The sequence below is a fragment of the Chenopodium quinoa genome, unplaced genomic scaffold, assembly GCF_001683475.1.
Source record: "Chenopodium quinoa cultivar QQ74 unplaced genomic scaffold, ASM168347v1, whole genome shotgun sequence".
NCBI lineage: Eukaryota > Viridiplantae > Streptophyta > Magnoliopsida > Caryophyllales > Amaranthaceae > Chenopodium > Chenopodium quinoa.
In genome coordinates, this window is record NW_018743942.1 from 535,582 (window position 1) to 607,670 (window position 72,089).

The following is a 72,089-nucleotide window of genomic DNA, read 5'->3' on the forward strand; positions in this document are numbered from 1 at the left end:
CAGGAAATAAAGTATACCTCTATGACCCTCCGAAAGCCGGATAGAGCAACGTTCCCCGTGAAGGACCGATGTCGACACGATTCCCGCGACGCTCGGATGAAATCAGCATAGGCCAAGCTGGCCCAGTCGTAAGTCCCGATCCGGTGTAGATCACGGACAACAGGAAGGTAGTAAAGCAGCGCCCTACTACCCTTGTTAGGAGAGAACGTCTCTGACAGCAAGAGAAGTGCAAAGATGCGCACCCGCTGCTCTCGGGTAGTCGCACCATCATCAAAAGCCGCTGCTAGAGTCGAGCGGCGAATTCCCCTAGCACTGTACTGAGTCGACTCTACCTCAACTCGAGCCCGAACAGCAATCGGACCCAACAGCTCACCGACCTCGGGAGAAAAGACACTGATCTCGCTGTCAAATGGCAACGCCGCAAAGCTAAACTCCAGTCCCGTAATGAGACTGAAGTCGGTCGGAGTGACAATCATCTCACCCCAAGGGAAGTGGAAAGTGTTGGTGGTGTCACAAAAGAACTCCACCAGAGCACGGACTACATGGTGACCCCCGCTAGAGGGCAATCATGGCCTCTGAGGTCTCAAACAGTGCAGTCAGTCCGCAAGACTCCCATAGAAGTCTCGTCTCGTCGTCTTTGGCGATGTACATCTTGTACAGGTCGCCCAAATCGACGCAACCAGAACCGTGACAACGTGTCCTCCCAACTGTGACGCCCCGTCTCAGCCTCTCAGAGATATGATGGACGAAAGAGAAGTACAAGGTCCGCTCATCCCACTCAGGGAGTCGGCCGAGCGAAGTGGACGGATCAGCGTCATTCTCTACAGGCTCATGCTCCCGTCGAACGTCTCGGGACCGTGAACTAGAGCCTCGCTGTCTAACCATTCTACATTGTGAAGAATCATTATAAATTAAAGTTCTATGGTACCTAAGGTTCGCCTAGCCGCATGATACAATGTTCGCAAAAAAAAACACAGAGTACATAGTACTAAAACAGAGCACAAATTCAAATTGAGCCTATACGACATTTTTCAAGCAATCAAACAATTTCTTGCAATACTATAGTAATTATTGTGACAAATTGGACAAAAATTGCTAGCAAAAACATTAAGAACAAGCCACATTATCTTCCCGACCTTAAGAGGTTCAACAATGGTGATTTGTTCGTTTCTTCACCAAATTGAGTCAAACAAGTCTCAAATTACTCCTAAGGAAATATATAAACATAATCAAGCAATTTTATGGCATAAAATTTGATAAACAAAGAGAATTTAGCAATTCTAATTTCGAATTTTCAAGAAATTCGTGAACAAATGCATGCGAAATTCATTAAAACCGGAGTGAGTTTGAAGGAAACTTACATAGATCGGGAAAATGGGATGGAATAAGCTTTGATTTGCAACAAATTTGAGTAAATTTGGTTGAGAAATGAGCAAGAACGAGTGAATTGAAGTTCTGAGTGAATTCTCGAGTAAGAAACGAGTAGCAGCAGTGGAAATGAAGAAGAGAAGGGTATTTAAGGAAAACCCGAATCTAGCGCAAGCGTCAGACCTTGGCGTCAGCCAAATAAGCGGCGCTAGCGTTATTTCGGCGGCGTCAGATTTCTCATCCACTCAGTACGGTTGTTCCAACCTTGTGCAATATGTTTTGGGTTCCTTGGTACGCCACTTAACTCCTCTAAGAAATTTGACACGATTTTTAGTAATCGGCTTGATTACAATTACATAAAGTGATCGACTTGATGAAAGATCGTCTCACTTAGCTTAAAGAGCCTAAGCATTGGCTCATCACAAAAGGCACCGACATACTGGTTCATTCAGAAAGGCACCGACATACTGGTTCATTCCGCAAAAGGCACCGACATACAGGTTTAAAAACAGCAGAAGCGCCGACGTACAGGCATAGCGGAAACAAAGTTCAAGCGAGCTTTTAAAGATCGACAAGCGTAGGTCTTCGGTAATTTCCTTTGGAATATTATTGCAACAAATGAGGATAGCTTCAAGCGAGGATATCTTCGGCAGCGTTCCCTAGCTTGCAGAGAGTTGTCACAAACAACTAGAGGTCGTTTCAAGCGAAGCAATCTTTGATGGGGTTCTCTAGCTTGCAGGAGTCTATCATGGCGGAGTTGGAGGCAGTTTCAAACGTAGCAGTCTTCATGCGGCATTCTCTAGCTTGTAGGAGGTCGTCAAAAATACAAAAAATACAGAAATACAAGAATACAGTAGCAAATCGGTTACCTTCATAGACGTGGTGCTCGACGGTGCAAGATACGGGTTTCTTAAATCTTTTATCTGTTTAACTAACGCTAGTTTGCAGGTATCGGCGTTACAAGAATGATTTAGGATCGCAGAACGTTCTGAATCATTCTCCGTCCCTATCGATACTTTGACTTTTGTTTTCGAAACTTGCGTTTCTCCAAACTCAGTCAAAGTGGGGGCTTCTGTAGACACCCATTTGTGTCTCCCCAAAACCAAACCCGGTGATGAGTACCTTTCACGTCGAATCGTAATCGAATGAAGTGAAAGTGTGGAAAGTCTAGTGTTGCGGATAGTTTTAATTTCTTTTCTTTTCTCTCTGTTTTTGAAAACCTATTTTAAGAAAACAGCCAATCCACTTTGGTTGGTCCATGATATGGGTCCAATAGTAGTGTAGTTGTATAGGGCTTGAAAAGGGCTTTCCAACGATATATTATAAGCCCAATTCCGATGAATAATGAGGAAGTTATGGCCAAATTACTAAACTGGGCCTGGTTTGAGCCTTATATGCGGTCCAATGATCTAGAGGAGGGCCTAATATGGATTTATCATTCCTAATGCAATTAGGAATGGTTTTAGTTTTCTAGATTCTTCTAGAAGTTTCTTTTCATTCCTAATTCAATTAGCATTGATAAATTGACTTTTGTTGACTTTTTAGAGTTTTAATCAGAATAAAAGAATGTTTTTGAGGAAAATACGATTTTATCCTCCTGTACGGTTAATTTCTATCTGATTTTAGAAAACGCGTCAAAAATTTAATCAGCGCCAAACGCCAGTCATTAGCGCCTGACACTAATGTCAGTGTCTGGCGCTAACCTTGTTTTTGCGCGTCAGAACTCTGTTTCGATTTTCTATCTTTTTTGGCTCATTTTCTCTATAAATAGCTTTCTAAAAACTCCGTTTTGATTCACCAACTCTCATCAAGAAATTCTTGATATATTCTCTCTCTCTCTCTTTCCTAAACTAGCCTTTTCTCAAATACAAAATTCCGCATTCACAAGACCTAGACACCTAGCCAAATTCGAAGTTACCTTCGCCCTAGACGTGAAAGGTTTAAATTTCTGAGGGTTTGGTCCCAAATCTCTCTTTCAATTATTTAATTTAATTGTTTTAATTATTATTTTCCATGAAGTTACTAAAGTGTGTATTTTGTTATTAGAAAGAGGTACGAGGCATCCAAGTAAGTGCTTAGAATGTTTTCCTTAACTTGATGTTTAGGGTGACAACAATAAATTCCTAGTATCATGTCTAGGGTAACTTTAATATCAAGTATGATTAAAAGTATGATGCCTTTTATGTTCTTCCTAATATTTATGGTTGTTAGTATCATGTTAGGGCAAGCTTTGATTTTTATTGTTTAGTGACATGCTAGCGTTTGTTATTAATCTTGTTAGAATCATGCCTAGGATCTTGCTATTCTCATGCTTTAACATGACTGTTTTAATTATATTTTTATAATGATGATTATTATTATGATTGTAATTATTATTATTAATTATTATGTTGCTTGATTATTTATTTTTATTGCTTGATCACGCCTTTTATGCATATTTAAAGGGAATTGGAAATTGTAATCACGCTTAATAAGATAATTAATAATCTTGTGAGGGTTAATTTGATTATAATTCAAGTGATCGCCAATAATAGTTTTATTTGTGCATTATATTCAACCAACATAGATAAACAGGTTCGGGGTTAATTTTATTGATTGCATGTTAGTCAGAAAGCGCACATGAATACGATCAGAATAAGTAGAGGCCTATTATTAGGGCAAGTTCAATCTCTTTTAGGTTAAATTTGTACCATCATCTCCGAACTACCATTCATGTTTCCAGACCTATTGGAGTTAACGATCTCTTGGATCGCTAAGGGGTGTAACCTTCACCTCGTGGACGATTTACAAGTTCCTAAAACTTGTTGGCGACTCTTTTGCTCTATCTTCTTTCCCTTTGGACGCCACCCTACTTTAGTGTATGATCACAGTGGGGTTCATGCTAGGGATAATGCTTGAAATATTCCATACACATCTCCTTAACAAACCATCGACCCCTCTCTTCAATAAAATGGGATCATCCCAAATGTATCTCTTGGCCTCATGCTTGAGTTTTCGACGTTGTTGTGAAGTGAAATCCGGTGGTACGGCACTACAAGCCAAGTAATTCACAATATCCGCATACCATGGCTCCGAATTTACTTCAAGGACATATAGCACATCATCTCTAAGAGAATCCTCTATTAGCAAACCATCATCTTCAAACCTTGCACCGCCCAACCTTGAAAGATGATCCGCCACCACATTCTCGGCTCCCTTCTTATCTTTCATCTCATAATCAAAGACTTGGAGGACTAAAACCCATCTGAACAACCTCGGTTTAGCTTCCTTTTTCCTATCAAATATTTGAGAGCTGAGTGGTCGGTATACACAATTGTCCTAGAACCAATGAGGTAGGTTCTAAACTTCTCAAATGAGTGAATAACCGCTAGGAACTCCTTCTCGGTAGTTGTGTAGTTTCGTTAGGCATCATTGAGAGTTTTAGAAAAATAATTTATGACATGAAGTTTACCATCCTTTCGTTGTCCAAGAACTGATCCAATGGCCTCGTCACTTGCATCGCACATGAGCTCAAATGGAAGAGACCAATTCGGGCCTTGGACAATAAGAGCGGTGCAAAGGGCTTCTTTCAACCTACAAAAAGACTCTTGACAAACATCATCAAACAAAAACTCCTTATCTTGTTGCAATAAGGATGTGAGAGGCTTAGCAATCATTGAAAAATCTTTTGTAAAGCGACGATAGAACCCGGCATGGCCAAGAAAGGATCTCACTTCTCTCACGTTGGTGGGGGGAGGAAGTTTTTCAATGACCTCTACCTTGGCTCTATCTACCTCAATGCCGGCATGGGAAATTTTGTGCCCAAGAACAATCCCACTTTCCACCATAAAGTGGCACTTTTCCCAATTCAACACGAGGTTAGCCCTCTCACATCTTTCTAAGCAACGAGATAAATTAGATAGAAAATCTTCATAGGTGGCTCCTCCAACGGAGAAGTCATCCATGAAGACCTCTATCTCATCCTCAATCATATCACTAAAAAATGGACATCATGCAATGTTGGAATGTTGCGGGGGCATTACAAAGCCCGAAAGGCATCCTACAATATGCATAAGTACCGTAGGGTCAAGAGAAAGTTGTCTTTTCTTGATCCTTGGGGTCAATCAGGATTTGGAAAAATCCCGAGTAACCATCGAGGAAACAATAGAAGGAATGCTTTGTAAGCCTTTCCAACATTTGATCAATGAACGGTAGTGGAAAATGATCTTTGCATGTACTTGTGTTAAGTTGGCGATAGTCAATACACATGCGCCAACCGGTAACAAGCCTAGTAGGCACTAGTTGATCATGATCATTTTTACTACCGTCATGCCTCCTTTCTTAGGCACAACTTGCACGGGAGATACCCAATCACTATGAGCAATTGGGTAAATAATTCCCGCATCAAGAAGCTTAGCCACTTCCTTTCGCACAACCTCTTGCATGGAAGGGTTAAGCTTTCTTTGCCTTTGTCTAACGGGTTTGGCATCTCCCTCTAGATCAATTTTGTGCATACATAAAGATGGACTTATACCTTTTATATCATCAATGTTATAACCCAAAGATTTCTTGTATTTTCTCAAAACATTGATCAAGAGGGAGGTTTGCTCCTCCGTTAGGTTAGAATTGACAATTACGGGGAAAGACTCATCGGGCCCAAGAAATGCATACCTCAAGCCCAAAGGTAGAGGTTTCAAGTCTACCTTGGTTCTCCCTTAACATTGGGGCTCTCTTCTCTTTCTTCAACTTGAAAGAGGTCATGAATGTAAGGAGCCTCTTCTTCCATGCTCGCATCCTTGCACTCCTTCTTGCTTTCCTCAAGCAAATCCTCATAGAATTGTATGTCTTCTTTGTGAGTACCTATCTTTGATTCATTCAACAACACACTTTTGAGAGGATCATTAGTAGCATGCAAGTGGGAGCGAGAAAATTCATTAAGCACGGTATCATGAACATCTACTCTAAAGCATTCACCACTTGAGGAGGGTTGTTGCATGACATTATTTAAATCAAACTCAATGGAATCATTGTCAATGTTCAAGGATATCTTACCCTCCTTCACATCGATGATAGCTCTAGAAGTAGCTAGAAATGGTCTACCCAAAATTATAGGAATCCTCTCATCCTCATCCATCTCCAGCACATAGAAATCCACGGTGAATGTGAACTTTCCTACCCTAAGGGGAATGTCCTCAACCTTGCCCATGGAGAACTTGACGGAATGGTCCGCTAGTTGGAGAATAATGTTAGTGGGGGATAAGGTTCCTACACTAAGCTTTTGGTAGACGGAATAGGGCATGAGACTCACACTTGCTCCTAAATCACACAAGGATTTATCAAATTCAATGCCATTGATAGAACAAGGGATGGAAAAGTAACCCGAATATTTTAATTTGGTAGGAAGTTTGTTGGAAAGAATTGCACTACAATTGGCGGTCAAACTCACCGTTTCACACTCCCTTCTCCCGCTGAAAAGATCTTTCAAGAATTTGGAATAGTGGGGCATTTTCTTCATAGCATCAACAAAAGGGACGGAAATATGCAAATTCTTAATGACTTCCAAAAACTTCCCAAATTGGGCATCGAGTTTAGCTCTCACAAATCGTTGTGGAAAGGGTAGTTTCTCCTCTCTAGGTTGGCGATTTAGGGGCAAGGAGGTGGCTTCTTTTTCCTTTGGCACCTCAATATTTTTTCCCTTTTCAAAACTCAATGGCTCATTGGTTTTTTCACCCTCATTCTCTAACTCCACCTCTTCTTGGGGTTCTTCCTCAACTAAAGGGTCACTCCCTACTACCTTCCCACTCCTAGTTGTCACGGCATACAAAGGTTTTGGGTTGAATCCTTGACTTGGAATGTGAGAAGAAGAAGAAGAAGAAGAAGAAGAAGAAGAAGAAGAAGAAGAAGAAGAAGAAAAAAAAAAAAAAAAAAAAGAAGAAGAAGAAGAAGAAGAAGAAGAAGAAGAAGAAGAAGAAGAAGAAGAAGAAGAAGAAGAAGAAGAAGAAGAAGAAGAAGAAGAAGAAGAAGAAGAAGAAGAGAAGAAAGAAGAAGAAGAAAGAAAAGAAGAAGAAGAAGAAAAAGAAAAAGAAGAAGAAGAAGAAGAAGAAGAGGGGGATGAATTAGATGCAAGTTGAGCAATTTGGGTCTCAAGAATTTTCATGTGAGCATTGGTGCGTTTTTGGGCCTCTTCATGTTTCTTTTGATCCTCCTCACGCATTTTCAATAGAGCATCTAATTTAGCCATCTCGAGATCATTTGGAGGGGCTTCAAGTTGAAGAGGTTGTTGAGGTAGAGGAAGTTGGGTTTGATGGAAACCCGGAGGCCTATTAGTTTGGGCATAGTTAGAAACATATTGACCCCTATTGCCTCCGGTGCCTTGGTTAGGAACATTACTTTGTTGATTATTTCCCATGTTACCTTGATCACCAAAATTTTGATTTTGATGGTCATGGTATCGAGAATTAGGTTGTTGGTTTTGATTACCATACCCCCTTTGGTTAGAGTAGCCTCTTCCATTGAAATTGGAAGGGCCTCCCCCACCATGTTATTGATTATCATAACCACCACCACTTTGGTTCCAACCACGATTTCCACCTTGATTCCAATTCCCCATTTGATTGGAGTTTGGCCTCAAGTTCCCTACATTCCCCATTCTAGGAGCAAAATTCATACCTTTGACATTTTCCATATTATCATCATGTTCATGGGAAAGGGGTTGAACTTCACAAGAATATACACAATGGGAGGTATCATGATCATATGTTTCACAATTAGAACAAAACATGCATCCTTGGGGCATTGTATTGTAAGAAGAGGAGGAGGAAGTATCCATACCATTGCCTCCCTTGGTTGAAGGGGAGGTATTACCATGAGGATTGGACCTTTCTTTCATCAATTCATCCATTTGCTTGGTCATTTTGGAGATTTAGGTAGAGAGGTTGTTGACTGCGTTGGCTTGCTCCAATGCATAAACACCCTTACTAGAAGTAGCATCCCATTCTCCTTCATACCAATCATCATAGTGCTTTGCGGCCTCCTCTATAATACACTCCACTTCATCCTCTCCTTTGTTCATGATTGGACCGCCAGGCGCGGCGTCTAGGCTTGTTCTTCCTTGAGGTGTGAGACCTCCATAGAGTGTGAATGAGTTGATACTTGGGTATCCCATGGTGTGGGAATTGACGTTGAAGCTCTTTTTATCGTTCCCATGCCGCACTTAGAGACTCACCACTCTTTTGGCGAAAACCTTGATTCAAAGACCAAGCCTCGGCAGTCTTCCTATGGTTATAAAACCTCCTCAAGAAAGCCGTAGTCACTTGGTCCCATGTTGTGAGAGAATTAGGGGTCACCTCCTTCTCTAGCCATTCTAGACCTCTCCCAATTAGTGAAAATGGAAACATCTTGAGGCGAATATATTCTTGAGTCACTCCATTGGCCTTTATTGTGTCACAATATTTCTCAAACTATTTTAAGTGCTCATGAGGACTCTCAAACTTTCCACCTGAGAATTATTTCCTCTCAATCAATGCAATCAAATTAGGCTTGATCTTGAAATTGTTGGCTTGAGTAGTAGGAGTTAAGATCCCACTTTGCGCTCTAGAGGCTTCGGGGGCCCCAAGACGACTCAAAGGTGTATTCTCTCCCATTTTAGGACCTTCTTCACTCTCGAACTTATAGGTTGAGAAAGGGTTGATTTCCGGACTCGATGATAAGTTAGGGCTATCTAATTCTTCATTTGAGGGTGAAGAGGGTGGAGTATCTTCTAATTCTCTTACTTCTCTCGTCGGGGTGTGAGAATTTCTACTCCTTGCTCTTGCTTCTTTCCTAAGTAAGGACAACGACCTCTCTAGCTCTGGATCGATGGGAATCAAAGATCTTGAGCGGGTTCATCCTCTGTTCATACAACAAAGCTAAGAAGAACGTAAGCACTGACAAGTAACAAAAGTAGCAAACACTAACAAATAAAAGATGAGATAGCCTCAAACAAGCAATGAAATAGCAATGGAAGCCGTCTCCCCGGCAACGACGCCAATTTGATAGAGGAATAATTGCGTCGTTAGACAACTACACCTAAATCAAATATAATTTTTAACACTCGAATTATCCTAATACAAGTATATGGCAAGAAGAGGAGTCGAACCACAGGGAGAAGCACATAAACACCGCATTCATCACTAGACTTTAAGCTATCTCGGGACAAAGGATAGGAATGACTAAGAGATTAAACTAAAGATAAAATGAGTTAAAATCAATATAACTAAACACCAAGGGAGATGGGTAGATGTAGATGCCTCTTGATCATGCAATAACATAAAAGCAAATCAATAGTGAACTAAACATGAATGAATATCGATATAAGGTTCAATCTAACCGCCCTCCGGGGTTAATCGGTTTCTCCTAACATAGCCTCTATGTTTCCACACTAAAACCATATATTGGGAGGTGCAATCAAAGAACAATCGATAGTAATGAATCTTAACTAAGTCAACTTCCGTTCCTTGTTAGAAAAGATTCACCTTTAATCAACTAACAATGCGCACTTGCAAGAAGATCAAAGAATATCAAGCATGAAAAGATTTTAATCACAATTAACTTAATCCCAATATTACAAGCATGAACAATTAGCAACTACACCATCCTCACACCCTTGGCTAAGTGACTACTCACAAATCATGTTGAAAACAATATCAATCACCAAATCAATAAGCATCAACATGATTAATAAGCAAAGAGGGAAAATCAAAGTAAACAAGCAAAATTAAATGCAAAAGTAAAGAGAAAGAGTAAGAGATTGCTCATTAATTGAAGTTGAAGATCTACAAAAGATTAAACAAGCTTCTTCTTTAAAATCCAAGTTCATCAATGAAGAAATCCACACTTTCTCTCTCTACCAAATGAAGACTAATAGTGTTTCTCACTCTAGATTAAGCTAAAAATTGTGCAGAAAATTAAAACTAAGTTAATCTAATTAATTCAAAACGTTCTAAAATGGGACTTATATAGTCTGTACAGAACCAGCTGAATTAGAGGAGTGGTCTGACCAAACACTGGGAAGGTTCGGCCGGACTACAGGGTAAGTTCGGTCGAACCATGGGTAGGTTCGGTCGAACCTCCCTGATCCTGGTCTGGTCGAACTTCTGAGGTTCGACCACTCCTGCAAAATTTCCAAATTGCTTCTTGACTCTGCCTCGACGTTCGGCCGGACCACTGAGCAGGTTCGGCCACACCCTGGTTCGTCCACACCTTCAGGAGGTTCGGCCGAACCTCTTCTGAATCTTGCTTCCTTCAGCTTTCCTTGAGCTTAGCTTCCTCCTCATGAAAACCCCGATGGTTCCTACAAAGCATAAGCAAGGAAATCAAAGTAAAGAGTAGGAAAAAGGGTCAAAATCTAGGAAAGAAGATGCATAAAGGGAAAGGGAACTAAGTGCAAAGAAAAGGATGCAAACAAGCCGCAAATGTGGGAAAATGACCATCAAAATGAACCTTAATCGTGGCATTAATGCCATTCATCACTCTCTAAACAAACAAACAAAAAGTTTTTGAATTTTTCATTATGTTCATACTTATTTTGACCAAGTATTACTCCATCCATTTCAAATTGTTTTTCTTACATATGATCTTTTGTACGTAGTAAGACAAAATTAGCTAAATTAAGTGAGTGGATCAATATGAAACAGAGGGAATATTATTTACATATTAATGTAATTTTAATTGTATAAAATATTAAAGGATTAGTCACCACCGATCAAAATGTAGCAAAGGGCTCTTTCCCCAAATAATGTTGCTTTTTTATCTAATTCCCAAAATACAACTACTTTTTAAAAATTTCCCACTGTACCGTCCACGTCACCAGTTTAGTGTGACTTTTTTTATTTACGATTTTATTGCAAAACCGGTTTTCACTTTGAAACCGCTACTTGAAGTAGTGGTTTATACTTGGTATAAATTTGAAGCGAAACAAGTTTCCTTTCTTCGCTCTAAATCTCTAAAGCCAACCAACCTTCTAGAGTTCTAGTATGTCAAGGAGAGCACCTCAATCACCATGGCAGGAGTAATCCGCCGCCGACTAACCTCCACCATCGACCCGCTCCTGCGACAATTCTGCTACTGTTTTAATTTATCCTAATTTTGTTGGGGAACGGTTTGTTAGTTGCTCTAACATTTTTTTTTCAATTTAATTATTAAAATTGTCAAATAGTTATCAGAATTGTAAGTTTGATGAATGAAATTAGAATTGGGAGAACTTTTGTGAGAGATGAATTTGGAAATAAATGGAGTTTGATTGAGAAGTGATGTTTTGAGGGATGGTTTTCATTGAGAAAATTGTATGTGAGTTTAGTGTGATACTTACTACAATTTCAATTTTAGGTTGGAATGTTAAATTATATACTACGTATTTTAATTGGATTCATGCATATGTCAAAGAAGATTTACTATGGAAAAAGAAGAAAGATGGGGTTGAGAAATGCAGGTGCTGAAGATGCTCAAAGCCTTTAACTTGGATTTTTTTTTTTTAATAGTTCAGATGAAAACCGCCACTTCAAGCAGCGGTTTTCACTTGAACCGTAATAAAAAATAAAAAAATAAAATAAAAATAAAAAACAAATTTTGTATATTTGCTGAAGTGAACAGTATAATGGAAAATTTTTAAAAAAGTGGTTGTATTTTAGGAATTAGATTAAAAAATAAAGCAACATTATTTTGAGAAAAGACTCTATTAAAAATGAAAGGAGCTATATACAAGGTCGTATAGAACCCTAATTTTTTAGGTAGTAACTTTTTTTACCCTCAGGGTTTTTTCGGTTATTGGACCTTCATTGGGACTTGTCCAAATTATAAAGTATTTGTATTAATGTACAAGGTAAGGTCATAAACGCTAAGGAAAAATTGCCAAAGCCATGAAATGACAATAAAATCATCACAAAAATTATTTTATTGGATAATTTAACAAGTGATAAATACACAAACAAAATTTCATTCTAAACGTCCTTCCTATCTAAATTTAACGGTGAAATCATCTCATCTGTAATCACTCAACTAACCAAAACTTTAACCCGTTGGGTTAGCTAGCAAGTTAATTGTCATTTCCTATTTTAACTTGCGCCCTGTGATTAGATCTACATCAGAACACCTTCGGCATTGTTAAGCGCTTTCTTAATAAGCTTGAACTTTTTAGCAGCAGTTTTATTTGTGCTTACAACATACTCTATGATAAATAACTCCAGACCATTTCAGAGTTCTTCCAGCTCAAGAGTAATGGTGAATCGTGTAAAAACATTCCACACAACATTATCTGGGTACTCGAAAAGTGCCTCAAAGAGCATTCGGAAATGCATTATCCTCTTTGCAGTAAGCTAAGTGGCATCAATCAGATCAACGACTTTCAAAACGGCAAGGGAAAGAGTGAAGCTTACAAACATTTCAGCCTCAAATTTAGCTAGGTGCATTGATCTTATCAAAGGCATGGACTCCAGCTCTTTCAAATGGTCCCAAAGGCAATACTGCATAATATTAGGAAAAAAAAAGTTAAGAGATACTTGTGTTCTTTGTTTCACACATCTTTTTATTTATTGTTAAAAGTCTGGACCATTAGAGGAGAGAGGCATAGATGACAATAAAATAAAAGGGAAATTCTCACTGATGAACTCCAATTTATTAAATTTACAAGTGGTGAACGTTCTTAAAATTAATTATCATTGGTGAACCTTAATTAGAATGACTAAATCATTGGTAACCTTAATCACCATTTATTGTGTTAACCAAATTTATGCTTATATTATTGTGTTATCCAAATTTATGCTTATATTATTGTGTTGGGATATTCATATTGAAGCAAAATGACAGAGAAAATTATTGAACAAAAGCAGAGGGTGTTGAATCATTAATCACAGGACAAATTCATTGTCATAAACTTAAACCAAATTTATTGTTGAAAAAGAATCAAAAAACAGATTTGGCAACCTTAAATGGCATACATTGTTTGATTTACTAATTTGATCACTCAAAAAATCGCCATTCATTACAATTCATCTCTGACATGCATAATCTAACAAGGTTGTGATTGAAACTTCTTTTTTTGCCCTGGTTCTTGGTGACTGTCATACTGGTTGTGATGGAGATGCTAGTGTAGCAGGGTCTGGTTGGCTTTGACTTATCACTTTCTTTGGCTTTGAGGCTTGTTTAGGGGCTTGTTTAGGGGCTGGCTTTGGGGCTGGCTTTGGGGCAGGCTGTGGGGCAAGCTGTGGTGCTTGCTTTGGGGCTGCTCCAGATTTGGCTTTCTCTTTCTTAGTTAGACCACCTTGATAGGTTTGGGAATTGAGTCCAAATTGTTGGAATTTCCTGCATTTGACAGTCTTAGACCTTTTCCCCTTATCTTGCTCACCTTCTTCTCTCCTTCTATTCCTAGCAGGCCTCCCTATCCCTCTCTTCATTTGTGGTGGGCCAATCTCTTCATCTGTGCTGTCAGGCTATTGCTCTGGATCTGGTATCACTTTGATGTTGTGTGCACAAGTGAGCTTGTACCTTTGGACTGAGTACCACTCACTAATGTAGTTCCTAGGTCATCATGTGAGTACATAATTGCCCTCATAGCATGTTTGCAAGGCAATCCATATAATTGACATGCATTACACAGAACAGATCTGCCATCTAACACTTCAAACAATCCATCACCAAATTATAGGCACTTACAAGACCTAGACTCAAGCCTTATAACTTGGATTCTTCTCATTATGTTTGGGCAGAAATCATCTCCCCAAGTTTCACAAGCTTCCCTTCTAGTAGCCATTCTTACCATAGTTAACCTTCTTATACCTACATTCAAGGTTAGACATACAGTTAGCATTGTACTTCTATTTTCCAAAATCACAACCCACACATAAGAGCTTGAGTAATATTGTTACCTTTAAGCAAGGTCAATACTAGTCTGCATCTATCTACTCCTAAAGTAGAATTGAAACTTTCAACAAAGTTGAATTTGTTGATATCATTCTTGATGGCTGGATTGAAAGCATGGTTTGTCCAAGTTGACTGTGGGCCAACTTCTGCAAGCCACACCAATGCCAAAGGATTGGCCTTTTGTAAAGCTTTCATAGCTTTCTTGAAAGTGAATGGGTTGTATGCCCCAGCAGCTTTCTAGAATATCTGGAACATTAGCAAGCTAGGGAATTAGCCCTTGAAATTTTTGACTAGATGCTTGCAGCAGTATCTCCTACCCACCTTTAGCCAAATTTGAGACAAGGCTGGATCAATACCCTAAACACATAAATTTAGCAAATTTGTTAGTATGATAATCACAAAGAAAAGCATTCAAAATGAAGAATTGATGTCACCTTTTGTCTGTCAGAATGTATGCACCATCCATCTCCCCTTTCAAAATCCTGTAGAGCATTCTTCAAATGCCAAAGGAAGAATTTCCATCTATCAACATTCTCTACACCCACAATTGCCCATGCAATTGGAAATATCTCATTATTTCCATCCATGGCTACTACAGAAAGCAACACACCACCATAATTTCCCTTAAGGTGGGCCCCATCTACTCCAATCAAGTTTCTGCATCCTGCTTTCAACCCATCTAATGCAGCTTGGAAAGCAATGAAAATGTTATTAAACTGTAGAGGCCTCTCAGGTTCAGGTCTAGTCCAAACAACATGAGCAACAGAGTTTGGGTTGGTTTCTCTTATAACATCACAATACAGTGGCAAGTGTTTGTATGACTCATCATGATCACCATGTATTTCTTCTAAAGCTTTGGACCTAACTCTATATAATGTGCTCTGTGCCATGTCAACCCCAAATCTCTTCCACAACAACTCATTTAGGGACTTGACTGGGACATCATTGTTAGCCCTAATATCATCCATCAACACTCTTCTAGCCCACCTCACATTCACCATTATTGGATTCCTCATCTCAAGTCCTTGGCATGTATGTTCTGCATTACTAATCTTCTTGATTGCCCATGTAAAGATGTCTGGAATAATTGATGCATGCAGCCTCCAATTACAGTGTATGTCTGAGCATCTTGCAGCATATCTTTTGGTGCTAGCATAATCAATAACAATAGAAAACCCACACTGTATACATTAATCCCTAACAATATCTCTGAGGTGTTGTTTGTCAACAAAGAGCTACCATTCCTTCAAAACTATCTTACCAAACCCCTCATCCTTGTATACTTCCCCATTGTTATATATCTTACTCAAATAATTATCCTGCTCATCCTCACACTCAAATTCTGCTTCCTCAAAAGGATCAAAGGAATCCTTAACCTTAGGCCCATATTCATCCTTTGATTGGTCATCCTATTCAATTAAACTCTCACTATCCTCATCTTCACCACCATCTTCAAAATGCTCATCTGAACTGTACCCATCATCATCATGTGCCTCATACAGTTTCAAAGTTGTATCAACAGTGTCTTCACCCAAACTCACTTCAGGTCTGACATTCTCACTGCCACCCCTAGCTATTCCCTCATCCAACTGATGCACAGTGTTGACAGCACTCTCACCACCATTAGTACTACTACTAATCACAATACCCTTTGGCACTAGTTCTAGGCACCCTCCTTTGAAAATAAGTTGACACCCTTGATGACTTAGAATATTCATTCACCCCTGAGTTGTTACTAACATAAAATACTCCTACATTTTGCAAAGGAGGTGAAATGAGTTGGGAAGATGGGTTAGGTTGTGTATCTTGTATGATAAAGTCTTCAGGGGCTATGTATTGAGGATCTAGTTCTTGGGATGCAATAGGTTGCTCAGTTTGTTCAACTTCCCAAGGGGTTGGGGAAATATTGAACCAATCCTCTAATGAACTCCCTCCCCCTCTTCCCCTCCCTCTCCCTCTCACACTGCCCCTCCCTCTCACAGTATTCCTTCCCCTCCCTCTCCCCCTTCCCCTCCCTCTATATCTACCTACATCAACACCCTCCTCTTCCAATCTCTGCTCCCTTTCAACCCATGTTTCATCAGGATCATAAGTAAGCACTTTAGGTTGAACCTGATTATGTTGCTTGCCCAATTCACTCAAATGATTATCAAATTCTTCATTACTTACAACTTCTGCTTCTACCACCTCTCTGTTCTTTCTCTTCATAGGTGTTAGTTTCTTTTGAGGTTCAATTAATAAAGTCTTGGGAACATCAGGTGGTACCACTTGCTCCTTACCAACCTCAGATGCATCAATTTGATGCTTTCCCTTAACTAAAGACCTAGCAGCTGCTACAACTTTAGTGTCTTTTAACCCATCCCCAACCCACATGTATATCTCTTTTTTTTTCTGGCAAGTTTGCAAACATTTTCATAAAATCATTGTCATTTTCAAGTTTCACATGCTTCATCTTGTACACATAATAGAATGTGGGGTTTTGAGGAGTTTCAGCTTTGTTTTCCTTTTCCTTTTCCAATAATCTACAATTAGGTCTATTAGATTAACTTTATAAACATCCTAAACCAAAATAATCACATCAATTCCCCTATATTGAAACCTTAAGCCTATATTATCACCCATTCAGCATCAATCACAAAGACAAACCACAACACTTGTATAAGAGTCATACATGATAACAATCAAATCAAACAACAACTTTGACAACAATTGCATACAATTCACACATCTAAACCAAGGAAAAAACATACTTCACTTTAAACAACATCGATTTCTCAATACCCAAGCACAATAAACAAGCATAGAGTCATCATCCATTCGAAACAAAAAAAAGGGGGCATACTACAAATGAAAGCATAAAAATGCATACCTCACTTCGATTGACGCTCTATTTGATTAATGTGCAGCAAAGATTGCACTTTTAATCCACTATGATGCCTAACAATCCAGATTATTGCCCTACACTAGCGCAATTGTGTCGCACTTGATTTTCCCCAATTACCTTCATATTGCCCTAAAATTTGCTCCAATATTATCTCTCACCTCTAAATAATTAAGCTCTAAAGCGAATTTTGTAACCCTAGAATTTTTTAAAGGGATTAATTCGCAACCTTTGTCTGTAATTGATCTCAGAATTAAACTAGGAAGAAGATGAAATATGGAAGACGATGGGTTTATTACCTGATTAGACATACTTGGTTGAGGTAAGTAAATGAGGGCAGATTAGGAATTCCAGGTTTTTTTTTTATAAAAAAAACGTTTATAAGTGTTCACCATGGTTAAATAATCAGAGTATATGGTGATTAAGGTCACCAATGATTTAGTCATTCTAATTAAAGTTTACCAATGATAATTAATTTTAAGAACGTTCACCACTTGTAAATTTAATAAATTGGAGTTCACCAGTGAGAATTTCCCAAAATAAAATAAATAGAAGATTTCCAAACAGGGAAATGAATAAATAAACAAACAAAAAAAGGCGGATTATGGGAGGCAATGCACTAAAAAATAAATGAATGAATAAATAAACAAATATGGCCAATTATGGGAAGTGATGCACGATTTTTAGTTTTAAAAAGCGCAAGGCACACCAAGGCGCAAATAGTCTTTGCAGCCTAGGCGCAAGGCGAAGGCGCGCGCCTTTTGTATGCAAGGCGCATGTATTTATATATTTATTTCAAATTATTTTTTACTTTGATAGTACTTAATACCAATTGAAAAGATTCATAATAACTTAAGTAACGATATATTGAGAGCTAAGGTAGTCTGAATTTGAAAATATGTCCATCATTCTTCAATTTATAACTTAAATCTTTGTTATTTTCCTTGAGGATCAAAGGCGCGCCTTACCAAAGGCACTTTGAGGCGCACGAGGCACGCGCCTTCCGTAGGTGACTGAGCCTCACCTAGAATAATCCCATTTCCCAGAGACTAGGAGTGAGGCGCGCCTAGGCGCACTTTTTAAAACCAAGTGCACGAAAAAAAAACGGAGTGCGTATCCATTGGACACCCAAGTCTTATACCAGTAGATTTCACCATAAACTAGCACCGCAATTTGAAACAAATTACTTCTTTTATTCACGTTCAAGCTTTATGGTGTCCTCTACAAACTGTTCGCCAAACAAAAAATTAAAGCAACAGAATTTTTTCATAAATAAAGGTAAAATTAGTTCTTCCAAACGGGTCATGTCATATTGTGTTCCTGTCGATATTATACAGATTCGCTTATCTTTATTAATCTATGCAAGAAATTAGATAATTTAGTACAATATAAACTTATTAGTATTCATATTAGAAATTAAACTCTTGTCAATAACATGTTGACGTGAATTTGTCAAATTGTGATTAATCTATGGACTTTTTGGCTTTAGCAAGGCACATGTGGGAGCCAGAAATGGGAGGGAAAACTTTTTGAAGATAATTGGACAGATGGGGATCAAACCCTATAATGATATGTAAGATATACTAATGTTTGTACTGCCTTATTCACTCTCTTTACTAGCTGTGAACCCATCTGCCAAAGCTTATAGATGGCATATAAGACATATATTCCAAGAAAAAGGTTTAAATTCAAACCTGAAGAGTAAACTCGTGGTTTTTGTAACACCCCCAAATCTCCCTCTATGGAAATACTAGTATAATACGTATAATTATACCATAGAGATAGACTTAGGCGTATTACCGCCGCGTGATTACGCAAGGCTACTCAACTTACTAAAAATAACAATACTTTGCAGCGGAAACTCAAATACTCTTCTTTATTAATAATAACCATAATAGTAACCAATTTTATGAGTACTCAAAATAGATACAAGACCAAATTCCTAATTTAGTGAAAATCAATCCCGGGACTCCAATGCATCATTTATTGACTCCAACCTGAAAATAAGCAACAACTTTTAGCATTACGGTAAACAGGGCGAACAAAACAAATAAGAAGTACAGGTTAGCAAAATATGCAAGTACGGTAAGTGCAAGATAATTAATTTCAATTTATTCGCAAACATGCTTTAAAACCAATTTCCAATAAATAATCCAATAATTCCAAACTCATGGTTTAAAACCAATTCTCAATAATTCCAATATCAAAAAATCAATAAAACCAATTCCAATTATTTAAAAACCAATTCCTCATATTAAAACCAATTCCTCTCCCAAGTGTGCACACCCCCCAAGCTAGTCTCCTTATGTTACAAGACTATTCTTGAGGAAAGACCCGGTCATGCAAAGTCCAAGGCCTTATCAATAAACCAAATCCGCATAGTGGGATTACAACCATGCTTATAAAGCATAAATAATATTAAATCCATGATTCAATAAATCCTCTTTTAAATCCAATAATTCAACCTTTAATAATAATAATTCAAACTTCTTTAAATAAATTCAACATGCTTATAAAATCAATCCTTTTTAAACATGAATAATAAATTAATTAATCAAAACATGTTATAAAAATCAATACTCCAATTTAATTATTAAAACCAATCCTTTAAACATACTTTTAATTCATAAACCATAATTCAATTCAATTTAATTCAATTCATCATAAAATCATTCAAACATGTTATTCAAATCGATCACTTTCAAGGTATCTAACCACCTAACGTACCTTGATCTTCACTTAGCCAACAACACTTCAAAAGAACTCTCAACTAGCTTGATCAAAAATACCCTACAAATAAATATAACCTTAATCAATATAAGGTTAACAAATAATCACAAGTAATTAAATTAAACCCTCCCAACTATATGTACATGAACCTCTTAAATTAATTCAACATGAACATTATTAAAATCTGATTTTATATAATTAAGACTACTCATAATAATTTCATATTAATCTCCCATAATAATAATAATAATAATAATAATAATAATAATAATAATAATAATAATTTAATAATAACAATAATAATAATTTAATAATAACAATAATTTAATAAAAGAAAAGGAGAAGAAAAGAATTGGATTTGCGTAGGAAATAATAGGCAGAACTTTCAGAGGCTATAACTCCTTCGATATAGCTCTTAATTGAGTTATTCTTGATCCTAACCTCAAGGATTTTTCAAGAGAAACAACTTTTTGTGAAACGTAACTACCCCAAAAAGTGATCAGGAGTGTCCGAAAATTGGCTTCAAAGATGAACGGGATGATTTGTGTAAAATTGAGGAGAAGAAAAGAAGAGAATTGGTGTGAAGAATGTGAGAGGTATGAAGGGGTATTTATAGGCTAGTATGAGAATGAATTATGGTAGGAATATGTAGGAAGAATTATGGTAATTAGGGTTTAAGAGATTACTTGGAGAAGTGAGCAAAGATTTAAGGAAAGTTTTGATATTTGAAGGGATTGTGTATAATTGAATATGGAAGGTATGTATGTCATGAAAAGTATTAAGGAAATTGGGATTTCTTGAGGAATAATTAAGAAGAATGGCAAGAAAATATAATAATTGGATATAAAAATATGGAGAATTAGAATTATGGAAAATAGGAGATTTTAGGGAGATAATTAAAAATACAAATTACCAAAATATTTTCCCAAAATCTTTATGGGATGGCCGAAATTATTGAGCTTTCCTAAGCTCATATTTTCGGCCTCCCTATTTAGTATTTAGGAATATATTTTGCTAGTTTAAAGGAATAAAAATAATTTTGTAAATAATATTTATTGTAATAAATAATTAAATAATAAATACCAAATATTCACCAAATAATTTAACTAAATAAAAATCAGATTTTCACATAGAAAAATCCGAAATTATTAGCTAATTAATTGGGATTTTTGGACTTATTAAAATAATAATAAAATATAGCTTTTGCCTTAATTAAAATATCTGAAATATAAATAATCCGGTTTTTAAAATAGGATAAATGGATAATAAATCTTATCCAAAATAATGATTAGTTTTCAAAATACTTTTGGCGCCAAAATTCAAATATCATTTTGGCTCCAAGATTTAAATAGTAAGTTGAATTACTAAAATACCCTTTTTAGAAAATAATAATTAATTAGGAAAATACGTATGAAAATACGGGGTATTACAGTCTAGCCCCCCAAAATAAGTTTCGACCCGAAACTTAGCCAAAAGAAACGAAAATCATTTTGAAATTATTGGTTCATGCACATCCTAACTTGACTCAAGACTCCAACTAAACTTAAATAAGACTCGAAATCACTAAAAATGACTCGAAAAGTAGACGCGCGAAACTCTATCGCCCTCTACCCCCCTTAAAAGGAGTAACGCCCCCGTAACTCGACCACTAACCTTAGGCAAACAGTTCTGGATAACGTTTCCTCATATCAGCCTCAGCTTCCCATGTAGCCTCTTCAGTTTTCTGATTTGACCACAATACTTTCACAATGCTCACATCTTTGTTCCTTGTGCTCCTGACCTTAGAGTCAAGAATCTTTACTGGTCTTTCCTCATAAGTCAAATTCTCATTCATCTCAATGGTTTCTGGTTGTAACACATGTGTCACATCAGGAATATACTTTCGGATTTGGCTCACATGGAACACATTGTGAACCCTTTCAAGCTCGTTAGGCAAATCCAACTTATAAGCCACTTTTCCCACTTTCTGAATGATCTCATAAGGCCCTATGTATTTTGCAGGCAGGAGCAAGAAATACTCTCATCATCATGTCATTACCATCACCATTTTTATAACATCAAAATCACAATCAAGTTTAATCACAAAATCAATAAGGTTAAGAGATCTAGACAAAAATAATGCACAAGCCCTTAATTCCTTCTCCAAAGCTACCCCCTCGACCCCCTTCTCTCTCCCAAGCTATATTTACAGAAGTGCATGGGGATGGAGGGGAGAAAACCAACATTTGACACGCTTAACAGGAGGATAAAAGTAAGATAGGCAGGGTCAAAAGCTATTCAATCATCCTAAATGTTTCCTCTTCGAGTCTCTTATTTACCGTCTTTCCCTCACAGATGTGAGACCAACCATCAAGAACTGGCTTACCCGGAAGGCCCCACTTCTCAAAAGTTTAGGTTGAAGTTTGGTAAGGTCATAAGCATACTCACAAGTCACAACCCCCTGTCTCCTATAGTTATAGGTCTCGGAAGTGGTCCTTTGATCTCAAGACGGGCAACATTGGGACCCTCCTAATATGAATTGCAAGGGGTGCTGCCATCACCACCCTAACCTTTAGTCATTAATTAATTAAGCAAAGTCATTTATTCATTATTTAATTTATTTAAACTCAAACACAAGCCTAACAAACGATTAGAGTAAATAGGCACAAACAAGAGATGCACAAGTAGTCAAGTAAGCACAATATGATGCAATGAGTTTGCAACCTAACCATGGCTCTATCTCTCTAAAGTTCAAGGATAAGGGTTGGTCAAATAGGGTCCATGTTAATGAGTCTGAATGCACCGTGCAGATTCCTTACCTTTGGAAGGGTTGGCACGTGAGGATGAGACCCCCCCCCCCAAGTTAAACTTTCTTCCACGGTTTGGTGAATTCACAAACTCGGATATACCCTTCGTTGCCATGAGTGTTCGATTGGGTAGATGGAGCGTGAATTCCCATAGGGTTATGGCCATATGAAGAACACATATAGGTTCAAAAAAGTGAAAAAAACTCAATCAAGTAGTACAATCAAGCAAACAGTATTAGAACTGGTCGAAACAATAAGGTAGATTTCTGGCTCGGTATTAAAAGAACGTAGCGCGAGACAACAGAGTCAGTCGTGAGACGATGAATCTGTCGCCACACGACATTGTTGTTGCACATCGATAGAGCCATCGCACTGTGACAGACTCTGTTTTCTCAGCGCCGGTTCCTACATGCCTCAGCAGCTTTCTATTCATTGAATTTTCTAGTTTTTCGTAGCGTTATTTTGATCCTAGATGTGAAAGATATTTCCCAAATTTCCTAAGTCCTATGTTTTTGACGCATTACGGATGGTCTATCCAATGCGGACCTTTTTTATGCTTATGCCAAAAATGTCAATTAAAATTACGCACATGAATACTAAGAACGTTTCGAGTCTCATCCACTCAATCTAAATTATTGCCAAAATAAATTTTAGGAATTAAAATATAAATTCTCCCCAGTGGAGTCGCCAAAGACTGTAGGGAATATTTCAAGCATTTCACACTTGATCCCCACTGTGATCATGCACTTAAGTATGGTGGAGTCTAAAGGGAAGGAAGCTAGAGAAAAAAAGTCTCCAACAAGTTTTAGGAACTTGTAAACCATTCACAGGGGAAGGTTACACCCCTTCATGATCCATGAGATCGCTAATTCCATAGTGGTTTGAAACCATGACAGGATATTCGGAGATGAAGGTACAAATCAACCTAAAAGATATTGAACTTGCCCTAAAAATAGGACTATACTTTATTCTTCTCATATTATGTGCACTTTCTGACTAACATACAATCAATATATTAATCCTAAACCTATTTAATCTATGTTGGTTGAATATAAATGCACAAACAAATCTATTATTGGCGATCACTTGAATTATAATCATATTAGCCTAAATAAGATTATTAATTATCTTATTAAGCGTGATTAATTACAAGTACAAATTCCCTTTATTTCTGAAAAAGAGGGTGTGATCAAGCAATAACAATAATAATATATCAAGCAACAATAACAATCATCATCATAATATTCTCAATCTCAAAGCATAATAATATTAGCAAGATCCTAGGCATGATACTAACAAGATTAATAACAAACCCTAGAATGTCACTAAACAATGAAGATCAAAGCTCTATCCCTAACATGATATTAGAAAGAATAGGAAGCAACCTAAACATGATACTAGAAATCAATAAAAGCATCCTAACATTATACTAGGAATTAAAATAATATAAACATGCCTTCTGTAGAAATGGAGCAATTGAAACAACTTACTTGGTTGCCTTGTATCTCTTTCTAATAACAAAATACACACGTTAGTAACCTCAAGGAAAATATTAAATCAAACAACTAATTTAAATAATTGAAATAGGGATTTGGGACCAAACCCTCAGAAATTATCAACCTTTCACGTCTAGGGCGAATGAAATTTCGAGCTTGGCTAGGTGTGTCTAAGTCTCGTGAATGAGGAATATTGTATTCTGTAAATGGTGTAGAAGAGCTTAATAAAAGGGATAAAGAAAAGCTATTATCTTGAGAGAGAAGAGAATAGAATGTTGTTGATAATTGTGAATGATTATAAATAGGGAAATATGACCTAATTTATAGAGAAAATAGCCCAAAAACGATCAGAAAAAGATTGAATCCCATTAGGAGTAAAACTGCCTCTGTCGTAGGACGATAGAGTTCAGCGCGATGCGACAGGCTTGTCGTTCAGTGCCGGTTTTGTCATTCCGCGCTACTTCACATGCTTGCTAAAAACTTGTACGGAATCCTTAATCTAATTAAATTCAACTAATGACGTCTGTACTTATCTTTGAAAACCAGATTTTAATCTCTTTAAAACACTTGTTTTATTCCGAATAGAATTCTTTATTGTCATAAAAAATATAATTAGTATTCCTAATCTCATTAGAACACAAAACAACCTTCTAGACTATTCTTGAAGATTAAAATCAATCCTAATAACTTTAGGAATATTAATTAATGGGCCCTCCGCTAGATCATTGAGCCATAAAACCATTTCAGGCCCAACTTAGTATTTTGGCCATAACTTCCTCATTATTCATCGGAATTGGGCTTATAATATATTGTCGAAAAGCTCTTTTCGAGCCTAATCCAAATACACTATTATTGGACCTTTATTATGGACCAAACTAAATTGTACTGGACATTTTCCATAAACAAAGTACATTTTTAAAAACAGAAAGAAAAGAAAGAAAAATATTTTATTTATAAACAACCACATCACAAGACTTTCCACACTTTCACTTAGTTTGATATTTAAGTGACGCGAAAGGTACTCATCACTAGGTTTGGTTTTTATGGAGACACAATTAGGTGTCTACACATAGCTACACTCTTATTTTCCGAAATCCAATTAGAGATAAGCTGCCCATGAGCATCATGGCATAGGTAAAAGGGAACGAGGAGGCGAGCCCCCCCATCTTCCGCATATCTTGCTCATCCGACATGGCATGAATCACCGAACTTGCACTCAGGAATAGATCATGGAACAAATAGGGTGGGTAGGCCCAACCACCACACTACACGTATAGACGCGAACCCCCCTCGTTACCGTACGTGCGAAGTGACATTGATTCACAAGAAGCTCAGCAAACTCTTGAAATAGCAGAAGCTAACTTGAGGAAAGCGGAAGGAAAGACACAAGTAATTGAAGCAAATTTAGCTTTGAGACGAGCTAGGACACGAGTAGAGGCTAGCAATCCGATTTCTTCGTAACCAGTCGGTGCGTGCGTCCAAATAATCATAATCAGAAGAAGTTCTGTTTGTACACTCTTTCGATATATAGAATCTAAATATATAGAAGATTCTCTTTTTCTTTTTATTTTGTTGATTCATGTTGGATTTAACATGAGTATATTAGGCCTACTCAGTGTTGGGCCCAATAAGCTCTCCTGCTACAACAAACACTTCCACAAAACCATCATCATTAACTGACTCTAAGAGCCCCCTTATATCCACAATGTTATCTATTTTCCTCTAACCTGTGCTAAGTTTTACCCTTTTCCCTATACCAAAGGCTATAAGACATAGGCAGAAGCATGGCATACTTCATATGACCATGGACAGCAACCTCCCTTATCAAATTAACATCCAACTTAGACACCTTCACCACCCCCCCCCCCCTACACAGACACACCACACAAGCAACTGCCTATTTTTGCTGACTCTTTTGGGGACAAACCCTCCCCCCACTATAAGATAAAGATCAATTGTGTCACCACTGTTGTTTTCCATTATCTACCAACTAGTAAGCCAGTAAAAAAGAGTTGTTATTTCGGATGATATACTACAAGAGGGGGGGTGAATTGTAGTATGTTCCTAGTGCCTACTTTTCACGGAATATAAAACTGATTGTTGTTAGGACTTAGACAATGCAAAGCGGATTTTACGAGGAAACCATCCAGGGCCCAACTGGAAGTAAAACCTTGAACCTACCTTAGGGATTCAAACACACAAACTTTACTATAATAGGGCAAACACCAAGTTACAACCTATTAGACACGGACCTTTATTTCACAAGTTCCTCACTGGACTTGCTACTTGATAGGACCCTATCCTACCCAATCTAAGTACCACACTTATATTCACTCGTACCACCAAAGTACTACACGTACTGCTGTAGGCGTCGTTCGAAGTGCGCCTACGTTAAAAGCATGTGGTGAATATGCTTGGCACTCATAGGAAGTGGGAATTGACATAATACGATTAGGGACAAGGAAAGTAGGGAGTCGCCAACAAGTTTTTAAGGAACTTGTAAACCAATCACTGATCATAAAAGGCAACCACGAATAAAGGGACAACGAAGGCAACAACGATTGACCCGTGAAGGTTACACCCCATTCATAATCCATGAGATTACTAACTCCATATGGTTCGGAACCACGAAAGGAGGATCGGGGATGATGGTACGAAATGAGTCATGGAGTCACATTCGCCCGTATTGGCTTCTACTCAATTCTTATAGTGAAAAATGATTTCTGCGATCTCAAAGGCATACAAACAGAGATTCAATTCGCTCCAAACTATTATTAAGCTAAATTGGTTTAATATTAATGCAACACATAATTCTAAAATATTGTGATCACTTGATTAAACAACAAGATTAAAAAGGAACCTAAACCGGTTGTCCAAATTATCTTATTATTAGGCGTGATTTTCAATTACATATTCCCTTTAACATGCAATATGGTGATCAAAATAATAATAGAATAACATCAATATTGAAAGCAATTTAACAATTATAGTGTTAGTCAAATCAAATATAAAATAACCTAATCATGATGCGAGCAATATTAAATAAAATAAGAGTAATGAATTTAATTAATTACTTACATTCAGCACGTTCCTTTAAATTGCTACATCATGAATAAACTGTTAGTAACTTCAATAAAAATAATAAAGTAAATGAAAATTAAATTAAATAAAAAGTAGAGTTGATTTGGTCCAAACCCTCAGTTATTTGTACCTTTCACGCCTTGGTTTAAGGACGGAACCTCGGGTTAAGTATAGACTCCTTGGAGTGCTTAGAGGAATTATTATGGAAGAATAAGGAGGCTAGAAATTAGGTTAAAGAGGGAGAAGAGAATGATTTTTGGTGTAAGGTGAGAGAGAATGATTATTGGTGCCCCGAACTGCAGAAAGGGGGGTCCTATTTATAGGGAAAATGAGCAGAGGGAACACGCGGAACCCTAAAAAGATAAAAACCCTAAAAAATAGTATAGTGTCACGGAAAAGAGCACCGTGACATGGTGACAGGCACCGTCAGACGGGGGAAGATCCTGTGACACAGGGAAAAACTGAGTGACGCGGGAAATAATTAGGTTACGGGAAGTGAAAACGCGTTTAGGGATTACGCGGAGAAAACACGGAGCAATCCCGTGGCACGGGATGTGCACCGTGATACGGGAATAAATGTCGTGACACGGCATTGTCCACCGTGGCACAGTGCAATATGCCGTGTCACGGTGTAAAAAGTACGCTGAAATTACACGGAATATCCCCGTGTCACGGAATGGGCACCGTGACACGGGAAATTGCACCATGACACGGTGCAAAATCCCGTGACACGAGAGAAAATTGTGTTGGAATTACAAAAATGGGCACCGTGTCACAGAAATAAGCCCCGTGACACGTCAGCTTTTGCCGCGTCGCGGCATTTTTGCTATTGCGCGGTAATTTCAGTTTTTTACCCATTTTTAAAATAATCATAACTTTTGATGCGTAACTCGGAATAAGGCATATAATATATCATTGGAAAGCTTATCAAGTCTACTTTCCAACCCAATTGGAATCAAGTCAAAATGATATTATATTTTAAGATATGGCCGTTTTAGTGGAAGGGTGTCGGTTTTAGGCCGAGTTTAGTGTTTTGCTCATATCTTTTTCGTTATAGCTCGGAATTGGGCTTATGATATATGGTTGGAAATCGTATTTAAAGTCCTATCCAAAAAAATAATAATTGGATCAAAATTTTGTATCCATAAAATCAGTTTCTCTCAGTTTTGCGATGTGGACACGAAAAGTGGAAAATAGGTTATGGTTTAGGGAAATGAGCTAGAAATTGGATTGGTTCATGAAATATATTGGATAGAACATGGATTTAAGCACTCCAAAGATTAATACTCAACTCGGCCAATAATGGAGGTGAAAGGTGTTCATTGACGGGTTTGGTTTTGGGGAGACATTTTTAGGTGTCTACAACTGCCAAAGTACAACTACTTGTACCACCTAAGTACAAAACTCACAGCTTCACCTAGAAGCCAACACATTGCACTCTTACAATTATAATGAGAATCTTCACGAACTCTCACGCCCTAATACATAAAACACTCAAAACCCTTTTTCCATTTTACAAGATCTCAAAGAATAACTCTAAATACATATCAATGAATAAAGAGATAAAACTAATATGTTGGACACTTCAAGATCTGTCTGGAACTTACTGGACGAACTGAAACCAAACCTGACTGGAACTTCGACCTAGAGGTTTGACTTAGCTTCATGCTGAAGGATGAAACCATTAAGCACGACCACTGCACTTCGTCAACCTTGACTTTGAATGAATACATATGAGTATATTTATAGTACACCCAAATCATTCTTTTCGTAAAATATAAGTTTTATTAAAAGACAGAAATAAAAGATATTTTCCAAAAATAAGTTTTCCAAAAATATATCTTTTGTTAAGAATATATTCTATCAATAATAATAAGATATATTTACCATAAAATCAGATTTTATCTAAATCTTATATTTTCCAAATATACTTATATATCTTTTAACAAAAGATATACTTACCATATCTTTTTACAAAAGATATACTTGCCATATATTTTATAAAAGATATACTTACCATATCTTATTACAGAAGATATATTTACCATATCTTTTAACAAAAGATATACTTGCCATAAAATTAGATTTTATTTAAAACTTATTTTACTGAAAATACTTTCCAAAAATAACTTATCTTTTTCCAAAAGGGATTTATTAGAAAATAAATATTTTTATTCTGTAAAATCAAATCCCTAAAAGATATGCACGTATTAGGTAAATATTTATATCATTAAATTTGACCTGCAACCTTTAACGACGTGCAGACCTAAGTTCCGATTAGGTTTTGGAACTCTGACAGTCTCTGAGTTCCTGACAAGTCAGTAACTCTAATTTCATTGACTATCATGAGTTCACCTTGGTTCTTTAGACTTGTTCCAGACTGACTTTTATGTCCAACATACTTACATGAATCCTATAGCGATATACTTCAATTTCTTCTTCTTCATGTTGTTTCTTTGAAACTCTTGTTCTAGAATCTTGTAGTATTGAAGTATTCTAGATCTCGGGGCAAGATTCTGTTAGGGAACTTAGATAGTTCTTGTTAGAGAACTAAGTTCCTGTTAGGGAACTCTTCATGTACTTGTTAGGGAACATGGAACTCTTCATGTACCTGTTAGGGAACATGGAACTCTTCATGTACCTGTTAGGGAACATGCTCTGGCTTTCGTGGGAAAGCCTGCCGAAAGTTCCTTCTGGATCTTGTTAGAGAATACCTTCATGTTCCTTCGTGGTTTGGTTCTCATGGGAGAACCTGCTTTAGGTTAATTTATTCTCTCTTGTTTCTCTTGAAGTCTTCTATGTTCCAACCATTGACTTCACCTAAGTCAGTTCCTGTCTTCACATAAACACTTAAGAGAAACATTAGATTGAAGTTTATTTGTCATAAACAAACTTCAAGTGAGAGAACTAACTAAACTTAAAGCTTATGTAAATACTCCTACACATATACAACTCATGTATGCATAGTGTACTTACCTCATGAAGCTAACTTATGCAAACACCTATTTACATAGTTACCATCATGGTTCCTTAGCCATCATCATGCTTATCAACCATAACACTCATCATTGTTCTTGTTCTTCTATTGCTTATCATATATTGCTTAAGTTCCTTATATACTTGTCATTGCTCAGGTTCCTTGTATCATGTTCCAAGTATAACTTGTTCTTTTTATGCATAACTTAACAAACACGTTAGATAGATAATCATCATTAGTTTACAATCATCAAAACCTTATTACTCAACAAGAGTACAAGTTAATATACAATTAACGATTACAATAGCATCTTAAACTTATCAAACTGAGCTTATTATTTCTCCAATTTGACAGCACCCCACACAAGTTCAAATATTGTTAAATAACAACCAAAAAAACAACATATTAAGCAGCTAGTTATAATTTAAAATGCAGCAAAATCAACAAGTCCAACACACAATACACTAACAACGTAATCAGCTAGTTAAGTTAATTAGTAAAAAAACTGCAAACCCTAATTCGCACAGTCAAATTTTCAAGTTTTTGAGGTTTATGCCCTATTTTCAAAATTGCCCCAAACTCCAACATCAATTTGCAAGTTTGCCATCAATTACACCCCAAAAGGCATTAAAAGGATTTAAAAAATACCTAATTAGGAATCTTCCACCAATATTTATCAGTATCACGCCAACTTTTAACTTTTTCTTCGAGGAAGATGGATGACGCAAATGGCTGACTTGTTGTTTTCGTACAACTTTGAATGCTCTCCTCTCAAATTCACTCCTCAACCACACAATTTAGATTAGATTTGATTATTATTGAAGATTTTTTGAGTAGATGAAAATATTCAATTGAATTGAATGCAGAAGGTGGGTGAGTAATCAATGAAGGAAGTAAAAGCGTAAATACAAGGTTGAAATTTGGAGGTAAAACATAAAAGTGGGCCCCGCGAACATTTTCTATGACGGAAATCATTGTCTGGTGGTAATTTCAAAATTTTAATTTTTTAAATAGTGCTAACATAAATGTTTTTTTTTTTGTAGTGTTTAAAAACCATTTTTTGGCGTTTTTGTGGTGTTAAAATTCAAATTTTCCTATTTTTATTTAAGTGTTTTTGCTCCAACCAGAATTGACACTTTAGATTTTATTATATATTTATTGATTTTTTTATAATAATAACACTATAATTAAATAACTACACATATAGAATTTTTTATTTTTTTAAAAAAAATTGTCACAAAAAATAAGTCAATTAAATTTATATAAACATTTCACGGATCAAATTAAGTATGCTATAAAAAATTGTGCCGGTCAAAACATGCCAATAAAATAGGGACATACGGGATATATTGTATTTAAGTACATTGCATGGGTTATAAATAACATAAATCTCATTCTTATATAAAACCTTATTATAATCATTAAATTTGCGGGGTGTTTTTTTTCAAATGTTTAATTAAATGATCAATAAGTTTTGATATCACTATAATATAAAATTCAAGTTAATTTTTTTGAAAAGAAATTCAAGGATTTGTTTCAATTAAAAACATTGGTTTTTCTTGTTTTATAAATTTATTGTTAAATTAACATTGTAGTTCATAATTAGATTAAGTAAAAACCGTGCATTACACATAATTTTAACTAGTTGAAATATTAAAACTTAACATATTTAGATTCTCATAGATTATAGGCAGTATTTCCTCAAAACAAAAATAAATAAATAAATAAAAAGATAATATCATCAATAATATAATAATATCACCTTGGAAGTGACTTTTTTTGTCTTGTCAATATCAGCACTTTACTTTTGTATAAATCAAAAAATTGTGTTGAATCTTCCAAGACTCAATTTATTCATTACATATTAAAAAGAAAATATCCTCACTTTTATTATTCGTTAATAAATTCAATATAAACCAAACGTAAAATTTACATTGGAGCATAATACAATGTACAATCTTTGTTTTATATTATTTGCAACGATTAGACATTTTTCTCATATTTTATGTCAAGTCATTGCAAATAATATAAAGCTAGCGGAAGTAATAAATAATAATAAATAAAAAAAAGGGATTCATAAAGAAATGGGTGTGAAAGGAAAAACATGAGATCAAATAAGAAAGAAATTGAGAATGATGACATGATCTTTTATTTGGCTAGTGAATTAAATTTGATTTTTTTTTCTTTGACAAGAATTTGAATGTTTTTAGTTGAGCTTTGTTAAACAACAACATTGTCTATCCATACAGTGTCCCCATTAGGGCATCTAGGACATTTACTGTTGCAATCTTCTTGTATACATTGTTTCATTGCTACGCAAATATGTGGGCATGTTTGTTCATCCCCGCTCGTTATTGTATGGATCAATGGTGAAACTTCTCTACCAATGCCACCTGTTTAAATAAATATAACATAATCATTATCATCAATTGCTAAAGGCAATAATAATATAAGATGCTAGTTAAAAAAGAAATGATTAAGAATTATTAACTATTAAATAAAAAGGAAAAATTGTCAAAAATCGCCTTTTAAAACACCTTTTTTTGTGATAAGATACCGTACCTTATAAAAATTTTCTTGTGAAAGCACACTTAAAACCATATTTTTTTTTTTGCAAGGTAACACCTTAGGCTGGTTTCAGGGCGTTGACCCTATTTTCCGACATTGACTCTCATGTGAGGGTCACGTGCTCAACCGAACCCCTCCTTCCACAAAACCACCAAAATCAAGCTTAGCCAACCCCGGCCGCCAACAACACCACCTAGCCGCCACTATAACCACCACTCAGTTGCCGACACCACCACCGATCAACCTAGCCACCATCACCGTCCACCCAAATCACTTAAAAACTCGTCCGCAAAAACCCTCACCTACCTCCAATACCACCCATGTCCCACCCAGATCCACCTGGAAAAAGCATACCCTCCACCAAAAATCAATAGAGAAGAGAGAAGAAGGTAAGTTATAGTTTCTCCCCCTTCTTTCCCCAATTAAGAACCCTAGACCTAAGGTAAATTAAAAAATCCAACAAAATTAACAACAATGAATCAATTTTTTTAACTTTAACATCTTACCTACTTCAAAATTAGATTAATCGAGGTTGTTCTTTTCCACAATTTGATCAAAAAAATGGAGTTTTCACATTCAATTGACAAAATTCGAGGGTAGCTATGAAGAATAGAAGAGTGAGAAAGTCTAATTGGAGGGAAAAAAGGGGAAAAAGAAAGAAAAAGGGGGTGGGTTTAGAGTGAATTGGGTAGGCGGTGATGGTAGCTAGGTTGGTGGGGGTGGTGTCGACGGAGGTTGAGAGGTGGTGTTAGTGGCGGCTAGATAGTGGTGTTGGCGACTGGGTTGGCTAGCAGGCTATGATTTTGGTGGTTTTGAGGAGGGAAGTGTTGAGCACATGACCCTTACGTGAGGGTCAATGCCTAAAACCGGATTTTGGTTTTATTTCACAAATATATATATATATATATATATATATATATATATATATATATATATATATATATATTTGTGAAAGCTAAATCCGGTTTTAGGTGTGTTTTCATAATAAAATTTTTATAAGATGTTTTTTCACAAAAAAGGTGTTATAAAAGCTGATTTCTTAGAATTTTTCCAATAAATAATAATACTAATTGACTAGTGATTTTGTTATTAAATTGAAACTTATACGAAGTATAAATTTATAACGTGAAATTAGAATTTATATGCAGCCTGAAGGTGTCAATTATAGTGTTCGGGTCGGGTTCGATGAGGTCAAGTCAAATTTAATTTTAACACCACTAGATTATAGTGTTCGGGTCGGGTTCGATGAGGTCAAGTCAAATTTGATCGGGTCGTTCAGATTAGGTTTTGACACCACTAGATTTAACAATATAGATAGCCTGTAATGATCATTTTAATGACACAAAAGATGGTCTGATTGTTTGTCCAGTTGTCCTACATTCTTCAATAAATTTCAAATTGAAAATGCATTTTGGAGCATTACAAATATTGACACCATTAACCACAGTAAAACAAATTATGTAAGAAAACTAAAATTATGAAAATGAATTTTAAAGCATGACAAATATTGAAACCATAGTAAAATAAAAAAGATTGACAATTAAACTCACCATAGGGCATACACACCAAAACTATCACCAAAAACAAGGTAATAGAAGCTAACTTTCCGATCATCAATATTGGCAAATTAAAGTTCGTCAGTTAAGCAAAATTAAATCACGATTTGATTAATTAAGAGGTTGGCGAAATTGTTAGGACGCTTTTTTTAAAAAAATAAATTGAATTGTTAAGAATTTAGGTCCTTATATAATTTACAATTGACTAATTTAGCAATGCATATCTGTCATGATTTTGTTTTCTATTTATTATAGACATCTCTCAAGAAGAATACAGAGTATTAATCAAATCATCTCAGATATTTTAGGACTAAATCAGGTTTTATATCAAAATATTTAATATTTCCATGAAATGACAATAAAATCATCACATAAATTATTTTATTGGATAATTTAACAAGTGATAAATACACAAACAAAATTTCATTCTAAACGTCCTTCCTATCTAAATTTAACGGTGAAATCATCTCATCTGTAATCACTCAACTAACCAAAACTTTAACCCGTTGGGTTAGCTAGCAAGTTAACTGTCATTTCCTATTTTAATTTGCGGCCTGTGATTAGATCTACATCAGAACACCTTCGGAGTTGTTAAGCGCTTTCTTAATAAGCTTGAACTTTTTAGCAGCGGTTTTATTTGTGCTTACAACATACTCTCTGATAAATAACTCCAGACCATTTCGGAGTTCTTCCAACTCAGGTGTAATGGTGACCCGTGTAAAAACATTCCACACAACATTATCTCGGTACTCGAAAAGTGCCTCAAAGAGCATCCGGAAATGCATTATCCTCTTTGCAGTAAGCTGGGTGGCATCAATCAGATCAACGACTTTCAAAACGGCAAGGGAAAGAGTGAAGCTTGCAAACATTTCAGCCTCAAATTTAGCTAGGTGCATTGATCTCATCAAAGGCATGGACTCCAGCTCTTTCAAATGGTCCCAAAGGCAATACTGCATAATATTAGGAAAAATAAAAGTTAAGAGATACTTGTGTTCTTTGTTTCACACATCTTTTTATTTATTGTTAAAAGTCTGGACAATTAGAGGAGAGAGGCATATATGAAAATAAAATAAATAGAAGATTTCCAAACAGGGAAGTGAATAAATAAACAAACAAAAATAAGCAGATTATGGGAGGCAATGCACTAAAAAATAAATGAATGAATAAATAAACAAATAAGGCCAATTATGGGAAGTGATGCACGAAAAAAAAAAAAAAAAAAAAAAGGAGTGCGTATCCATTGGACACCTAAGTCTTATACCAGTAGCTTTCACCATAAACTTGCACCACAAATTTGAAATAAATTACTTCTTTTATTCACATTCAAGCTTTATGGTGTCCTCTACAAACTGTTCGCCAAACAAACAATTAAAGCAACAGAATTTTTTCATAAATAAAGGTAAAATTAGGACTGCCAAACGGGTCATGTCATATTGTGTTCCTGTCAATATTATACGGATTCGCTTATCTTTATTAGTCCATGCAAGAAATTAGATAATTTAGTACAATATAAACTAATTAGTATTCATATTAGAAATTAAATTCTTGTCAATAACATGTTGCCGTGAATCTGTCAAATTGTGATTAATCTATGGACTTTTTGGCTTTACCAAGGCACATGTGGGAGCCAGAAATGGGAGGGAAAACTTTTTGAAGATAACTGGACAGATGGGAATCAAACCCTATAATGATATGTAAGATATGTCACCAGTCTCTTATACTAATGTTGGCACTGCCCTATTCACCCTCTTTACTAGCTGTGAACCCATCTGCCAAAGCTTATAGTTGGCATATAAGACATATTCCAAGAAAAAATTTTAAAGTCAAACCTGAAGAGTAAACTTGTGGTTTTTGTCATGACTGCAAAGCTTAGAAGCAAGAGCTGTATAATACTTGTTAAAGGACTTCTCCTGCAAACAGCACTCAACAAGAACACGCATGATCTCTCTGTCCTGCAACATGTAAAAGAACTGAAATTCAATACTGATGCCAAGCACAAGAATAATGATTGACAAATAAACTTCAAATATATTTGTGGTGCAAGCAGAAATCTAAGCCCAGACCTGCTTTCCTTGTAGATTCAAGCTCAACAGTTGCTCAAATGCATCAATATAATCTTCTCCACTCATTATAACAAGAAAAATTGCCCTTCTGGTATCTGTATTCATTCTTTGTTTGGCTGCCAGGTTCAGCATTTTTTGGGCCTCATTAACCTCTTTGTCCACCTTACCAGCAACTTTACGAACATCTTCTGTTTGAGAAGATAGGTCCCCAGAAAACCACCATTGCCCTTTCTTCTTGGGATCAAGCAGCTTACTCCATTTGACTCCCCTGAGTGTGATGTCATCGACTCTAAGCTGCAAGTAACAGAAAGTGTTTTTAACAAACAAATAAGACTGTAGTTCATGGTGATGAAAACAAATTTTATCCTAAATACTTTGCCACACATGTCCCACACAAATCAGTTGCAGAATGTTAATATTATAGATGAGCATTTGAAGCAGTGATGAATAATGGAGTCTAATACTTTCAAATTTTTCTTCTTCTCTATCTCTTTTTTTTTTTTAGAAAAATGTTAACATACAAGAGAGTGTGTAAAAGTAAGGAAGTAGAACTAGAATCAACGGCATACAAGAATGAAAACGAGAGGACAAGAAACAAGCTACACTAAGAAATGTAGGCAGATTTTGTCAATTTGGATTTTGCAGGCAGGAGCAAGAAATACTCTCATCATCATGTCATTACCATCAGCATTTTCAGAACAGCAAAATCACAATCAAGTTTAATCACAAAAGCAATAAGGTTAAGAGAGCTAGACAAAAATAAAGCACAAACCCTTAAATCTTTCTCCAAAGCTACCCCCTCAACCCCCTTCTCTCTCCCAAACTATATTTACAGAAGTGCATGGGGATGGAGGGGAGAAAACCAACATTTGACACGCTTAACAGGAGGATAAAAGTAAGATAGGCAGGGTCAAAAGCTATTCAATCATCCTAAATGTTTCCTCTTTGAGTCTCTTATTTACCGTCTTTCCCTCACAGATGTGAAACCAACCATCAAGAACTGGCTTACCCAGAAGGCCCCACTTCTCAAAAGTTTAGGTTGAAGTTTGGTAAGGTCATAAGCATACTCACAAGTCACAACCCCCAGTCTCCTATAGTCATAGGTCTCGAAAGTGGTCCTTTGATCTCAAGACGGGCAACATTGGGACCCTCCTAGTATGAATTGCAAGGGGTGCTGCCATCACCACCCCAACCTACGGACGAACAAATCCTTGTTCCACCAAGAAATAGGGAAAGTTAAAATATGACTTGATGTTACAATGACAAACATATGCATATCATAGATTTGATTATTCAATTATTATAGCTATCAATAATCCCTTTAAAAGCCGAAGCTAGGGCTCTAGCTATCAAGCCAAGTTGGGATTGAAGAGCAAAATCAAACGAATTAGCACCATGCATAGAAGAGGGAATGGGGGGGGGGATGAGGAGGAATATTTGTACCTCCCTCCACAAAGGGGATCATCTAGTATAAGTTGAAAAGAAGCATAGTGGGAATCCCATGGGTTGGGTCGAGTGAAGATCGGCTTCTTAATATGAGCGAGAATAGTAACAGAAGGGGATCCTCAGATGCAAGTCTGAGTTTGTCAATACCTATTTCAACTGCCCTTATTTCCCGGTCCAACTAGGACCCGTCCCTAGATGGCGTGGTGATGGAACTGCCCCTTGCTATCCATATTGGGAGGGTCCTAATATTGCACCTTTATGAGATCCAAAAGACCACCCCAATTATGTGACTTCTTGCTACATTCATTGCCGAAAAACTAGAATTAATTAATTAAGCATAAATATCAGTATTCACTTTTACCTAAAGATCACCATAATTGGAGCACATCTTAATGATCTAATATTGAATATAAAAAAAAAACGATGAGAACTAGGCAAATTTTCTACCACTTTCTTTTGGAAAAAGTGCTTAGCAGAAAGAATCTACTTTCCACTCTCATACAAAATCAAGGATTTCCAGAGTAGGCTGTGCACCAGTCCAAAACCCAACCAGAATGGACCAGAACCCATAATCGAATTTTTTTGGGGACCAGGACCAGACCGTAATCAATTGGTCCGGATTCTGGTCCAGACCTGTTTATTCTGTTCCGGTCCGGTTTTGAACCGGAATGGACCGGTTACATAATCTTTTTTTTTTTTTTCATTTTAGTATTTTAATATATACATACATTTTTAACATCTAGTTTTTGTTTGCGTTCTTTCCTATTTTGCACCTAGAACTTATAAATTACAAGTTTTGTATCTAAATTTTTTAGAAATTTAAACATAAAATTTAAAATTTTCACCCAAAAAATTACAAAAATACACTTTCCGGTCCATTCCAGTCCGGACCAGAATATTCTGGTTTTTTACCCGGACCGGACCGAAATCCCCAATTTGTGAGGACCGGAATCAACCAGTCGTCGTTTTCCGGTCCAGGTCCATTTCTGCACACCCTTATCCAGACTACAATATCAACTACAAAATTGCTTTATAAAATTTCTCTCACAAATCACATATCCTCTAATTTAGTTGATTGTCTAACTTTAAAAGCGCAATGAAATAACACAAGCTTAACATTTTTTTCCCTTTAGTAAACAACTTTGAAATGTGTAAAATGAATAGTTTTGTCAAGTAAACATGCCTTTGACTTTGCTTACACACTAGTTAACTCAGAAAAATAAGGTTAAACTATTGTATGCTTACTAGAAGAAATAGCTTACAATTGCGGGTGGTCCGAATGAAAACAAATAATCCATGAAAATAAATCTTACATCTTTTTATATAAGCCAAGGGAAAAAGGAAGGAATAAACAGTTGGTGTCCCGACTTTTGAACTACCCACAAAGGCCACAATACCCCCAAAGTCAAATAATATTGCTAATATTGCTTATTATATCTCCTCGGAGAAAAACAAAATTACATTGCTTTCAAATCTTCACCCACATAAAAAAAAAAAAAAAAAAAATATATATATATATATATATATATATATATATATATATATATATATATATATATATATATTATATACTCCCTTAATATTTTTAGCTCATTTTAAAATCTTTAAATAAGAAGAAAAATATTAAATGAGCAAAAAACCACCCTTGGATGCACCTATCTCTATGTGCACCCGAGTGCATTATTGGCACACACATTGCGTGCATATAGTACCAGTATTTCATATGCCAACAAACAACAATTAGTATAACAAGTGAAAAAAAAAAAAAAAGAAAAAAAAGGGAAAAGAGAGAGAGAGAGAGAGAGAGAGAAGAATAGATAAGTAGATTGAAACTGTAAAATTGAACAGGGATAAAACCTTTTGCAGCCATTTCTTGATGCGCGTGTGTGGTGAAGAATCCTCCTTAACACGCTTCTTGTTATTCTTGATGTCACATATAGTCTCAAGCATAAATTCCATCTGCAACATATAAATTGTATTATCACATGATGCCAAGAGCATGTGCAAGGGGAAGAAAAAAATAGATCCATGAATAATCTCAGAGTGTCACAAAATCATACCCTCTTGCTATATGTAACCATCTCCACATCTTCTGATGTAGCCTTTAACTCATTCACTCTACTTTGGACACTTGAGATGAAGTCTTTCATGGAAGTAGGATCATCCCCCCGCAACTTCATTCCACAACCTGTTAATTAAACCGAAGTATGATTAGTTTGTCAGCTTTATGATATGTTCTAAAGAGAATAACATTTTAAACAGAAATTAGCAGCAGGTTACATATATTATAAAGAATGACAAGTAAGAAACTGCAAGAGAAGTTTGAATCGGAAGTCAAAAGAGATTTTATAAATATACTAAAAAACTACTTCCTCCGTTTTTTTTTAATCAAACACTTCATTTTTACTATTACCAATGCATATTCAACCATTAATATCCTTACTCATCAATAAATAAATTATATTATATTATTATAAACAATTAATACTCGTATTAAGAATTAAGCCAAATCTAACAAGACCCCCCACATGACCTTTATTTTTTTTTTTTTACTTAACTGAAAATCACCAAAAAAAAAAAAAAAGATATTGTATAATGTGTGAATAGTGTAAATTTCTAAGTGTTTCATCTTAAAAAAAATGAAGTATAAATCAATCTCCACTAACTGCAGGAGGAATTAAAAGACTAGAAGAGATAGAGAGAAGCTAGAATTTAAACATCACTTTGAATAATCATGAAAGGAAAGAAAGTCCTCACATTGTAAAATCGTTAACATAATAGAAACGTCAATCTCTGCCAGCTGTTTGCTTAGCTTGATCAGAAAATCATAAATCAAGTCACTGCAAGGTGGATTCAAAAGTCAGAGTTAGTTGACAAAAGCAATATTAGTATCATAATAGCAAAGTATAACAACTCCAAGTAGATAACATATGAGCAATTCAAGTAATGACCAATGTCCTCAACAGTTAGGAGGACATTCAAAGTGATCTACTCTTCATTGACTAGCCAAACTATATACAAAAAATTAAAGAAGCTAATGCTAATAGTTTGTAGGAAAGACACAAGTGCAAAGCTAAAGCCTGACTGAAGCAGAGCATACAAAGCAGAATTTCTTATATAAGATAGAAAGGAAAATCATTAAATAGAACAAAAGCAAAGTTAAAATAAAATAGGATCATGAGCGTTTGTAAGGACCCAATGAGACAACATCAAATGCAAGTTACATAATTTTCATACGTAAGCCACACAAATTGTAAACTATAAGACTATCTACTAATAAAAATTTCATCATTTCTTCCCAACACAGAACCGAGTTAACTGGCATGGTAATATACACTGCCTTCACTTCCCAATCACAACAAAAAGTGGATTTGCAAGTGCTCCATGAATGGTACAAAATAGCTGTATTGTTTAATTTTTTCAGATAGGCTGTATTGTACAAGGTTTGACCGATAGGAAATGTCCAGTTTAGTACAGGGTATTTCAAAAACCCGAGACATCCGAATCAAATGTTCCTACCCTGAATCACCCCGAATTAAATGTTTTAGATATCTAAATGTTTGATATAATATCTTTTTTTTTAAGGCTGATATACTACTACTTAGGAGTACTTATTTGGGAAATGTATTAATAAGAAGAAAAAAAAAAGCCTCTTAAACTTATAAATGGGGGCAAATATGTAACAAACATTATCATGTAAGAAAAAAAAAGAGCTTTTAAACTTATAAATAGGGGTAAGTATGTAAACCAACATTTTAAGGGGTATAAATGTCCTCACACTATTCATAGGAGCTCTCTCATACTTTTTAAAAGGTAGTGATATCCTAAAAAGACTTTTAAATCAAATTTGAGCAACAACCGCAACATGGTCAACGATCAAAAAATTATATCCGTTCCCAAGACACCATAACCATTCTTGCAATTGTAAACAAAATTGTAAAATAAAACAAATTTATTGAATTCAGAGCATAACAATAGAATGATAGTAAGAACTACAGGAAAATAAAAACGCTTTTATAATGCTACCCTCAATCAAATGTTTGTCACCTGGCATCCATAGTATCCAACTATCCACGCAACACAGATTGACAACATCAATGAGCTTATAATTTTGACCAGTTAGCAACTACACAGCTACAGAAGTATCGCGATATAAACACAATCATTTGATTCCTTAAACCAACACACAAACTTAATGAACACATAAGAATTAGTAGCATAAATCTTACCTCGAGCACACTCCAAATATGCACAAGTAGGAAAGGAGAAGTGACAAATTTCTGAGGGATAGATTATCTTCCTTGGAGTATTCATCCTAATATGAAGACATTAATTAGATTTAATATAGTCAGCATGCGGCAGAAAATTAGCAGTGCAAACAAGAGATAGGCACATTGAACAATATTATATCCATGATACTATACCAAATTTGTAAACAACTCCCTCCATTCCTTTAAATTCTTTACGTTTTGACGTTTATGGCAAACTTTAAAAAAACTTTGGCAATAAAAACTCAATATAAACATCAAAACGATATCATGTGAGATCTTGATAAAATAAAATTTCATAATATTAAATAAATAAATAAATAAATAAATATATATATATCCATGGTCAAAGATGTGCACCAGAAGTAAAATTCAAAGCATAAAGAATAAAAAGAAACAGTGAGAGAAAAGCAAGATACTTAATAAAACAAATTCTGATTTTTTAAAGCAAAGATACAAAGCTAGTACCTCAAAAGATTTTGCAAGGGATGCCATAAACCTCGCACCAAAGTCTATTCCAATCATAGATGACATACCAGCTAGAAATGCTGCAAATACTGCTGCATACCTTCATGTCATATACGTAATTCTTGAATCAGTTATATGCATGAGCGATTAACTCAAACATAAATAACAAAGGACAAGAAGTAGACAACACTGAGTCAAATCTTGGCATACATGCAACTATATTTAAGAGTCTAAAGAAGCAAAGTTGACTTAACAACATATTAAACAACTTTATCCCCCTTTATGTTCATGTGATAAGAAAACACACTTCAAATGCTAAATAAAAAGAGCAACTAAGCAAAATGCTTTCAACAATGTTGTAACTTGGAGGTATAATGCAAGGAAGAAACACCATAAAACCCAAGCCTTAACCCTTTTAGCATATACTATAAAATAGAATTAAAAAAAAATCCAAATATTAATTTATTGACAAACTCCTAGCTCAAAGACATAGATAACATACCGCATAGAAACAAAATTTCAAACTGAAATAGATATATAAAAGGGGAAAAAAAAAAGGAAGAAAGCACATTTCATCTGAGAGAGCACAATAAGAGTGACAATTAAAACAACCCAAGGGAACATTAAAGCTGCTATGTGAACACAAAGCAACAGAACTAAGATCTCTGGAAGAATACAAGATCAAAGGCATGACCATCATATGCAAAGAACAGAGAAAGATTGGACAGGTGAAGGGATAGAAATACAGCATCACTAATTCACCCACCTGGCCAGTGGCCACCCAATGACCATCATATGCAAAGAACAGAGAAAGATTGGACAGGTGAAAGGATAGAAATCCAGCATCACTAATTCACCCACCTGGCCAGGGCCACCCAATGACCATCATATGCAAAGAACAGAGAAAGATTGGACAGGTGAAAGGATAGAAATCCAGCATCACTAATTCACCCACCTGGCCACCCACCAATTAAAGAAAAAAGGACCAAGAGATTTGAGTTTCAACCTTCTGAGGGCAAGAAAAGAAAGCAGAAGGCTGGATTTGTCTTGTGAGTGACAACCTAATAGCTTGTGTTTCCTACATCCCTCTCAAACCTTTCTATTCTTGTTATATGACCTCTCCCAGACATAGTAATTTTGCAAGATTACCATTTATTTAATTCAGTTCTATGAAATGAACCTAATAGTGGACACAAAGGCTCCTTAGCATAGCCATACAGCCAACAAGAAATGATGGTGTGTTCTCATCATTAGATAATTTTTGTGATGATGAAAATGATGACTTTATGTTTGATAGTGGATATTCACATGGAGCGTCGGTACTTGTTAGGGTACTTGTTAGAGCACTGAAGCTTTTGATCATATCCTAAGCAACTTAGCATCAGAATAATGAGGGTAGGGATGCCCAATACCCCTGAATCGTCACCTAAACCTAGTGTGATAAATGAATAACAATGGTGCTAAATGCTCCCAAACATCTCATAGTATCGTAGAGTCATGGCAATCGGATGAGAAAGATGCTGATGATGAGATGGAAGAGGACATTGGTAGAGACAGAAAATCTATGAGATAAATACGATTATGACAATTGACTACACCCCCTGTAATCATTTATATATCAATAAGGAAAACATTCTCACAGAATAACAGCATACAAGTGACGTTAATGTTAGAAGCAAATTTTTTATTGGAAAAAATGTCAGAATCTTACTGTTCATTTCCTCGTGAACCGCCAGCACATGAAGCCAAAACCTCTTCACTGACCATTTGTGATGCAACAGCACGACTGACAGACTATAGAGTAATTAAGAAAAACAGTAAGTTGAACAAAAGGCAAACGATAACCAGACCTTGTTTTTTTAAGAAATAACCAGACAGATATTTTGGGATAGAATTGTGTTCGACACTAAAAGAATCATAAAGAATATAACATCTAATTATCTAAGGCACAAATAGCAGTGAGCATGGGGAGGATGAACATCAAAATAAAATAAGATAAAATAAGGTTTTAATTATCAAGTGTTTTCCCACAGAAGTTCTATTGTTGAGCAGCTGGCGAAATGAAGTATGTATAGCACTAGGTCAGGCTATTTGACACACATGAGCCTAAAGAACGTTAGATATTATATAGTAAATGTAAAATAAAAATTAAAATAAATATATAAAACACCAAGATTTTAGCTACAATTTACTGGTATACCTGAAATATTGAGAAAATTTCTCCAGTAATAGACTCCACATTAGACTCAGACATCCTGTTCAGCAGACCTAAACCAAAGGGGAGAAAATTCAGCATTATAAAGAATGGAAAGAAACGTATCACTGAAGAAAATATTAATTATTACCTCGTACTCGTCTTCGAATTTGTACATACTCTTGTAAATCATCACCAGATCTAGATCTCAAATGAGGTGCAACATACTTGCCAATGCTCTGTAAACCAGTATCCGTTTCTAACACTGTAGTTTCCTCACCCTCTTCATCTGAATCAAGTGACATGTTTTCGGCTTGTTTCATATCACTAGCATCATCACCATCATCAGAACCACTTTTTTGCTCTGCGTTTTTTCTCTCCCTCTTTCTCCTCTTGCTTTTTTTCTTTTCAGTCCTTTCAACAATTTCTGTTTCGCTGCTGTCATTTGCCTCATCCCCATCACCAGATGCAAATAAATTGCTCTTCTTGGTTTGCATATCAGGAGAATCATCTTTAACAACACCAAATTCTCGCCCCGATTTTTCCATTATCTTTCTCTTTTTCTTTCTGTTCCTATCATCATCTTCTAGTAAACTTTCTGATTCACTGTCATCTTGTCTATCATATACTTTCTTAGATGAATCATGAAGAGACGGGATACCTTCAAATAAGAATTCAAGTCCATCACCACCGTCATTCAATTTCCCATTTTTCAATTTCAGTCTTTTAGCCAACTTCCGTTCCATTTCCAAGTCCTCCTCCATCGACGGCCCTGACTTCATATCCATTTCCAAAAACTCCTCAAACCCTGTCCTCTTTTTACCAACCTTCTTTTGATACTTGGACATCCTACTCTTAACAGCAGGCTTAGCATTACCGCCGTCACTATCACTCTCCATCATAGATAACTTCCTATTCTTTCCTTCTGTACTCACATTCTCAACCGAAGAAATCATACCCTCTTTCACACTACCATTTCTCAAATTGTTTGAGTTCCTTTTAGACTTGCTAAATTTCTACAGTATCCAATAAATACATAGTCAAATAAGAGAAAACTGCAGAAAACACAAATAAAAAAAACAACCAAAAACCCTAGAAATACTAAACCCTGACCCAAAAAAAAAATTAAAAAAAATAAATAAATAAAAAAAAAAAAAAAGTATGAACCTGATGTTGAAGCAGAGATTGATGTTTATGTTGTTTCTTTTCTTGTCTAGCAGCTTTTCGCTTCTCCTTACGCGAAGCCATCATTTCTAAAGGAATTTGAAACAACGAAAGAAATCAAAATTAAAAAATTGAAATAATTAGCAAACAAAATCAGAAATTGAAACGATAAATTAAATATCCCTTGAATTTAAATACAATACAAAATGTAAAGAAATTACCCATAGCTTTAGCGGGTTAGACCGAAAGCTTCCAATGTTGTGTGTCTGTGAAGTACAGAAAAAGGGAGGAAATGTTGATTAATGGAGCAAGTTCATCTATGACTGATAATAATTAATGAAAAAAATCAATACTGAAATAACTATTCCTTCCGCATTAATCAATTACAGTACATTAAACCAATTTCGGGTACGACTTGGAAACGTCCCCAAGGCGTCCCCTTTGAAAGTGGTACGGCTAGCCAATTTGGGGACGGCTAGCCTCTTGCTCGGGTACGTAATGGGGACGGCTTGGACCATTTTCTCACGTTTCCTTAGAATTTTAGGCCATATTTTTCTGAAAAAAAATAAACCCAAAATCAGTGAATTACTAACCTAATTTTCGATTTCCCTCAATTCTCAAAAACCCGAACAATTGCGAACGGCGATTCCCTTGGAGGTGCGACTTGATTCAATCTTCTACGGTGAACGGAGGCCACCGGCGACTACTTCGACACCGGCGACTGGCGAGGCTTCGAGCTTCGAGTCTTCGACCGGTTAATATCTCTTTCTTCTTCTATCTTTCTCCTGCTTCTACTTCTTGCGTTTTCTCTTTTTTCAAACCTTCTGTTTTCTATTCTCTCTTTTTGTTTTTTTATTTTTATTTTTATTTTTATTTTTGTTGGTTATTTATGTGAATAATGTGATTTATTGCTAAAATTTGTTACGGAGTATAAACACTAGTACACCCAATTAAAAGTCTGTTCTCATACGTTTATTTTCAGTTCAGCTTAGCTCAGCTCAATTCAGCTCCTAATTTCCTTCTCTTATAAAATATTCATTTCAGTTCAGTTCAATTCAGTTCTGCTCAGTTCAGTTTAGCTCAGTGTAGTTCATTTCAGCTCAACTGAGTTCAGTCTATGAGAATAGGCCTTAAATCAAGGTTAATTTTTGCTTTTCATATGATGATTAAATGAAAAACAATTATTAAAATGAGTACAAAATACTCATGGGTGTACGATACAGTTAATTTTTGCTCTTCATACTACGTATGATTTATTTTAAGTCACTGTAGAAATGCAGATGGTAGTCCAGCTGTCCAGTAGGTGTAGAAATCACTTTCTGTTTTTTTTTTCGTTTTAAAAGGTACTATAATTTGTGCTCTATGGATCATTTTTATTTGTTACCCATTTTTTGAAATTTTAATTTTTTCGTATGCTGTCCACGTACTCATTTACGTGCAACATTATTAGCACCCCCTTACATTATACCTTTTTATCGCAAAAATAGCTAACTTCAACCATTTTTTATTAATTCATCAATATATAAACCAAAAAAGTTCCAAGAAAACAATCCATTTTATGAATCGAAGAATATTACTCTCACACACAAAATGACATAATTATTCAACCATATAACAAATCTAATCTAATCTATATAAATAAAGTAGGCATTTTTCAGGAGTATTCGGCGCGCCACATAAAAAATGTATTATTTTGACCAATGATATTTTAGATTAATAATTTATTTTAGAATTAAAAAATTCACTCGCCACCTAAGAAAAAGTGACGAATAAGATTTAAGAATTTTGCCACCTAGGTAAAAATAAAGAATAGTGAACAATTAAAATTTAAATTATTTAAAAAATAATAATTATCTTTTTTACATATATGGATGTAAACCTTTGATCGTAAATATCTTTAATCTCTTCCTAGCAAATATTATAAAAATTAGATATTAATAATGTATTCATCGAAACGAATAAAACTAAATCTCATATCACTATGTTTTTCCTTATATAGAGAGAGAAATTTAGAAGATTCCCTCTAATTTTTTTAATAGTAAAAAGATTCTAGATAAGACTAACATTTTGAAACAGAATGAGTATATAAAAAAAAAACGCATTTGCAAAGGACTTATTTTAACCGATAAAAAAAATGATTTGTCATTTATTTTTTATTAAAAAAATTAAATTGTCACCTAAGCAAAATTAAATAATAAGGTTTGGGATTTTAAATTTAAGCGGCACGTAAAATAAATAAACCCACGAAAGATAACTTTAGTGTTAAAATTTTTAAAAAAAAAATTATCTTATGATATTAGGAATTTTATCCAAATATCTAATGAATGATCTTCATATAAAAAAATCTTAAATTAATAAAAAGATTTACTAGAACCGTGCATCGCACGGGCTTATATCTATTTTAGAAAATATTGATCGCAAATTACTCAAATTCAAATATTAATATTCATAAATATATAACAATAATCAGATATTCAAAGAGCATGATTCTAACAAAATTTACATTTAAATTGGAACTTATGATGAAATATTTAGATGAATTTTCGAAATTAGAGGAGAGAGACTAACATGTGCATATAAATACAAGTAACGGGAAAACTTAATGGCCAGGGCCTCTGCGGACTGTTTTTTTTTTTTTTTTTTTTTTTTTGTTCCTGTTCTTCGTTGTGAAGGCCCTCTTAAGGTGCTATATATCCAGGTGCTTAAACCCTGTAGGGATAGATTAATGGCCTGGCCCACTGCATGGTTTTAAAATATACTTCCTCCGTTTCTTTTTAATTGGCACGTTTATTAGTCACGTTTGCCAATGCACAAATTCAACCGTTAATATCTTTAATTACCAATTTCCAAAAATTATAAAAAGTTGATATTTTGAAATTATACAACGTGACGAATCTAATAAGGCCCCACATTACTATATTTTTCATTACGTATAAATCACAAAACACAGTCAAAGGAAAGTGTGTGAATAGTGCTAGAGTTAAAAAGTGCCAACTAAAATAACCGGAGGTGGTATACTACGAGTAAAGTTAGGGAAAAATTATTGAAAAGTAATTTGTTATATTTTCACAATTGTAAAAATATTGGACTATGTTCGAATATTAATTAATACTAGTTGTAGACCCGCGCGTGATGGGCGCGGTTTCCCAACCTTATCAATGTATTTTCTCGACTGATTTTGTTATCAGTGTTGTTTTTCGAGTGGTTTTTTTTTTAATGTTTTACCATCCATCAAGATTTGCGGTTTCCCAAATTATCAATGTATATTCTCGAATGAAGTTGCTATCGATATTATTTCTCAATTGATTTTTTCATGTTATACCATCCATCAAGAATTGGGTTTGGGTCACTTGGGACTCACCATGCAGCCAAAAAATGTGATCACGGGTTCAAATTAATGGATGATTGGCCAATATAAGCTAATTCTCCCATAAAAACAAGAGTATAATAACTTACATGTGTAAAATAAAAGAGTATAACTTTCACTAATATATATATTAACATTTTCGTTTGGCATCGATGTGGTTTTCTGTTTTTGGTTTTTTGTTTTTCAAAATCATATGATATATGCCATATAATGAATCAAATATTAGTTAAATTTGTTAAAATCATGATAATTTTGAAAAACTAACAACAGAAAAGTGGAACATCTTTTCTTGTTTCCTGTTTTTAATTTTTTGTCTTCAAAAAAAAATAATAATAAAAAAATAAAAAAATTGGAAACTAAAAACAAAAAATAATACTATGTATCAAACAAGGAACCCAATCTTATATAAGAACCAATCTGGACCGTGTGATTAGATTGTAAAACGCTAAACATCGCCCGCAATTTACCATATAAAGCCCACAAATATGATATGGTTTGACCATTATGCCCATTTTCTAAAATTGAAATAATCTCGGTGTAAAAAATGTGGAGCCGTACTGGCTCGCCGGGGGAGACCGGAGGGCAGGCCGGAGATGCGGGGGACGCCGGAGGTACGTCGTCGTCGACGGAAAACGAGGTAAGTCACCGTTAAAATTCACGGTTTACCGTCGGAGTGGCTCCGGCGCCTAGGATGGACGCTCAATCCGTAGCCTGGACGTCCAAGCCAGACGCCAGAACCACCAGAGTGGCGTCCAGCCCAGACGCCCAGACCACCAGACTGGCGTCCTGACCAGGCGCCACTCTACTGGCTGAGGCGGCCCTGCCAGGCGCCAGTCCAGTGGCTGTGGCAGCCCTGGCAGACGCCACCCTTATAAATTAATTTTTTTTTTCTTTTTTGATTTTGTTGTTGTTTTTTATTTAAATTTTTTTTAAAAAAAAAAATCGAAAATGATTTTTAAAAAAAATTCGAAATGGGTTTTTTTTAAATTAAATTTGAAAATTCGAAATAGGTTTTTTTAAAATTAAATTTGAAAATTCGAAATGGTATATTTTTAAATTTAGTTTGAAAATTCGAATTGGGTTTTTTAAAAATTAAGTTTGATTATATATAATTATGCTTTTTTTGTGTTAATTCTGTGTAAATATAGAAATTAAATGTATTATCCGTTAAATGTATTTATTGTAATATATAATTGATGCGGGAATATGGTGGAGACGGAAATGATTACAGTGGGATATTTGGACATGATGGTCCATTCGAAGAAGCTCAACAAGCGATTGATTAGGCAAAACAGGTTGCAATTGCAGCTGGATTTTGCTTGGTAGTAGTAACTCATAAATCTCAACGGGATGGTAGAATGGATTGCATTTTGAGATGTGACCGTTATCGCAAAAGAGAAGAAAGAGATTTTCGTACAGCCACTCGGTTTGATACAAAGCGGAAAGGTTGTGGGTGTGAGTTCAGAGTAAAGGTTCGACAACTACGGAGTCGTGACGGTTGGGAAGTGATTGGTTACTCTAAATGGGGGTATCACAACCATGAGATGATAGTATATGAAGAGGGTCATCGACAACTGAGCGGCTTAAGTCCTGCTGCGAAACTAGTTGTGAAAGAAATGAGTGATGCTCAAGTGAAGCCTGCTAAAATATTAGCATCTGTGTTAGAGAAATTTCCAGAAGACCATCCAAACCGAAGACACATCTACAACGTCAGACAGCAACTCAGGTTTGAACGGTCAGAGGGAAGGAACCCTATACAGCAGCTGCTACACCAGGCACAATCACGTGGTTACCTGTTCTGGTTTGATTCTGATGAAGATACAGCGGAGGTGACTCATCTTTTCCTTGTGCATCCTGATTGTGCTGATATGATCAAGTCTTGGCCATTTGTGATTTTGATCGACTCAACGTACAAGACAAACAAGTATAAGTTCCCACTGGTTGAGATGGTTGGGATGGCTCCAACGAACCAGAACTTTCTGATTGGTCATGCAATCATCAAGGATGAGACGGCTCCAAGTTATTATTGGGTGTTGGAGAAGCTGAGAAACTACATCGGGCCTAATGTTCATCCAGCAGCCATCGTCAGCGACTGTGAGGGAGGTCTCTTTGCCCCCATAGCAGAGCTGTTTCCCGAATCGAACCACTTATATTGTGCACATGGCACATCAACAACTGCGTGAAAGTGAAAGCCTACAACCTTTTCAAGAAGAATTTGGAAATGGCAGAGAGATTGGTGAATGGTAAGTGGCGGAAGATCCTACAGGCTACCACAGAGGAAGCGTATGAGCGAGCATTGGCTAACTTCAGGGATTCGTACCAGTGGTGTCCGACACTGGTGGACTATGTGATGCATCAATGGGTCCCTCACAGGGAAACGTTTGTCAAATATTGGACAAACCAGGTACTTCATTTTGGGAACACTACAACATGTAGAGTTGAGAGCGCTCATAGAGCTACCAAGGACTGGATTGATTCATCGAGCGCTGCTTTGGATACACTGTTCGCTAGACTGAACAAGTCAATTGAAACTCAGAAGAACGACATCAGGAACTCTCTAGAGGACTCCAGACGACGACATGGTACGATGTATAGCCATTTTATATTTAAGATTCTCCATGGTCGTGTGTCGCACTATGCTTGGGGTTGATTCTCACTGAGCTGAACAAGATGAGGGACTTGGCTGACGAAGTGTATGCTCGGTGTGGGTGTGCTATTTCAGTAACTCATGGATTACCTTGCGCATGCACCATTCACCGCGTTATTACAGAAGAAAGGGCGTCGTTACATGTTGGTCAGGTCCATTCATTCTTGAGGACGCTTGTTATTGGTGAGCATGCAGACACTCAAACGGCCGACCGTGAACAGGAGGAGTTGGAGCAGTTTCGTTCGATGTACGACCGAGTGTCCTCCAGCCATCCTTCTATTATTCGTGACGCTACTCATGTACTTCATGACATGTTCCACACGTCTACCTTAGATTATGAGGAACCCGAAGGAGTTGACCGTCCTCGAGGTCGACAACGGCGGAACAGGAGTGCGTTTGAGTATATCCGTGGTCTTGGTCGTGGTCGTGCTCGTGGTCGGACATCGTCATCTAGTCGTAGTCAATCTTCATCGTCTGTGAATATGCCCCTGAGAACTGGTATGTTTTGGTTGTTTACATTGCACATAGTTTTAAAGTGTTACTCCTGCCTTCTTAACTGTCTATAATTATATGGTGAATAGGAAGAAACGATGTTGATCAGTTTCCGTACAAGGAAAGGATACTTGCGATCATCATGCCGTACTTGGAAGGGTGGAATGATGTAGTCGGAGATGGTAACTGCGGATTCCGGGTCGTGGCTGATGTTTTTCAAATGGGCGAAGACAACTACGGTTTGGTGCGTCAGTTGATGTACAGCGAAATTGCCTCTAACCGAAATGTTTATCGTCATGTGTACCAGGATGACTTGGATGGTGCTCTGCGGCGTATCCGGTGGGGAGGTGGACCTTGCGGCCAAAATCATTATTTTGACGCGCCATGAATAAACGCCACAACCGTGGCTATGGCGTCCAGCCCAGACGCCAGCCAACTGGTGGCGGCGTCTGCAGTTGGCGCCACCACCACTTGCTGGGCGTCCAGCCAGGGCGCCCCACCGCCGTCACAGCGGTTTTTCCCTTTATTTTTTATTTTTTTTTTTACAAATTGTACCTTGCCACCTTGGGACATCCTTCCCTCCGCCGCCGCCGCCAATTCCTTGCCTTGCCGTCTCGACATTGCCGTTGTTTGAATTTTTTTTTTTTTTAAGAGAGGTTGAAAGAAGATGAGCAATGAGAGTGAGTGATGAGAGTGTGAGTGTTTTTTTTTAAAGGTCAAGGGCAATTTTGTCAAACCAAGTGAATTTTGTGGGCTTTATGTAGTAATTTGTGGGCGATGTTTAACAAATCCCATTAGATTTGATCTGACTGCTCAAAATGAATTGGTTAGTAATGACATTTTAGTAATTTTCGCTGCACTTTCCCCTTTCTCCTAATTCACGTTTTCTTTCCCCTTTCTTACTATCGTATCGTACAACTCTCTTTTTTGCTGCAAATTCCTTCAAAAAATTAGGGTTTAGTCCAAGAAATTAAGGTTTGTTATTTAATTCTTTCTTTTACTGAATTTATTTGTTAATTGTGTTGCTTTCTATCTTTTCTTTCATCATTTTTTTGCGATTTTATGTGAAATTTTGTTCGAATTTCATCAATTTTTAACCTATTATATGCGATTTTGCTTCCATTTCTTTTGCAATTTTGTTCGTTTTTGTGATTTATATTCGATTTCTTTTTGATTTTTTTGTTCGATAATTGCAATTCATGTTCGAATATCATCAAAAAAATTTCCTGATTTTTTGTTCGATTTTCTATGCGAGTTTTGTTCGTTTTTGCGATTTTTATTCGATTAATGAATCTTTGAATTATAGATTAGTTTAGTCTGTTCTATATTTTTATTTAGTAATTTATAATGAATAACATGTTATAAATTATTATATAGTATGTTCTAAACTCTTGTTTCAGCATGTTCTTAATTAGTGATATCTTTTTGTTGTCTTCTTAATTGTTAGTGATTTTTATTTTCATGCACTGATTGAAAGAAACTAGTTGATAATATGGTGTCTTTTGGAGTATAATATTATTGCACTTCATATATAAAAACCTTTTAAAGTTGAATGGACTTGTTGAAATCATCTCCAAGTGTAGTATTTGTCAATAATTTTGAATTCTTGATGCTGGTTATTAATCCTAGCAGTAGAGAAGAGGTTTGGCCTTTTCTTCTTGGCGTCTTAAGTATAGAGGACATGTATATCTCCTCCACAGCTTGACTGACATGTTTTTTGTGCAAATTTGATGCCTATAGCTATGTGTTAGTTGTCCACTAAATTTTTGATTGAATAAATGAAGGACAATCCTTCTTTCTTGGAATTTGTTTGTACACCTTATTTAAATTGTCTACTTATATAGTCATACACGTACCATTTGCTACAAAAATTTTTGGATATAAAATAATGTAATCATGAGTCATACTATTTTTAAGCAGTCTAGTTGACGTAGTTGTACCTCTTTCGCTTGCTATATCCTTTCTAGTGACTCATATTGTTCGACAGTTGCATTATATTTTACAACATTTTGAACAAGTATTGTTCCATCTGTGTTGGTGAAGAAATCTAAATCACGCAGAAATAGATGCAATTCCGAAGAAAAAAATCAAAAAAATAGCAAAAATCGACTTGAACTCATGCAAAATTTTAGCAAAATAATTTTTTAAAAAATACCTGATTTGAACAATTTAGGTTGTTTATGCAAAATTCATGCGAAATCTAAACAAAAACACTTCAATTTCGCAGCAATTTGTGTTCAATTTTGGGGTTTGAGGAGAGAGAAAGTAAAGAGGTTTGGAAGTTCGAGGAGAGAGAAAGTTTTGGACGGTGAGTCTGAAGAGGGTTATTGTTTTAATCTTAACTGTTCAAAATAACTTAATTCTACGGTTGAGATTGGTTCCTATATAACCAGGGTTCTACCTATTATTCTTTTTTCACGTTTATTATTATTTTTAGTTTTTGTAAGTTGTACTATATTCACTTGGTCTACTACAACCAATGTTTGTGAATTATACATAAAAAAAAATATTTAATTAAGATAATGTTTATCAAAGTTGTAAGTCAACATATGTGCCAAGTTTCAATGGGACACTAAAATAGCATAGGAGTATAATTTTGTGAAAAGAAGTATACGTCAGATAAAAATTAATAAAATAAATAAAAAGCTAAAATTAATTATTTTTAACACGTAAAATCAACATATTATATTATTGGCCTAATTGGACAATTTGTAATATGTGGTTGATAAATGGGTTACGGAAGATTTGTAAAACCCATAAAGTTCTAAAATGTTGCTTACATTGATCCGAATTCACTTCAAGATTCCTTTGTATTGTACCGATTTTATTGTGTTCTTAATTTAGTAGTTTTGACTTCTTTAATTTTATTAACAAAATCGCATGCATACACAAAATTATTACAACGGAATATGAATAATATCTCATTTAGAAGCTTTAATGGTAAATGAATGGTAGAGTACTAAAAACAATTAATGATACACGGATGACCATATTTATAATTATAATTATGTGGTTATTCGCATAGGTGTAAATTCTATTGTAAATTGGATAATCATATCAATATTATTAGTAAAACTCAAAGGTAAGGAGTGTTATATCGCCACGTGTCACTTTTTTTCTTCTTATTTAGCCACGTCATCAATTTTCCACATAAACGATTACATGCACATGTTAAATATGTGTACAATAATAAATTGTACGTATGCTAAATTAATTGTATTATATTATTGATTGTATAATGAATCAATTGAATAAGTTGTTAAAAAAAAAAAAAAAAAATTTCATCACCCAAATTAAGTTTTGTAACTGATTGTATTTATTTTGGGCTTATTAATTAGAATGATGAATAATTAAAATAGTTTTGTTAAATTGCTTTGACCCATTTAATTTGTAACCAATATGTATTTGATGTAATTTATTTATTGAAAGTTTTTCTTTCAAAGTTAAAAATATTTTGGAAAATTCTACATGGTGGCCTTTGTAGACACCTAAAAATGTCTCCCCAAAACCAAACCCGATGATGAACATGTAGGGAATTATAGGTACTACGCAGCGAAAAACCATGAATCATATTCATACAGTACTGTAGGGAATAGTTTCAAGCCTTAATCCCACTAGCTTGAACCCCACTGTGATCATACACTAAAGTACGGTGGCGTCCAAAAAGGAAGAAGATAGAGCAAAAGAGTCGCCAACAAGTTTTAGAAACTTGTAAACCGTTCACAGGGTGAAGGTTACACCCCTTAACGATCCAAGAGATCGTCAACTCCATAAGGTCATGAACCAAATAAGGGTTCGGGGATGAAGGTACAAATCCAACCTAAAAGAGATTGAACCTGCCCTAATAATAGGCCTCTACTTTATTCTGATCGTATTCATGTGCGCATTCTGATTAACATGCAATCAATAGGATTAACCCTAAACCTGTTTAATCTATGTTGGTTGAATATCAATGCACAAATAAATCTATTATTGGCGATCACTTGAATTTATAATCACAATTAACCCTAACAAGATTATTAATATCTTATTAAGCGTGATTACAAGTACAAATTCCCTTTAAACATGCAATAAAGGTGTGATCAAGCAATAAATAATAAAAATCAAGCAACATAATAAATAATATCATAATAATAAAAATCATAATCATAATCATAATCGTCATAAATAAAATAATAATCATCATCATAAATTATAGTCATTATAATCATAATCATGTTCATGTTAATATTAAAGCATAATAAAAATAGCAAGATCCTAGGCATGATACTAACAAGATTAATAACAAACCCTAGCATGTCACTAAGCAATAAAAATCAAATCTTTAATCCTAACATGATACTAACAATCATGAATATTAGGAAGAACATAGGAAGCATCGCAACAATCATATTTAATATTAAAATTACCCTAGACATGATACTAGGAATATCATAATAACAATATAAACATGATTTCTACATCATAATATCAATTAAAAACCATTAAAGTACTTACTTTGATGCCTCGTACCTCTTTCTAATAACAAAATACACACGTTAGTAACTTCAAGGAAAATAATAAACAAAACAATTAAATTAAATAATTGAAATAGAGATTTGGGACCAAACCCTCAGAAATTAAACCTTTCACGTCTAGGGCGAAGACAGCTTCGAATATGGCTAGGTGTTTCTAGATTTTGTGAATGCAGAATTTTTTATTTGAGAACAAAGTTTAGAGAAAGAAAGAAAGAATTGAAAGATGAAAACTGATTGTAGGTGAATGTAGATGATTGATCGTGAATGATGAGAATTGGTGAATGTTGATGAGAATCCCTTTGAAAACGGAGTTTTTAATACGATATTTATAGAGAAACTCTGCCAAAAAGATAAAATAAACAAAATAGAGTCTGACGCACAAAAAACAGAGCTGGCGCCAACCCTGGCTAACTGGCGCCAGACACCAACACTAGCGCCAGGAGCCAATGGCTAGCGCTAGGCGCCAGGCCTGGTTCCAGGCGCCAAAGCCTGGGGTTAGGCGCCAAGCCTATTTTCGACGCGTTTTCAAAAATCAGATAAGTTTGCCGTACTGGAGGATAAAATCATATAATTTCCTCGAAAATGCTATTTGATTTTGATTAAAACTCTGAAAAGTCAACAAAAGTCAATTTATCAATGCTAATTGAATTAGGAATGAAAAGAACCTTCTAGAAGATTCTAGAAGACTAAAACCATTCCTAATTGCATTAGGAATGATAAATCATATTAGGCCCTCCCCAAGATTATTGGGCCGTATATAAAGCTCAAACCGGGCCCAATTTAGTAAATTGGCCATAACTTCCTCAATATTCATCGGAATTGGGCTTATAATATATCGTTGGAAAGCTCTTGTCAAGTCCCATCCAACTACACTACTATTGGACCCATATCATGGACCAACCAAATTGGATTGGCTGTTTTCTTAAAATAAGTTTTCAAAAACAGAGAGAAGAGAAAAGAAATTAAAACTATCCTCAACACTAGACTTTCCACACTTTCACTTCATTCAATTATGATTCGACATGAAAGGTAATCATCACTGGGTTTGGTTTTGGGGAGAAACAAATGGGTGTCTACAGAAGCCCCCACTTTGACTGAGTTTGGAGAAACGCAAGTTTCGAAAACAAAAGTCAAAGTATCGATAGGGACGGAGAATGATTCAGAACGTTCTCCGATCCTAAATCAATTTTGTAACTCCGACACCTGCAAAACAAGCGTTAGTTAAACAGATAAAAGAGTTAAGAAACACGTATCTTGCACCGTCGAGCACACGTCTCTGAAAGTAACCGAATTGTTGCCGCTTTACTGTTGTTTTGATGACCTCCTGCAAGCTAGAGAACGCCATCCCGCTTGAAAACCGCTACGCCCATAACCGCTTCCAATTTGGAAGATTGCTTCACCCGAAACGATCCTCCTCCGCATTGATAATATTTCACGTCCAAGGGAATACCATCGAAGATTATTTCTCTTGAAACAATCTCCATCCGCATTGATAATATTCCACGTCCAAGGGAATACTATCGAAGACTATTTCTCTCGAAACAATCTCCATCCACATTATGACCATCTTCCATGCCTAAGGGAATATGATCAAAGACAAATTCGCCCGAAATTACCTCCAGTTGTTTGTGACAACTTTCCACAATCTAGGGAACGCCACCTTGTTGTTTCGATGTTCACTCGTCTCTGAACAAAGAGCTTCTTTTGGATATGTTCACGCGTCTTTGAACAAAGAGCTTCTTTTTTTAATATGACTCCAATTTCCGCTGTGATAGTCTTCGAAAAGATCACTGCTTTTTAATCCTTAATGCTGCTATGCCAGTACGTCGGCGCTTTGCTGCTTGTGAACCAGTATGTCGAAAATCCTCTTTTATTTGGGAATAGTTTCCAACACAACTCTTGTATGATGTATGACAATCCGATTTAGGGAAAGTTGTCAATGCCACGTAACAATCCATCCTTGGAAATGTTTCCATGATGAAGCGACAATCCGTACCTCGGAAATTTTGCCAAAATCCAATTTTTAGAAAAGTTGCCAATGCTTCGTAACAATCTTTCATAAGAACTTTGCTACGATCGACAATCCACATCTTGGAATATAACTCTTGAAAGCAATCCACCTTGGAAATTTTCCAACGCTATGCGACAATCCTCTTAGGAAAATATTGCCATGATTGACAATCCGCGTTTTGGAACATTTGCAAAAAAGAGTCGACCGACAATCCACTTCGTGAAAATTTGCCACTTGCTGAAATGAATGACAATCCACGTTGAGGAACTTTGCCGAAATTTATGATTAATAGAAACCTACAACAATCCTTTGGGAAATTTTGCCATAGGGAACTGGGTGTATGACAATCCAATCTCGGAAAACTTGCCAGCGATCTATGAATGTATGACAATCCGAACTTGAAAAAACTTGCCAAACAAAGAAGGAGCACGACAATCCACGCTTGGAAACTTTGCCAGAGATGACAATCCAATCTTGAAAAAATTGTCGTTGAAGAAGATGCACGACAATCCATTTTTGGAAATATTGTCAGTTGGGGATGACAATCCAATTTTTGGAAAACTTTGTCGTTTAATAAGAATGCGCGACAATCCATATTTGGAAATATTTTTGTATAAATGCTTGCTTTTGAACCGATTGTAATGAGCCAGTGTTTTAGGCGCTTAAGCTAAGTGAGACGATTTTTTTGTCAGGTCAATCACTTACTACAATTGTAATCAAAATGACTACTTAATCATGTCAAATTGCTTATAGGGGCTAACTGGCGTACCAAGGAACCCGAAATTGCTGCATGAGGTCGAAATCACCTTTCTGAGAGGCTTCGAGCTCTGTCGCTGCTGAAATATCTCTGGAGCCAAGAATTGGAGTAGGGTCTTCCCTATTCTGCTGCACCTGTATTTATTTTGACTATAGAACTTTGCCAATCTTTAGTCATCTTAGGGTTGACCTAAGGTTTAGCATTGCTTGACTCGTTGACTTGACACAACTCAAGGTATAAACTTGACTCGCTGTGATTGACTCGAAGTTGACTCGACTCGAAGTGTTTGACACATGTATTAGACTCAAATCAAAGTGATATGACACGACATGACTCATTGTGTACATGACTCGTGTGTGCATTGTAATGTGATCGTGCGACTCGAAAATGCAGAAAAGCAAAAACTTTCCGTCATTTTTGTGGAGGGTACCGACTTTCTCCCGAAAAAGAAAGACACGAAAAAGAAAGAAGTGAAGTTTTGAAGGTGAATATTGAATGAGCTTAGTCAAATGTTGTTTGATACTATCTCTCAAGGTGCAAGGATTAATCCATCCTAGGCTATCTCAATGGTTGACTCAATGATGAAAGTATTTCGGTAACTTAGGCGCGGAGGCTAAGCACTTCATACTTCGTAATGCAACGACAATTATGAGCGATTTTGACGAAGCATGCTTTAGTGTCGTGTTAAGATTCCATGACAAAGGGTTCCTAAGGGAAGTATATTTTGTCATGTATCTGTGCGTGTGTGAAAGTGATTCTAAAGCTAGGCCACAAGAGCTAAGTGTGTGGAAAGATATTTTTTTTTTAAAAGAGTCAAATGGTGGTGACTCTTTAGGCTAGGTAAGCCAGTGATGTAAGGATCAAGCCCCCAAGTCTATCTCTAAGTGAAAAGGGATGAGCATAGGAGATCCCTTGATATGATCATGGTGTAAGTGTGTGAATGTGAATATGCATGCATGTTTATTACGACCGCACCTCAATGTGAGGTTGCCTACGTATCCGTTAGGAATCAGGCCAAACGTAGCTCTAGCCGAACCTCGCACAAGTGTGTGTATACCTCAAAAAAGGTCTTTTCGAAGGGTTATAACGTGGTTAGGCTAAAGGTTTGAAGAAGAAGAAGGGGATAAAGGCTCAAGACCCTAGATAAGCCCCCAAGGTGTGCAACTTTGCTTTTGAATCTTTGTATTTTATGCTTGAGTTTCTACTCTTTTTTAGCTCTTTTTTTTTGCTTATGCTTTAGCATTTATTTTATTTTTATAAGTGTGGGCAATCCCGATCATGCGGTCTATCACTCACTTGGCATTCATGTTTTTCAGGCACGGTACCGAGCACTCGATAAGAGACGCAATCTGAGACGTGTTCTTATCGAAGATATTTTCATATCAAAGACATTGGAACACTTTCCCTTTTGTACACTTTTATTTATTTATTTATTTATTTATTTTTGCTTATTTTTGCTATTTTAATCTTTTGAAATCACTCAAGCCTTTTTAAATTGCATAAGCTGCACACCATCCCATCCCAAGGTTAGGTAGATGTAGGTTGAAAAAAAGAAAGGTCTATCGTCAGACGAGGCTCAAAGTGGTTTATGAAGAAAGGATGTATAATTGAAGGGTGAAATGAGATATGATGTGGCTACAAGGGGTGCCTCAAATCATTGGTATACCTTATGCTTAATTCGACATGGATTTTTATATATATATTTTTTATTTTTTTTATGAAATGCAATGAAATGATCATATATAAGGAAATAAATGCTCATTTTATTACAAGAAAATATATAAAGAATCTACAAAAATAATCTAAGGGAAGAGAAAGGTGCCTATGCTAGACTTATTGGGGAAAGGAAAAAAAAAAGAAATAGAAAAAGAGGTCATGAAATCTTGTCGTTGAAGCTCGCCTCTGCCTTGTGTTGTTTGCTCCGATATCATCCAGTCTTCTTGCTAGCTAGAGGCAATGGGATCTTATTTGCCTCTATGAGATCTTGAATGAGGTTTTGAAACCTGTAGCATTTATCAGTAGTATGACCGCGCCCTCGATGGTACTTGCAATAGGAGTTTGGATTCCATCTCGGAGATTGATTTTCTGGTGTTCGATCCTCGGTAGGGCCAACAGGTTTGATTAATCCTCGATCATAGAGACGATCAAAAGCAGCATCGTAGATCATTCCAATGGGTGTGAACTCTCGCCTGGGTTTCCTTTTAGATCCTCTATTGTCCATGGCTAAGACACCATTATGGTCAAAGGTACTAACATTATTATTAGAGTGGGCATTTTCGGAAGAAGAAGGATTGTCGCTCTTCTTTCCTTTCCAGCCACCGTGGTTACTATTGTTAGTAGCTTTTTTCTTTGCGAGGTCGTCTTCGATTTCAATTCCGATGTCATAAACGACCTTGAAAGTATTCAAGTTGTGTTGATATTTTAAGTGCTTTGAATACTTTTCTTGGAGATTCTTGATAAACATCCTCACAGACTCCTTTTCAGTGGGGACCTCAATCATCTTGGCGGAAGTTTCCCTCCATTCATTAAAGAAAGAAGTAAAGCCTTCATTCTCTTTTTGTCTTAGCATCTCAAGTTGTCTATGGTCAGTTTCAACTTGAATATTGCACTTGTATCTATCAACGAAAGCGTTTACTATCGATTCCCAGGTAGAGGTTTTCTCCTTGTCAAGGGAGAAGAACCATTGTTGACAAACGATTTCAAGAGATAGTGGGAACAGAGAAGGGAAAACCTTCTTATCGATGCCCTTAATGTTCATTATAGTTTCGAAAGCTCTTAGATGGAAGTAAGGGTTATCTGTTGCCTTGAATTTAGGGATGTCAGTGACGTTGAACTTATGCGGAAGAAGTTCCTTGTCCAACGAGACCCCTTGTGAACTCATGCCCTGAAATTTATAGTCACTAGATAGCTTGCTTAGACTCTCTTGCATGAGGTTCATTTGTTGTTGCTTCACAGGATCATCAACCTTGAGTGTGAGTAGCTTCAGTGTCTCAGTCACGGTAACCAATTGGTTCCTAAGCTCATTGACTTCTTCTTGAGTTGCCATTATCTTTTTAGCCTTCCTCTTTTGACGAATCGGTTTATCAAAAAGCGAGACCTGAACAAAGGTGTTGTCCTTGATTAATCGCCCTTCTCTCCTCGACCAAGTACTGTGAAAAAGGAATTTGGGGATATTCATTGTTAATTATTTGACTCAAACTTTATTCAACATGCAATGGATGGAGGAAGTGAAGAAAGATAAAAGAATGTGAAAGAATATTTAGATGGAGGGATATGAAGAATTAGGAGTAGAAAGTACCCCCCAACTCAAATGACGGAAAAAACCGACTCATGCATGAACCTACGACATGGTCATGGTGATGTGTACTCAAAGTGTGTGCTAAGACTAGTGAGTGTAGGTGACATGTTAAGACTCGTGTCATGACCATGTGGCTAGACTATGTGACTAGACTCAAGCAAAGACTAAGTTAAGACCTCACGTATATGCATTAAACTGGACAGACTGTGGTATTTTAGTCATAACTTTTTATCTGTGACTCTGATTTGGATGAAACCAACGCAAAATTAAAGATAAAACTCGGAGCTACAGATCCATAGGTTTTTATGACTCGTAGTTCTTCCTAGAACTCCGGATATGACCAAAACAAGTTGACGCTTGTGCAGTATACGGGAATAAAAATCCGAGTTGACTTAAAGGAACTATGACTCGATTGTATATTTATTTATTAGCTCAAATTAATTAATTAATTAATTAAACAAAGTCCTTTAGTCATTAATTAGTTTATTTAGTCTTAACACAAGTCAAACAAACGGTTAGGAAAAATCACATAGAGTATGCACAACAAATAATGCACAATTAGTCAAGTAGGCACAATATGATGCAATGAGTTTGCAACCTAACCATGGCTCTAGTTCTCTAAAGTTCGGGATATAGTTTAGTCAATAGAGGGTCCATGGTTAATTGTCCGGATGCACCGCGCGGAAGACTAACCGTGAAGGGTTGGCGCGAGTGGATGGGACACCGCAAGCTTTAGAAAAAACTCGCTTCCATGGTTTGGTGAATTTAACATCTCGGATGTACCCCTTGTTGCACGGAGCGTTCAATCGGGTAGATGGAGCATGAATTCCCAGAGGGTTATGTCCATATTTAGAACACATATGGGTTTCAGAAAAGTGAGAAAAAAATCAATCAGGAAGTAGAATCGAACAAACAATACGAAAAACCGGTCGAAATTAGAACGCATATTTCTGGCTCGGTATTGGGGGAAATTGGCGCCAGCAATCAGAGATTGGCGCCAGCTTTTAACTGTAGCGCCTGGCGCCAATACTGGCGTCTGGCGCTACAACTAAAACACTGGCGCCAAGCTCTGGCCCCTGACGCTACTTCCCACATGCCTCAGCAGCTTTCTGTGCTCGATAAAATTTTCCAGTTTCGCGCGTTGTTATTTCAGTCCTAGTTGTGAAAGATATTTCTCAAATTTCCTACGTGTAAAATCCAATGTTTTTAACTCATTACGGATGGTCTTTCCAATGAGATCTTTTTTATGCATATGACAATAATGTTAATCAAAATTACGCACATGAAATACTTAGAACTTTTCGAGTCTCATCCACTCATTCTAAATCATTGCCGAAACAAATTCAGGACTTAAAATAGAAATACTCCCCAGTGGAGTCGCCAAAAACTGTAGGGAATAGTTTCAAGCCTTAATCCCACTAGCTTGAACCCCACTGTGATCATACACTAAAGTACGGTGGCGTCCAAAAAGGAAGAAGATAGAGCAAAAGAGTCGCCAACAAGTTTTAGAAACTTGTAAACCGTTCACAGGGTGAAGGTTACACCCCTTAACGATCCAAGAGATCGTCAACTCCATAAGGTCATGAACCAAATAAGGGTTCGGGGATGAAGGTACAAATCCAACCTAAAAGAGATTGAACCTGCCCTAATAATAGGCCTCTACTTTATTCTGATCGTATTCATGTGCGCATTCTGATTAACATGCAATCAATAGGATTAACCCTAAACCTGTTTAATCTATGTTGGTTGAATATCAATGCACAAATAAATCTATTATTGGCGATCACTTGAATTTATAATCACAATTAACCCTAACAAGATTATTAATATCTTATTAAGCGTGATTACAAGTACAAATTCCCTTTAAACATGCAATAAAGGTGTGATCAAGCAATAAATAATAAAAATCAAGCAACATAATAAATAATATCATAATAATAAAAATCATAATCATAATCATAATCGTCATAAATAAAATAATAATCATCATCATAAATTATAGTCATTATAATCATAATCATGTTCATGTTAATATTAAAGCATAATAAAAATAGCAAGATCCTAGGCATGATACTAACAAGATTAATAACAAACCCTAGCATGTCACTAAGCAATAAAAATAAAATCTTTAATCCTAACATGATACTAACAATCATGAATATTAGGAAGAACATAGGAAGCATCGCAACAATCATATTTAATATTAAAATTACCCTAGACATGATACTAGGAATATCATAATAACAATATAAACATGATTTCTACATCATAATATCAATTAAAAACCATTAAAGTACTTACTTTGATGCCTCGTACCTCTTTCTAATAACAAAATACACACGTTAGTAACTTCAAGGAAAATAATAAACAAAACAATTAAATTAAATAATTGAAATAGAGATTTGGGACCAAACCCTCAGAAATTAAACCTTTCACGTCTAGGGCGAAGGCAGCTTCGAATATGGCTAGGTGTTTCTAGATTTTGTGAATGCGGAATTTTTTATTTGAGAACAAAGTTTAGAGAAAGAAAGAAAGAATTGAAAAATGAAAACTGATTGTAGGTGAATGTAGATGATTGATCGTGAATGATGAGAATTGGTGAATGTTGATGAGAATCCCTTTGAAAACGGAGTTTTTAATACGATATTTATAGAGAAAATCAGCCAAAAAGATAAAATAAACAAAACAGAGTCTGACGCACAAAAAACAGAGCTGGCGCCAACCCTGGCTAACTGGCGCTAGGCACCAACACTAGTGCCAGGAGCCAATGGCTAGCGCTAGGCGCCAGGCCTGGTTCCAGGCGCCAAAGCCTGGGGTCAGGCGCCAAGCCTATTTTCAACGCGTTTTCGAAAATCAGATAAGTTTGCTGAACTGGAGGATAAAATCATATAATTTCCTCGAAAATGCTATTTGATTTTGATTAAAACTCTGAAAAGTCAACAAAAGTCAATTTATCAATGCTAATTGAATTAGGAATGAAAAGAACCTTCAGAAGATTCTAGAAGACTAAAACCATTCCTAATTGCATTAGGAATGATAAATCATATTAGGCCCTCCCCAAGATTATTGGGCCGTATATAAAGCTCAAACCGGGCCCAGTTTAGTAAATTGGCCATAACTTCCTCAATATTCATCAGAATTGGGCTTATAATATATCGTTGGAAAGATCTTGTCAAGTCCCATCCAACTACACTACTATTGGACCCATATCATGGACCAACCAAACTGGATTGAATGTTTTCTTAAAATAAGTTTTCAAAAACAGAGAGAAGAGAAAAGAAATTAAAACTATCCGCAACACTAGACTTTCCACACTTTCACTTCATTCAATTATGATTCGACATGAAAGGTACTCATCACTGGGTTTGGTTTTGGGGAGACACAAATGGGTGTCTACAAGTACCTAATCCCAAGATCTAATGCATAACACATAAAGAACATATAATCGTACCTTTGAAGCGTGATTCCACGTGCGATCGAGCAAGAACAATGGGAGATAAAGAACCTCAAGCATGATTCCTCTACTTGGTCCACGGGCACAGATTAAGACCTCCATTAATGCTAGTTAGTTGCAATTGAACCCTTCAATTGACCTTCTATGGAGAAGTGCGAGCAACGAACCACCATAAACCACCACGAACCACCATACGCGCCACCAAGGTGGCCGGCCGTACGGACGAGGGGAGGAGAGAGAAAGTTGTGAGTTAGAGAGAGGAATTAGGGTTTTGGGATTGGTTGCCTTGATGTCAAAATTCACTGTGTGTGAATTATGACTACTTACTTGCAACCCTAGGCATGAATCTTATTTATAGATCTCATCTCTAAATAAGAGCCCATGTCAAAAGCCCAAACTTATTTCCAATCTACCTTGCTAGCCCAATCCATTTCGTGATTAGTTAAATGCTCATGAGGCCCATTAATGGGCCTCTAACTTGCTTAACCCAATACCCTAGTGTGTGACCTTATAGGATCCATTCTAGTGGGCTTTGGACCATTTTACTAGCCCAAAGATCATCTCTCATAGTCTAGCAAAAGATGATGACGCCCCTAGAGAACGAACTTATTATCTCCATAATAGTGATCCTTGATATATCTAGTAATTGCACTTATTGAAGACACAACTCCTTCAATCTCCCACTTGTCTGAGACAAGTGGGCAACTGCGCAATATTCAAATTCCTTAAGTCAATGTGTGTCGATTTGATAATATGATTGCATCTCATGTCGTGATCATATTAGTCTACAAATCTTTTCTTGAAAACTGATTGAGATTCACGGAACAAATGATTACTATGTAATGCATTTGAACACGGCCATGCATTTTTCTGAATTCTCCCTCTTCAAGGGGCCAAGACACATTCCTAATTAAATAGGTATACTCAATCTAATATTATGGCAACCAAAGCTCCCACTCAACTTTTGAAGTAACCAGGAAACATCCTTTATAATCTCCAGTTACGGGAAGACGTTTGAATGTACCACAGTCAAATCAGCCATTGAATGGAATCAGTGTTCCACTCATGTCAAAGGAATCCACTAATATATCCGGAAGCTCTATACTTGAACTTCAAAGTAGGTCTATAGTTCGATCATGCATCATTCATGCATATCCATGTGATTGACCGAGCTTCACTACACTCCTATAGCCTATGAAACTGCGCTATCCAATCAATCTTACATGCTAGTTCATTAATTGAAATCATTTATGTCCACTTTAATGATTTCGAAATAGGAACTTAAATAATATATGAATTTAGTTCACATGTGGGGTTCCATTCACCAGGTCATCAACCTGATGAGCCCATCAATTCATAATTATTTTGGACATTTTATTTAATCTTGAAACCACGATTAAATAAGATTGAAATATTGTTTCAATTGATAAACATAATTCTGCAAATGAATGTATTACATATGTAACTTGTTTTTCTCCAAAAACAAATACAACTTCTAATTACATCATTTGACTCAATCCAGTTTCATTAGCATGTTTCTCATGCTTTGGAAATGGAAGGGGTTTACTAAGTAAAGTTCATGAGACATTCTCATAAACATGAATTTTGCAATTTCTAAATTTTAATAATATTCATCTCCATACACTAAGAATCTTCTTTAATCCCTTTACTAGGAATTTTGGAATTTCTAATTTGTATTCCAACATCACATTGGATTTCGATTGAAACCTATTATCACTTGTTCTAAAAACACGTGAATCAAATAGACGAGTATAGTCCATGGCATGCACGTTGCATCCTTTGCGAATTGCATAAGGATCATCACTCAAAACCTTAATTTCATCAACCTTTCTCAAAGCATTGAATCATTAAGCAACGTGCCATATTACGTGGGATTGAAACTCCTTTCAATATAATGTTGAACCTTATGAGAATCTTATCAATATAAGCTTCATAACCAAACTCAAACATCCTTTGAGACCTTTCTCTATAGATCTTGAATTCCAAATGTACTCATCTTCTTCTTCAAGGTTTTTCATACAAAATGCATTACCCACCACTTGACTCTTCAAGCAGAATAATTTGCTCTTTATACTAGACCAAGAAAACTTCATAGCTCCCACTAAACATCTTGTATACACAAGAACTTTTCTTCATTTTACGAGAACATCAAACGATTTGATTAACTCAAAAAATTAAGAATATTAACTCCCAGATGCTAACTTCAATCCATTAATGATCTTTTATGCATCCCTATGATTATTGGTTTTCAAAACCATTCTGATTGTATCATATACAAATCTTCTTTCATGAACATTTCAAGAAAGTGTTTTGAAATCCATCTACCAAATCTTATAAGGTAGTAATCACTAAAATATCTTTAATAGATCTTTGCAACATGACTAATGTAAAGTTTTCGTCGTAGTCATAGTCATACTATGAATTAGTTGAATCCTTTAACAAGTCTTTGCGTACTTAGAAAACATTTTTCTTTCTTGTCTGTTTTGCTTATAATGGGTTTCACCCAATTAGGCAAATTATTCAAGTGTCATACACTTGCTTACATATTTAGAATCTATTTCAGATTTCCTGGTTTTTAAACCACTTGGAGTTATAACTTGTCAAATCATCTTTATTACTTGCATAATCATCATGTTCCAAAATAAATATTTTAGAACTCTTAGTCAATATGAAATCATATTTCTTTGGCTAAGTTTTACATATGCTAGTCATCATTGTGGGTTTTTATGCAACAATTGAAACTCATACAACAACTTTGTTTAGTTTTCACTGAGAAACGACAATTGAGGATGTGCACTTGGAATGTACTACCTACGACACATGGTTATTATTCCCATTACACTTAATGAGACCATGCGTTGTCACTTGTAACATGAGGTGAATCATGCTCATATTGTTGCTTTGATTCGATTACTTCTCAAATTTCTTCAAGAATTTCGAAATCATTTTTTTGAACTCTTTTAAGGATCTCGAACTTTTCAAGATTCTTATACTCCACTTGCCTTTTTTGAGGAGGCACTTTTCAGCATAGGGTGAACCAACCATGGTTTTTGAGGAGGCACTTTTCAGCATAGGGTGAACCAACCATGGTTTGAACCATGTTTGTTTGTTGCTTTTCTCGAACTCTGTCAAGATTTACACTACTCCCACTTGACCTTTTGGAACAATTTCCATAAGGGCACCTACTTGAGCAACAAACATTTTGTGCTAAGTATGATTTGTGTAGTAGTACCCCGTACTCTGTGTAGGAATTGATCGTGCATTAAACGCTTTAATACAATATTTATTCCTTGCTTTGTAGAAAGACTTTATGAGAACTCTTCTTATCCATATCATATATGGAGTCTTTGCTACACTTGATTTGACATATATAATTTGTTTAGTTTTGTAGCTTATCTTAAAAGTATATCCCTTGAACAATGGTTGGAAGATAGGTAATTTTCATCCACTATCAAAATATATCTTATATAGATTGATAGCTCCCTTCATAAACACTTCACAAGGTTTTCTTTCGGAGTTTGTTGTAAAACGATTTCACAACTCTTGGATGTTCATCAAGGTCTTGGCTTAAATTCTCATTATTACGATCATATCGCAATACTTTGAATGTGTTGCCAAGTATATGTCTTGACTTAAATTTTCACAATTATAATCATATTGTAATGTAATCATTATCTTGTCAAGTTGATACTGAACTTCATACTGAACATTTTGAACTTTTCAAAATTTTCACTTCCATGCTTCAACTAAGCATAAATAGTGATCATATCACAAATGAAGTTTTATTGTGCGTCTCTAGTCTTTGAACCTTTGATTTTCTTACATCAATATGTATTCGACCTTGAGTTCACAACATCATTTCTCTAAATGTTGATTTTGTCAAAATTTCAAATTAGAATGATAATTACATATATCAGTAGATTCATAATCTAATAATATTGAAAGTCCATCCCTTTGGATCTTTCGCATGCAATGTTCATTTTTGTTCGAATTATTTGACATTTTAGAGATAATTAATTTATAGAAATGGTTCAATTATTTCTATCATATAGAACTTTGAACCTATTTAGCAACTCAAAACACATTATGACTCAATGAAGCATAAAATAACATTTATTCCACGTTTTTGAATCTTCGATGCTTAGTCAGTACTAACATTGAATGGTGTTTTGATGATGGCAAGAATGAATAACATTTATTTAATTCTAGCAAATAACAAGGTAAGGTGAAATATAGGTTCTACTTGTAAAGTTGCAACTTTTGCTTCCAGACTTGTAGATTCTACTTGTGAAATAGCAACATTTGCTTCTAAACTTGTAGATTTATTTCTCTTTTAGCCATAACTTCTTCCTTTAGTTCAACCACATTGTGCAATGAGTGATCTAAATAAGACATCATATGTCCAAGAAGTAGCAATATGCTAAATCAATTTCTATAATACACTTCTTAAATTTGGAACATTTCCATTCTTTTACCTTCCAACTATATGAGGTAGTTTCTAATCACTTGGAATTGGTCCATTTAATTTGAAACATTTGCTATTCATAACAAATTTTAGCATGTGAGTAGTTCTAGGTTTGAGAAGTAGCAACTTGTTCGCATTTCTTGGCCTATAACTTCTTAATGCAATCCTCATATATTTCTAAACCTTTCCCATTTGAGCCATTTAGAACACTTCTCTTAGGTTCAAAATGATGCTTTTCTTAAATACTTTAAGCACATTTCATGATTTTGCTAAGTCTATTCAATCATCATTCATATTAGAGTTTAATCAACTATTTAACTCTTATATAAAGTGGATGAAGAATAGCGTCATTTGATCAACTTTTGATCATAGAGTTTTCCAATCACTTTCTTATGTTCAATCATATTGAAGATAAGAGATTTTATTGGACTTCTATACTTGTCTTTTAGAGAGTTTGTACCTCCCATCTCATTGTATCCCTTGAAACACTTTTCAAAATGAAGATGTGTTGGCATTTTACTCAAACATTTTGAATAAAACCAACCTTAGACATGTGACATGGATTTCTAAAACTTGCCTTTTAGAACCATCTTAGCAAAGTTGGAGTATAGGTTTATGGATTGTCTTTTAACCTTTTGAGAATGTTTCTCAACTTTATTTTCAATCGAGGAGATTATATATAATAATAAAATTAGAACGACATGTTACTTAAAAGTAAATGCAAAATTCAATTATGTTTAATAAAAATTTAAAGTACCATAAGCGATTATAAAACTGGTAATTTTAAAACATTCATTCAATTTAATTGATCCCTATTGAATAGAATGATTCCAAGATCCTTTATTTGTGCAATAATTGACCGGACTTTGGCCCTACCATCAACTATTACATTTTCAAGGTGAGTAAACTCTTTACAGATTACAACTCTTTGTAATTCTTGGTTGAATAATTATCCATCACATGTTTAATTATTCCCCTTAGCTTCAAGGTTCTAAACTCTTTAGGTAACCTTGTTGAGTACAACCAATCAAAAGTGTAAAATTTGTTTTACCCCCACTCCCTTAAGATATAATATGACACCCTGCTTTGGCATGACCCATCATAAATATCGAAGGTTTCATCGGGTTTTGATTGGAAAAGC

General features: G+C 35.7%; 2 protein-coding genes across 2 annotated transcripts; both read right to left on the reverse strand.

The window, feature by feature from the left end:
* Nucleotides 1-21,506: 21,506 nt before the first annotated feature.
* On the reverse strand, nt 21,507-21,899 carry LOC110688872. Its single transcript, XM_021865632.1, has 2 exons — nt 21,891-21,899; nt 21,507-21,818 (listed from the first exon to the last, which is right to left on the reverse strand). Exons 1-2 carry the CDS (start codon nt 21,897-21,899, stop codon nt 21,507-21,509), a joined length of 321 nt encoding a protein of 106 aa, XP_021721324.1.
* Nucleotides 21,900-34,669: 12,770 nt separating this feature from the next.
* On the reverse strand, nt 34,670-46,940 carry LOC110688809 (nucleolar MIF4G domain-containing protein 1-like). The gene is made up of 14 exons (XM_021865565.1): nt 46,513-46,940; nt 46,141-46,185; nt 45,923-46,008; nt 44,907-45,771; nt 44,762-44,829; nt 44,273-44,355; nt 42,562-42,661; nt 42,055-42,140; nt 40,583-40,665; nt 39,886-40,013; nt 39,683-39,784; nt 36,380-36,673; nt 36,146-36,268; nt 34,670-35,266 (listed from the first exon to the last, which is right to left on the reverse strand). Exons 2-14 carry the CDS (start codon nt 46,142-46,144, stop codon nt 34,883-34,885), a joined length of 2,406 nt encoding a protein of 801 aa, XP_021721257.1. The 5' UTR covers nt 46,145-46,185; nt 46,513-46,940; the 3' UTR covers nt 34,670-34,882.
* Between the last annotated feature and the right edge of the window lie 25,149 nt (nt 46,941-72,089).

Coding starts and splice junctions, on each gene's coding strand:
- LOC110688809 (XM_021865565.1), bottom strand. Junction 42,141..42,561: donor CCCTTGCAAAATCTTTTGAG/GTACTAGCTTTG, acceptor TCTTCATATTAG/GATGAATACTCCAAGGAAGA. Junction 39,785..39,885: donor TGGTTACATATAGCAAGAGG/GTATGATTTTGT, acceptor TATATGTTGCAG/ATGGAATTTATGCTTGAGAC.